Source organism: Delphinapterus leucas, chromosome 10 (genome assembly GCF_059928025.1).
Source record: "Delphinapterus leucas isolate spDelLeu-1000000601 "Yukka" chromosome 10, BTC_Dleu_Yukka2, whole genome shotgun sequence".
In the NCBI taxonomy this organism is placed as follows: Eukaryota; Metazoa; Chordata; class Mammalia; order Artiodactyla; family Monodontidae; genus Delphinapterus; species Delphinapterus leucas.
In genome coordinates, this window is record NC_143138.1 from 96858777 (window position 1) to 96929692 (window position 70916).

Sequence of the window (70916 nt, forward strand, 5' to 3'; positions counted from 1 at the left end):
CCATGACCTATGACCTTGGAGACAGTGGTTACTGCTTCTAAATAACCCACCACCAAGTGTCAGGACTTAGTTCATGGCCCGAAGAGGCTCTCCATGGAGTGAAGGTATTTACTTGCCGGTGGGTGTGAAAGAGGGAATCACCCGGGCCCAGTGCTGTGGGGAAGGCAGGGAGCCAGCGTGGGCCTCCAGGGCCGCCCAGTCCCCGCGCACCAGGCCGCCAGGAACACGGGCAGCCCTGCAAGGGCCCATCTCAGCTGCCGTTCCTTCCCCCCCTTGGAGCCACACTTTTACACTTACCCCCTATGGTGAAGCGTCACTTAATCTGGGAATTTTACCTTTCAGAATATGACTCAGAATATAGAAAAGAGCCAAAAGGGCCTTGGCAAAGTCAACGCCACTGCCATAACCAAGCATGTGCACCAAAGCAGCACTCACCGCCACGACTCATACTCGAGACAGAATTTTAACAAGGTTAGTCATCTGACAGCCCAGATCCAGAGGATTAGAAACAGTCACTTTAGAGGGGGCAGAAACTAGAGGCAGCCGACAGTAACAAGAAGTGGCAGTTGAAAGTGAGGAAAGAAATGGAAAAGCTATTAAAAGCAGCCAAGAGCTTCAAACACCACAGCAATCTGGGGTCCAGGGATATTAGAAGCATCATCTGGAAGGAGACAGGGCAGAAAGGAACGTGGAAAGGGGTGAGGGCCACCGGCAAGCTCAATGCAGAGCACAAGTTCACTTAGCACAAGTCTGAGCAGGATCTCACTGCCCACGGCCTGAGGAGACACCATCAGCAGGACAGACAGAAGACCAGGGGCCGACCCCTAGGTCCCCAACCACTGGCTACGGCACCCTGACCCTCTCCCCACACTCAGGGTCCTGTGGGAGGTGCAAATGGCCTGGGGCAGCCCGAGAGGGAGAAGCATGTGGAAGAGAGAGATAACACCCCAACCAGATGACCCTGTGGTCTGGGGGTCAGAACTTCCGCAGAGTCTGAACATGTCTCGGCCACGCTGAGCCAGCCACAAACCCTGGCTCTGCCCCCAGACATGGGCTTCACCCACAGCCTGATTTGGAGGAATTTCTTAACCCTCTAACCCCCATTCAGCTGTCAAGTGAAGATTTTCGTCCCTGTCCTACCTGTCTCGTGGGCCATCTCAATGGTTGAATTTGTTAAGATGTGAGAGACTGTTAGAAGCTGTTACTGCCGTGTGTCCACCGCACAACGGTGGGGAGAGGACTGGAACCTGCTGGCTCCGGAAAGCGAGATCATGTTCCACACGGCACTTGGTCACCCAGCCAGCCTGTGGATTAGCCGGAAAGTTAGCACAGTGACAAACGGATGTGAGAGAAGCTTTGTTCTAGAACAGACCAAAAGAAAAACTACAAAATACACACTAGCCATTTCCTCGATCAAATAGGAAGCCTGGAGTTATCATTTTTGCCAGGCACTTTTATGATAAAATATATTATTTTTGCACTTACGCATCTCTTCTGAGAGTTGTGATCTTTATCAACGTTGCAATGTGATTTTAACTTAGTTTATGTGCAACCCAATGGACCCCAGTGGAGTTACTTTTGCTTTAACACTAATGAGGGCTGCCCATGAATACCATCCCCTCTCTGTTACGACGGGTCAACTGAGGACTGGATATGAAAACTGAGGTCCAAAGAGGTGAAGGGACTTGCCCACCAGGTGACTGGGTGACAAAGATGAGATTCAGACCCAAACTCTCTTTACTTCAAAGACTTTGTAAGCATGATGGAGGCCAGGGGCCTGAAGACTTGGGCAGTTTAACTGACACTGTCCAGCTAAAGGGAGGTGAAAATTGTACCTTCTTAATGAAGACCTAACTTTATTTGGGAAAATACCCCGATGAGACATTTGGGGAGAAGAGGAGTCACATGAGGCCACGAGGGTAGAAGAAAGGGAGAACCAAACGCCATTCCTTGGAATTACCCACGAACGTGCAGACAAGGAAGGAGGGGAAAGAGAAATGGAGATGAGATGGCTGAAAGTGGGGCTCTAGAAATGGAGGACACGCTCTGTACAGTGCTGCAGGGGGCCGCCCAGGGGCTCGCGCAGAGATGCCCACCACCCACTTCAAAGTCAAGATACAGGAATCCAAGCCCTCCCCTCTCCTCACTCCTTCCGCATCCTCACAGGGGAACGCCTACCTCATTCCCAAACTGCCACGCGTGCATGGGATTTTGATTGGGAGAGAAATGTAAGAAGTTTTACTTCCAGGCACATGAAGTGCAAAACAGAGAAAGCAGATGACCTATACATTAAAGTAGGAGCTCAGAACTGAAAGTCACCATAAGAAGGAATCCCTCCTGGGAACTCACTAAGACTGAGGAGTTTAGGCTTCCACAGGGAATGATGGAGGTGGGGCTCCAAGTTAATATCACCTCCACGACAAGAGACCGGGTCCCCACCTGACACCGGGGCACAAGGCATTCTACAAAGAATGTGCTCGTCAACTCCCTGGATGATTTCAACATGCCGTAGAGGAAGCAAGCACGTAAACCATCAAGTGAAATGGTCTCCCTAAGCATCGCGGACCCACACCAGCCTCACCAGTCAACATGACTCCTTTTCAATTCAATCAACGACTAGAATGTCTATGCTCTATGAATCGCTCTGAAAATACTGATGTAAAGGTCATTATGCAAGATGTAAGGCGGGGCCGACATTCAGCCAGTTTGCACTACACTCCCGTTCAGATTGCTTTTCTTAACCTCTCTGAGGCCGAGTCACCTCCACTGTAAACTGGGGATCAGACATAGAAAGCAGCTTCCTAGGGTGACTGTGTGACTTCAGTGGGATAGTACATGGGACATCCTTTCAGCGGGAGCACCTCAGGACTTTGCTATCATCCACACTCCTGAGATGAGGGGCAGGGGACCAGAGAAGTCGTCAGTGGCCCTCTCAGGATGCACAGCTAGTAAACACGGGTAGGAGTCGCAGCCAGGCTACAGACTTCAAGTGCAGTGTTCCTTCTGCTCCAGCACAAGCTCAAAGAAGGAAGGAGGGGGTTCCCTGGTGGCGCAGTGGTTCAGAGTCCGCCTGCCGATGCAGGGGACAGGGGATCGTGCCCCTGTCCGGGAGGATCCCACATGCCGCGGAGCGGCTGGGCCCGTGAGCCATGGCCGCTGAGCCTGCGCATCCGGAGCCTGCCGTGGAAGAAGGAATTGACGAATTGCCAAGAGGCACAAGCCAGAGAGTGATCATTCTGAAAGCTACCCGCTAAGGGTTGTTGTTTGCCTGACTCCCCACGTTCCTTGACCAAACAGATAATGGTGAGTAAACAGAGCCGGCCTTGCCTGGGGCCCTGGGAACCAGGAAGGACGCCTTGCGGAGGCATGGAAGTGTCCCAACAGGTGGTGAAGGGGATCGGGTCCCCAGGGTCATTTCTTTGGCAGTGACCGATGGCGGCAGCGAAGCTCACTGTCAACTTGAGGCTGTGCTTGTCTGGCTCCTCTTTAGCTAAAGAGTTAGAAGAGCTGAGAGGCAAAGGGGAAAACAGGGCAAGGGAGACAGAAAGCCCAGCTGCACAGGTGGCACCCGCCCTGAGGCATCAGGCACCCAGAAACCCATTCTTGCCTAGACTGAACCTTAAGCCAATTCATTTCACTGCAAATTAAACTTGCAGTGTTCCAAGTCTCTGGCAACACCATGAATTTATTACCAAGCATCCTAAGTTAGAGGTCCACAGAGGTACGTGATTATAGGGCGGGCCGGGGGGTAAGTGTGAACCATCAATAAACAGACAGACCTATCAGAGAGTTAATATCTAGATAAACAGCCGACACAAATCATTAAAATGTGAAGATGAATGGGAAAAAGGCATGAGGAGGAAACTTCCCAAGGAAAGAACAGAAATAATAAAATACCATAGAAAAAGTTGTTTGGTAACTGCATCATCAGTTACCAAAGAAATGTAAGTACAAACTATGATGTGTCACATGACATCTATTAAATTAGCAAACATAAAGAATAACAGTAATGCCCAAGGATGGCAAGGTTGCAGGAAAGCTGCTAAGTTCAAATATTGCTAGTGGCAGAGTATTTTGGAAAGTGATTTGGAAACATATCTTGAGACAGAAAATTATTGACACCTTGTGACCGAATGATCACACTCCATGGAGTTTTTGCTAACAGAATCCAAAAGTGTAAGGTCCAAAGATGCTAGTACAACAACGAAAAGTTTAAAAGCAATCGAAACGTCCACAGTATGGAAATAGGACAACAAATAATAATGCGTTCACCTAATGGAATATTTTGGAGACATTTAAGATGACAATTGCGAGGATTGTGTAACAACTTAGAAAATACTTTTAATATACCTAGTGTGCAAAAAGAAAGATACACAGTTGACCCTTAAACAACATGGTTTGAGTGGTGTGAGTCCACTTTTACACAGATGTTTTTTCAATAGCAAATATGATCCGAGGTTGGTTGAATCCTATACAGAGGAATTGCACAGACTGAGGGTCAATTATAAATTATACTCAGATTTTCAACTGTGCAGAGGGTTGGCTCCCCTGACCCCCGTGTTATTCAAGGGTCAACTGTATAGAGGTAGGGTCACAATTATGGAAAATTTCTATTTCTAGGGATACAAAAATAAAATAGGTTCAGAATAATGAAAAGTGCTGTTAACTCAGTAGGGTCGTGGGGAGTGGCTGATTTTCAGTGCCAGTTTCCTCATCTAGGAATTTCAGCAGCCTCTCTCTGCCTTCCCCTCCCCCCTCCCCCTTCCCCTCCCCCAAATAAGGAGGGAGGCCTCTGGCCAGCACCGCTCACACCCCACGTGCTTCTGTCTTCAAGCCCAGTTTCCCACCATGCCCTGTATCCCTCTCCCCACACTGTTCTGGTCAATAAGGGACTCAGGCTTTCAGCACCCAGAGGTCTGTTCAAAAGAAAGAGAAACCACCAGAGCCCCCAGCAGGGAGGAAGCCTGGAAGTCACGAGGTGACCCACACTCCCTGAGTTTCCAGTTTATAAAGCAGCTCTGAAGTTCTGATCTCCCCCAAGACTCACAAGAATCCCCTGGGAGGAGGTACAATCGGAGGATATCATTTGAGTTAGAAACTGAGGCTCAGAGAGGTGAACCACCCTTTCCAGGGTTTCACAGCTTGTCAGTGGCACAGATGGCAGAACCCAGGCCTGATGACTCCAAAGCCCACGTTCTGTTGGCTAAACAGGGAGGTTACTGGCAGAAGCTCAGCTGCCCTTGAAACCTTCATTACAAGAAGAAATTTTGATTCACCAGAAACCTCCCAAGAGACAGAACACTGGTTGTCCAGAGGTTCCTGAACTTGAGCTTGTGTCAGGATCACGTGGAAGGCATCTGAATACGGATCACTGGGCCCACGCTGGTCTGGGGTGAAGCCCAAGAATTCGCATGTCTGACAAGCTTCCAAGGGATGCTCATGCTGCTGGTCCACAGACCACACTTGGAGAACCATTGGTCTGGAAGTCTCAATAAGGGCTTGAGATTAGAGGTGTACTTGGGGCAGCAGGGGAGAAACGGTCTCCATAAAAACCAAGGAGAAAAACGCATCCTTCTGCTCCCACGAGGGAAGTGAAATGAGAAAAGAAGATGGGAGGGAGGCTGCGGGTCTGAGACGTAACCTCGCTTGCAACTCCACCACGAACTTCCAATAAAGCCACCGGAACCACGCGTGCTCAGTGTTAGTGGTTTAGTGCGTTGGAGGGTATGGAAATTGAGGGGATGAGTGACTGAGTGTCGTGTGGGAATAGGGGTGAGACACACGGCCAAAGACAGCCAGATGGACAGGCTGGCTGTCTGGATTCCAGCCACCTGGAAATTAGGGGAAGGGCTTTCAACATCCGAGGCTGTGGTATCAGAGGACAAAGCTCCTGTGGACAGAGCCAGCTGACACATAACTCTGCTGAACTCATGATGGGGCTGGCCTATTGTGGCCTCTATCATGCGCCGGCATGAGATTCCTGTCAGCATTTATGAATGTGATATGAATGCAATGGTCTCATTCAGTGGCTGCACCCCTCCAAGGTGGGGGAGGAGCCTGGGCACGGGGACATGAGGATGCAGAAACCGGGCCATCACCCTGAATCACAGCGGCTGGCGTGAAACCCAAGATCCTACCACCAGAGATTAATGTCTTCACGGAAGGCTCTGGCATCTTCCAGAATACTCTGCTAAAATGTCCTTGGAAAGTTGACTCACCCGTTAGCTCAACAAATATTTACAGAGTTTCAGGCAGATGCCGGGCGATATAAAACCTTTAGACAGTCATGAGCTAATGCTTTAGTGGGTGTAAATTGGCAACCAGCCCATCTCGTTTTCAGGTAAAATGGTCAGCAGACTGGGGCAGGGGGGGCGGTGAGAAGCAACCTGGTGACTTGGGATTTACATTCCAGGTGTCAGCAGGCCGACGCTGTTATTATGACCGGGGCACCTATCAGAGCAGCCAGCGTGCTCCAGGGCAGTCCATGGGCTCCTGACTCATAGCAAGTGTCAAGCCGGAGGATGGAGGAGTGTATCGGTGGTGTGAATACGGTGGGGCTGGGGGAGGGCAGGCAGCAGGAGGCACAGGAAACATGGGGATTCAGATGGCCCCACTGCTCCCGACCCCACTCTTACAAGAAAATGCAAATTTATGGTTACCAAAGGGGAAAGGGTGGGTGAGAGACAAATTGGGAGTTTGGGATTAACATATACACACTACTATATTTAAAACAGATAAACCAGGACCTACTGTAGAGCACAGGGGACTCTACTCAACACTGTGATAACCTATATGGGAAAAGAATCTGAAAACGAATGGATGCATGTAGGTGTAGAACTGAATCACTTTTCTCTACACCTGAAACTAACACAACATCGTTAACCAACTATACTCTAATGTAAAATAAAAATTAAAAAACAAAATGCTCACTCTGACAAGTGCTCCAGAGAAGTGCGTGTAGGATGAACTCCAAGGGGGTGGCGGCGGATTGGGGTGGGCTCTTCTGGAAGCCCACCCAAGACATCCCAGAGGCCTGCACTGTGAAAGAAAGCGCGTTTGCAGTCAGTTTGAGAGTAGTCCTGTATGTCTCATTGTGCTTAAAGGAATTCAGAAGCCAACCTATAACCCCGAGGGAAGAGCTCTAGGCTTGGAGTCACGAGCCCCAGGTTAGAATCTGGGCTCTGCCACCTATGGGTTGTGAAAACTCAGCTAAGTCATTTCCCCTTTTGAGCCTCATTTTCCTCACTCATGAGAGAAGCGCTAACACCTACATCCTAGCCTCTGAGAGGCCACGGAGAACAGTGGTTAGAGGCCGTGACTCTAGAGCCCGGCTGCTGGGATTCAAACACTAGCTCTGACACGTACAAGCTGTGTGACTTCTGGCAGGTTACCTAACTTCTCTGTGCCTCCACTGCCTCCTCTGTAAAATGAGGCTAATTATCATTTCTAACAAGATTCCTTGTAAGAATTAAACAAGATAATATGTGTAAAGCACCTAGAACAACTTCTGGTATTTACTGAGGGCTACGTAAGTGTTTGTTTCAAAAGCGGTCAAATAGGATATTTAATTGTCAAACCCATCACCTGCCACTACCTATGGAAGGGAAGGGTGGCGATTTTTGAAGGGAATTTGCTGCAGGTGCAGGTACCATGGGATCCTTTCCAAGCCCAGTGGGGGGGAGCCTGGGAGAACCATTTGGGTATGCTTAGGAAGGCTAGCAGGATAAGCATAGGCAACCCCTCCCTGGATGATCTCTGCTGAGCTGCAGAATCTCAAAGGCCACCCTGAGCATTAATGGAGTTCTTCGTGGCACCTGAGGGGAGGTCCCAGGACTTTGGGGGGTATGCAAGGACAGGCCTGGTGCTGGCCCCTCAGAGAAGCCTAAGGTGTCAGCTGGCAGAAACACCCTACAATAGCAAAGCAAGAACAGCCTGCATGCATGGTGGGCCCAGGGCTCTGGACTGGGTTGTGTCCCCCACCCTCAAATTCATATGTTGAAATCCTAACCCCCAATGTGACTATTTCAAGTAAGGATGCAATAAAGGTTAAATGAGGTCATAAGGGTGGGGCCCTGCTCTAAGACGACCAGTGTCCTTTTAAAAGGAGACACCAGAGAGCTCACTCTCTCACTTCTCTATATAAGGACACAGGAAGAAGGTGGCTATCTGCAAGCCAGGAAGAGAGCCCTCACCTGAAACCAAAACAGCCAGCACCTTGATCTTGGACTTCCAGTCTCCATAACTATGAGAAATAAATGTCTGTTGTTAAACCACCCAGTCTATGGCATTGTGTTACGGCAGCCCAAGCGAAGGCACCCAGGATGCCTGCATGTCCCCAGGTACCCAGGGGACTCTGGAGGGCTGCCTCCAAAGTGCAAAGTGCACACCCCAAGGGGTGTACACCAGGGCAGGACCAAAGGCAAGGCAAGGAGTGCAGCTGGTGAGACCAGGGCAGAGGCCCCTACCAAGCATTCTGCAGAGAAAGCATAGGTTAGGGATCTGCCATTTGTCCACCCAGAGGGACAGCTATATACAGCACTAGAAGGGGCATGGGCATCACCTGGGCGCTTCCTCAGTGAAAGGAGCCACTAACACCTCCCAGGTGTCTCTGATATTGCCTGGTATTGCTGGATGCCAGCCCACCTACCTCCATCCCCAAATTTCTGGGACTCACCTGAGGAAATCTGACCTATGTCCCCAAAAATGTTACCATCAACCAACACCCGGGCTCTGCAGGGCTGGTTGTTGTTATGGTTGTTTAAAGTTTAACTCCAGACACCCACTGGCCACTGCTGCTGCTTTATCCCATGTCTCTCCCCGGCCCCAGGCTCACCCACCAGAGTCTCCCTCCCCAGAGTTTGATACACACACAGCTCAGACACAGTGTGCAGCCTCCCGTGCTGCTGACCATGTTGGTGTCAGCTCCACCCACCAGGACCTCTCCCCAGCACCTCCCCTCCTGGCTGCAGCCCCAAGGCAAGCCCCATGATCTCCCCACCCACAAGAGGGATTGACTCATTAAGGTGAAGGTCTAGAAGGAGCTCACACAATCAGACCCAGGATCTCCTATGTCACACTCCAAGCCAGGACCCTCCAACCCACTTGCAGAAATAGTCCCAGAATCCATGTGTAGCATCTCTGCAGAGGCGGCTCCCCACTCTCCACCAAAAGCCCATCTTCAATTGCAGACCACAGGTTATCCTATTCTCTTTCAAAGCACCCTGTAACTAGAGGGAAAGCTTTGACATCACCGAGTTCAAATCAGCACCACCACTCAGCAGCTGTGTGACCTCGGGCACATTACTGCACCTCTCTGAACCTCAGGAGCTCCCACCTTCTGAGTTATGATGGAGATCCAATGAGAACTAACAAATGTTACCCCTCCCTCCATTTGGAAAAGCATTACTACTATTGATTAGCAGTAACAATAACTAATATATCAAGCTCTCTCCATGTACCAGGCACTACGGTGCTTTTCCATGCCTTAATTCATATGTTCACTCGCTTAATCCTAGGAGTTAGAAAACACAATTACCCCATTTTACAGAGGAGCCAACTGAGACACGGTGAGATTAAGTAACTTGCCTGAAGTCACTCTGGGTATGTAGCAGAGCCAGGATGAACCTGAATTTATACAGCCCAATTTATATCTCCTCTTCTGAAAAACACACATCTCAAGATTTCCTGTGCTTGATATTAAATGTCAATTCAAAACTACTCGGAATCCAGCTGAAAGCTGCTCCGATTTCTTGACTCAGCTGTGACATGAGTCATTCTGTGCGCATAACAATAGCCACGCCTAACAGCTTCCAGAACTACGTAAAGCCTTGATTTGCTGTCAGCGGCTTCCCTCCTGGTGGAGCAGACATTCAGCTTGACTGGAGCTGGACCCTCATTCACAATCCTCCCCTTCTATCCATGGAAAGCCAGCCCAGAGATGCCAGGGTCCTAGACCTGTGTACGTCACATGAACATTTTTAACAAAGCTTTTTTTCTATCATCTGTGAAAATTCATTCGCAGAATTTTCTGGTTGAGCATTTCTGCTCTTCTTCTCTTCCCAGACATGAATCTGCGTGGTACTACTTCCATTTATTTGCTCAACAAATATCTATACAGCTCCTGCTGGGTGCCAGGCGCTATGCTCCAAACAGTTAAATTCAAAACAACAACTTATTCCCAGTTCCTATTCGTTTCCCATGAATCAATTTCTCAGTTAATTCCTTAGAATCTACGTTCAGAAACCTTGAAAGTCCTGTAGGCTCCACAACTCCAGGTAACCTGACTTGATTAAAAGAAAGATTGTCCTGTTCCAACCCCTTTAGATAAATCCACCCCCCAACCCCCCGACCATCCCCCAACACACCCGTCCCGGGCAGCGTACGTGCATGCGTACCAGGCCACTGCTTCCCCTCCACACTTCTCTCCCTCTCTGGCTCCATCCTCCTCTCTGAGTTTGCAAGCTGTCTCCCCCCATCTCCCTGGGTCTCCTGCCCCACCTCCAGAGCCGCTTTCTCCTCAGCACCGCTCCAGGGCAAGATGCCCAGTCCCTCCCTCCAGTGTGTGTTTTGCCCCCAACACCAAGCAGTTCTGCAACCCCAGCTGGGTGTCCGACAATTCAACTGGGCTTCTGATCAACTGGCTATAGACCGGAGGTCCCCACGACCCCATCCTCGCGTTTGGTTAATTGGCTAGAGCGGCCCACAGAACTCAAAGAAACATTTTACTTACTAGATTACCAGGTTTTTGGTTTATTATAAAGAGAGAGAACTCAGGAACAGCCAGATGGAAGAGATGCATAGGGCAAGGCATGGGGGAAAGGGGGCACTTGGGTGCTTCCATGCCTTCTCTGGGGGCACCTCTCTCCTGGGACCTCCACGTGTTCAACAACCCGGAAGCTCTCCCAGCTCCACTCTTGCGGTTTTTATGGCGGTGTCATTACATAGGCATGACTGATCATCACTGGCCACTGACCACTGCTCAATGTCTGGCTCCCTCCCCTCCAGGGAGGCCGGGCTGTGGGATTATGCCAAGAAGGGGGACAAAGGCCACATACGTATTTGTTATTATAAATCACAGCGTCCCACTGTGCTGTGTGCCCCTTTCCCACATCCCAGCCACCGCCTTCTTCCCCAGCTTCGTTGCCTCCACGGAACCAACCAAATGAACCACTCTTTGCCTGGTCCACTAAATGGGATAACACTGAGGTCTATCGAAAGGATGTCCCATTTTCCCAAATTAGACTAGCTCTGCCTATGCTACGGTACACAAACTGTGGATGGAAATATGCATGTTGCCTAAAAGTTCTCCTTACAAGCCCATGCCAGCGCCATAGCACAGGAAAATGAAATACTATAGGGCCATCCTCATGTGACTGAGCGAAACAAAGCCCTTCTCTACCTGAACACAGTAAGGCCAGTCTCCAACCTCAAAAGTTCTATTCCAGTAAGAATGGCTTTTATTTACCTGGCAGAAGTGCCAAGTTCATCAGATAAATGCAATCTAATGAATCCGTCTCCTCGGCTGCCTCAGTTTAATGATCCTATTAAATGTCCCCAAATGTTTTTTCCAGGGGTGATCAAGGACATTTTTTTTTTTAACACTCCATTAAACTTCTGACAGTCATTTCCCAAACAGCCTATTATCTCTGTCTCCTTTGAGCCAGTCAAGGTTAAATTTTAAGCCAGAGTTTACCAAGCTCATAGCGGATGGGACATTTTATTTCACGTTGGATCCTCAGCAACTAACCCTGCGCTTCTAATGCTGACACCGGCCACTTGCTCCGTAACTCCTGAAGCCCGTCTTCCTAATTTCCAATCTATCAGGATCCTTTCTCACTGTAAACATACATTGTGTCACTCTTCTGTCTGAGTTCTGAAAAAGTTTATACTGTTTCCCGTAAAAGACCAGCCACAGCTAAGCAATTTCACAAGAATACTGGCCTTTCGTCCTCAGGCAGCTGCCCTTCTTATCTGCAAGAGCCGTTTTAGCCCACATCATTTTAATACTGAACTCGGCCACTTCCTCCAAAGCCCATGATAACAGGCACGTTGGGACATGTGAAGCTTTATGAAGACAGTGAGGGGTCACAGGGGAAATCACACAGCCTACAGCACTCACCCCCAAATCCCCACCACAGACCCCTTCTCTCCCCCAGTCTCTCTCCCTGGCCCCAGTCACCAGGGGGCCCCATGGCCGTGTCCTCTCCCTCCCCACTGCCAGACTGCTGGTTCTGAAACTGGGAACCACTGACCTCAGTGTTCATAGCAGCACTATTTACAACAGCCAAGGTATGGAAGCCACCTAAGTGTCCATCAACAGATGAATGGATGAAGAAGATGTGATACATATATATATACACACACACACACATATACATACATACAGTGGAATACTACTCAGCCATAAAAAAGAACAAAATTTTGCCATTTGCGGCAACACGGATAGACTTGGAGGGCACTATGCTAAGTGAAATAAGTCAGACAGAGAAAGACAAATACTGTATGATATCACTTGTTTGTGGAACCTAAAACATACAACAAACTAGTGAATATAACAAAAAAGAAGCAGACTCACAGATATAGAGAACAAACTAGTGGTTATGAGTGGGGAGGGGCAATATGAAGTGGGGGACTGAGAGGTACAAACTACTCAGTATAAGAGAGGCTTGAGGATATATTTTACATGGGGAATAGAGCCAATATTTTGTAATAACTGTAAATGGAAAGTAACCTTTAAAAATTGTATAAAAATTTAAAATAATAAAATAAAAATAAAGATTAAACATATGTTAAAAAATAAAATAAAACTGGGAATCACTGAGAGAAGAGCTCTAAAAAATGACTTGTGCCAGGTTCTAACCTAGAGATACTGACATAACTGGTCTGGGTGTGGTCTGGGCATTGATTCTTCACAGCCCAGGAGGACTATAGCCCCAGGCCGCGTCCACTCAGCCCCTCCTCACTTACACTGAGCCATTCAGCTCCATCCTCAAGCTTGAACACCCGCCTCCTCTGTGAGGCAGTGGGGCCCGTGAGCTCCAGTTTTCACAGTCCCCACCACCCCCTATCAAACCCCACACTGAAGCTGAGCTTCCCTTGGGTAATCATTAATGTTTGCCCCATTAGTTTCCCTACAGCTAAAAAAGAAAAGGGTGTGTTTCTTGTCCCCAGGTCTTATCAAAAGAGAGATGTCCACCAAAGCCCTGCGTTTTTTCCACCTGGCCTGTTTTGCTCACTTCTCTTGAGGGCATTTAAGTCTGGGACCCTGGTGTTGTCCTCATTTCATCCTATTATTACCATTCCTATGTTCTAGGGGAGAAAACTAAGGCTCAGACTCATACAACTGGTAGATCCTCTAAGATCAACTTGACTCAGAAGCCCAAGATCTTAAGATCTACAGGATTCTGCCATCTCTGGATGAGCTGTCTTGGTACACCACCCTACTCTATCCCCAGAGAGCTCTGGCTGTTGGAAAGTCCCTCCTTATGTAGAGTCCCAAATCTGCTTTTCATCTGCAAATATTAACATGCATATAAAAAAAGAGGGACAGCAGGAGAGTCTCATATAAAAAAGAGGCAGGGAAGCAGAGTCTGGGAGCTAGATGCATTTTGGCTGACGGGTAGGTTCTGCTCAGCTCGGGGCCAGCTGAGCCTCTGCTGTCTGGAAAGACTGCCCTGGGCTGGGGGGCCCAGAATGCCCATAGAGCCAGATGCTGAGGGCTCCAAAGGAATCTAGGTGCTCATACGCTAACAGGCGAGAAGCAAAGCGTTCCAGGAGACCAGAAGTGTGGGGTTGGAGGGGGGCACTGGGTGGAGGCGGCACAGAGGGGAGGAGAGGGCCTGGCACACAGGCTCTGATTTGGAGCCAAGGTTGAAGGGATGCAGGGGCTCAAAATCAAGGAACACGTGGGGCTTCTAGAAGCTAGAAAAGGCAAAAAAAAGGACATTCTCCCCTATGGCCTCCAAAAGGGACATTGGCCAGCTGACCCCTTGATTTTAGGAATTCTGACCCCCAGAACGGTAAGAGAGAAATTTCTGTGTTATTTTAAAATAAGTTGTGGTCATTTGTTACAGCAGCAAAAAGAAAGTAATACAGTTAAAGGTTCGGGTCCTTCTACCCCACTAGTTGCCTAGGGCTGCCGTAGCAAAGTACCACAAACAGAATGGCTTACACAACAGAAGTTTATTGTCTCACAGTTCTGGACTCTACAAGTCTGAGATCAATGTGCCTGCAAGGCCACATTCCCGCTGAGGGCACAGGGGAGGATCTGTTCCAGGCCACTCTCCCAGCTTCTGGTAGGTCCTTGGCTTGTAGCAACACAACTCGTAGCTTCACATCACATCCTCCCTGTGTGCACATCTGTTCTTGTGCCCATATTTCCTTTGTACGAGGACACAGTCCTTCAGGACGGGGGCCCGCCCTAATGGGCTTATCTCAGCCTGACCATCTGCAAAGACTATTTCTAAATAAGGTCACATCCACAGGCACTGGAGGCAATGCCTTCCACACCTTTCAGGGGGGCACAGCTCAACCCACACACAATACTACTCCTAAAAGCTGCCCTGCTTTAAAAAAAACCCGGGGCAGGAGGGCAATGATTCCCTCCCAGCGAAAACAAGCCGTCCCCACTTCCTCCGGCTGCTCTGCCGAGCACACTGCAACGGCCCAGGAGCAGAGGCCGGATGCTCAGGAAGAGTGTCCGCCCGCAGCTCCCTGCAAGTTCATCACACTGCACGGGGTCTGCAGTGCTGCGGGGCCTCCCGCATCCCCTACAAGGCAGCAAACTCCTCCAGGCGGGGACCACGTGGATCCCCACCCCCCACAGCCTCCAGGACCTGCCGCCTGCCTGCCACGTGCCGCTTTAGGCCGGACCCTGCATTGGTCACTGGCTTTTCGTGTCTACCTCTCACGGGAACTGTGCAGTCGGCTCCGGCTCCTGGGCTCTTCTCTGCTGCGTCCTCAGCACCGGCCATGAGCCAACACACCCAGTAAGCGTTTGCTGAGATAGCGGGTCACTCATCTGCGGTCACGATCCACTGGGCACAGCGAACACACCAGCACCAAGTCGCTCCGTGTTGAACGAAGAAATGGCCCCAGGAAAGCTTCCCTAGATACAGAGGAGCTGAGCTGGCCTGGTTTTAAACGCTGTCCGTGAGGTGGGGGCATTCTCTGAATCACCAGGGCTTGTCATGCAGCTCGCTTCCCAAGCTCAGGTGGAAATTACGGCGGAGTGGATTCTTTCCGAAGCAGAGACCTGATCCTACAGGAGACAAAGCAGAGATGGGACGAGCAGAGGCGTCTCTCTCTCTCATCTTAGCCCCTCGTGATGTTCCAGATGGAAACATCTTCAGGGCATCCAGTCTCTGGAACATCAGAGGGGCTCTGGACCAGCCACCACACAGCTCCAAGGCAGATGCAGAAATCCCTGCCTGCAGAATCCCCTCTGGACATCAGGCCTCTCTATTAATGAAGCCACAAGGCCCAAGGCCGAAGCTCCGGCTGCTCTAGGGTATCAGGGCCTGCTCTGGGTCCGAAAGAAAACGGTGACTGCTGTTCCCACCACGTGCATGCAAACCCTCCCCCAGAGCCGCTCCAGAGTGGTTTCTGAACAGCGCTGTCACTGCTGGTCCTTGAGGCCGGCAAAGGTTCATCTCTTTTCTCTCACCTGGAAGCCAGGTGGGCATCACCTGAGCAACGGCAGGGGCCAGTCTCCCCTATTTTGGTAACTACCCTTGCAAAGGAACAGGGCGGCTTATTTTTATAAATAAAGTTTCACACAAACATGCTCCTTGATTTATGTACTGTCTGTGGCTGCTTTCAGGCTTCGCATTGCAGAGTTGAATCAGTGTGACAGAGACTGTATGACCCACAGAGCCTGAAACCCGGGTCAACTTCCTGGACACACTTCGAAGATGCCACGAGCTCGGTTTAATGTTCCGCGCCTCCACCTTGAAATTTGGAATCTCTTTTTAACAAGGGGCGCCGCATTTTTGTTTTTCACCGGATCCTGTAAATCCTGTAGCCAGTCCTGCCTAAGTGTTTACTATCCGGCCCCAAAGTCTGCCCAGCTCTCTACTTTTCCAATCCTTGATTCCCTTTCACTCTTTGACTTAACAAGTCTGACCTCGCGAAGCTCAGCCCTTTCTGGAGCAGCCTATCAGCTGAGGGTCAGTTCTTCCTTAAGAGTAACCCTCCCAGCTATCACTAACAAGAGAGCCTACCATGAGCCAGGCACTGGGTTGAATGAAGCCAGAGTGCGACAGTGTGCCACTTATGTACCCGTCCTTGGGACCACCCAGAACAAATCTCATTCCTTAAGTCTTCAGGGACTTAAGTAAAGTTCATCTGTTTCTCCCTGCTGAGGCTTCTCTTCTCCAATCCAAAATTGTTCTGTTTCTCATTAAGACATGTTTCAAGCTCTTGTACCATCTTACTCACCCTCTCTAGATACCATCTAGTTTCCCAAGGCCCCAAACAAGGCTCCAAGTGTAGTCTGACCAGTGCAGAGTTTGGTAGCTTGGTCACCTCCATTATTCTAGATGATATATCTCTATTAATGCATCCTGAAATCACACTGCCCTTTCTGGAAATGATTCTAAAAAATCCCCCAGATCTCTGGTAGGAGAATAGCAGAACAGAAAGATGGAGGGCTGGTGCCTGATGACATCATGCAGCCACCACCATAGTTCTGAACTACCTATTTGTGTTATGTGAGAGAGAAAAAAAAAAAAAGCCCCTACCTTGGACAAGCCACTACTATTGCACATCTTTATTATGAGTAGCCAAGTGCAGTTACTGAAAGAGCCTTTATCACCTCCAGCTTTTCGATTAGTCTTCCTGCCTCAAACCTCACACAGCTCCAATCAAATCAGCTCCAAGCAGCTTCCTCACATGCAAATCTACTGAAGACCCTCTGCTGTTTTGAAGTCTTCAATGGCTTCCCAGCACTTCTAGATAAAATCCATACTCTTTAGTATGACATTTGAGATCCTTCACACCCAGGCCAGAGTCAAGACTTATCCCCTGCCTCACCCCCAGACAACATGTGCTTGAGCCACTACACAATTCTTAGCATTCTGGCTCCTACCAGTCCTCTGACACCTGAAATGTTCCATGTGGTGAACTCCTGCTTGTCTTTCAACACCTTACTCTAAAGCTACCTCCTCCAGGAAGCCTTCCCTGATGTCCTCAGAGTAAGTCATTGCCTCCTACGGACTTCTCAGGCAAGTTCTTTGTAACGTAACTCTGATGCAGCACTTGCCACACAGTATTACAATTACTTATTTTCTGATCATTCTGTCCCCCTAGGCTGTGGGCTCCCCAAGGCAGGGAGGGACCTAACCTGACGGGTCTGTTTATCCCTAGCTGTTGGCAAATCCTAAAGAGATGAGTCAGTGATGAATGGATGCACAGACCCTGGAGACTCAGAGTTGTCACCCTTCATGCGGCGGGGGCCTTGGGTGATGGCTGACCTGGAAGAGGACGCAGGGAAACTAAGCAGATACCCTAGAGAGGGCAACCCCACTGATGCCCGTGCTGTGTCTGGGGCCCATGGATATCTGGGAAGCTGTCACTAAGCTGTCCCTGGGGACAGGGTGAAGGGTGGCAGTAACGGGGACTCCATGTCCCCTCCACGTGGTATCAAGAGGCAGAGGAGGGTGGTCTGTGTCCAGTCTCAGCCCCAGACCTACCCCACACCACAGTCCATCAACCCCTCCGGGGAAAACCCTAGACGTGGGAAAATCTCAGCCCTGCTTCAGGCCATCAAACAGCAGGGCAGGTACCAACTGCTCCAACGAGAATCCCCACCAGAGAGCATTTCTGTTCTGAAGCATTTTCTCCCACGAGCTCACCTCCTCCTTTCCACGAGGGTAGGCAGAGCCCCGATCGTTATTATTATGGCCCCATTTTACAGGTGGGGACATGATGGCCCAGAGAGGCGAGGTGTGCCCAAGCTCACACACCCAGCAAGAGGTTGAGCTGGGGGCTGAGCCCACCTCCTTCCCACAGGAGCCCAAACGCAAATACCAGGGTCCCACAGCAGCAGCCAACCACGGGGGCACCAGAAGACACCAGGCCCTTGGCTCATGCATGAGGCCCAGCGCCCGTGCAGCCCCCTTTAAGGAGCGCTGGGCCTTCCTGCAGGGCTCCAGTCTTAATTTTAGCTTGGAGGCCTGCCACCAGAGCCTTCAGCCAGCAGCAGGCTGAAGTTATGCGGGACAGCTGTCAGCCGGCACGCTGGGTGGGGCCTATTTAGCCACCAGCGGCACAAGTCTGGGGACACTGTTGTCCCTGCCCCAGGTCTTTTCAGCCCCGCTGGCCACACGGCTCCGATCTCCTCTCGCAGGTCACCCAGCTCCACGATGATGGCCGAGGAGCACACAGACCTGGAGGCCCAGATCGTCAAGGACATTCACTTCAAGGAGATCGACCTGGTGAACCGGGACCCCAAGAACATTAACGAGGACATAGTGAAGGTAGGCTCGAGGGCCTGCCCCGGCGCCCCCCGCCTGGAGGGTGTCAGGTTGGGTGCTGGAAGGGGCAGGCTCTGCTCCCGCGCGATCGGCTTCCCTGAAAAGAGACCTGTTCCTCTGTCTTCTCCAAATCCCACCCACCCCCCCGTCCCGCAAACCAGCTTGTACCCCCAAAGAGCCTTTAGTGTCAACAAGAGCAAAGAATCAGCTGCACATACAGGCCCATCGACCGGGGCGGGGCAGGCGAGGCGCAAAGGAAACTCTTCACAACTCTGTAGCTCTTCCCGTGTGCTCTTGGCCCTCGGCTGGCGACAGACGAGGCGGCCAAGTTGGGCCCTTTCCATGCCAGGGGCATTTTGTGGTCTCCACAGTGGGTGCGGGGTTAATCCCCAGAGGGCGGTTTCCAGCAGGGCTGCTGGCCCCTTGCAGGGGCCCCCGCTGCCCCAGGCTGGGGGGCTGTACCCTGCACTCATGCCTGCTCCTGGCACGTGCAGCATCCAGGCCAGGCCAGAGGCCGCTCAGAGGGCACCGGGACCCCTGAAAGGGAATCTTGTATGAGGGTTACCCTGCCTTCAGGGAGTCTCCTTCACGGCCAGGCCTGAGTCAGGCCTCTTTCCTCACCCGATGCCATCAGCAGCCCGGCTGCCTCCAGGGCCACCCCTCAGTCCAGCCTCTACCCGGTAGCCACAGGGATCTTACTACAGCAGAATTCCTGGGAGAAGGGTACCCACCAACCAGCATCAAAGTCACTGGAAGGGCCTTTAAGAGGGCAGGTGCAGGGGCCTCCCGGGTGCTCTGCATACATCAGAACCACAGACCAGTGGTGTCCAGTAGAAATATAATGCGACCCATTATACAATCACCCTATGTCATTTTAAGTTTTCCAGCAGCCATGACTTTAAAAAGGAAAAACAAACAGGCAAAATTAATTTTCAAGATATTTCTCATTTAAGCCAATATGTCCAAAATAGTATCATTTCAACGTGTAATCACTACAAAACAATTATTGGTGAACAATTGTATAATCTTTCCTCATCTTCAAAATCTAGTGTGTATCTGAGACGTGGGATGCATCTCAGTTCAGACTCCAAAGCTTTTATGAGAAACCCTTCTGCCTTTAGATTCCACGTAATGAACAGTTGAAAACTGAGTCACAAACCCAAACTGTGCCAAACATTCTTACAAGTTTCCCAATCACAGAATCAACTATCAGTTTTTACATTTTAATTAAAATTAAACACGATTTAGAACCCTTCAGTTGCACTACCCACAGGTCAAGTGCTCGTACATAGCTCAAGGCCACTGGATTAGACAGCGGGGTTAAGGGCTTGTTCTAAAGGACAGCCCTGCGTGGTCACCTTCAGTGGGACACCTCCCATGCTGCATGAGTCTAACTTCCCCCCATGGCATTCGAACCCCAGCACATCTGGCCCCTACCTTCCCCTTCCACCTCCAGCTCCCGTGCCTCCTGTGCCTTTGCCAGCAGCCAGCCTCCTCTCCTCCACGTGGTGGACGCCCACTCAGCCTTCGAGACCTGATTCAAATGTCACCTGCTCAGGAAGCCTTCCCCAACTCCTCCAAGCAACCAGGAGCTCCTTCCTCTGTGCCCTCGCCTCACTCAGGGCACTTCCCTGTAGCAGCTCCTATTGTGCTATTATTGTATTTATACGTGTCTTCTGTGGTGCAGAGAGGGCCAGCACAGCACAGTTTGGGAAGTGCGGCAAAATTAGGGAATGAACGTCCCGAACTGAAAAGCACCATACACACGCCAAACAGTATTTGTCGTGGTTTGTGCAGTGTGATCTAGACGGAACGGTCCCAGACTTGACACTAACAGATGTGGTTTCAAATCCAGACTCCTCTACTTAAAAACAATGACACCGGACCCCCTGTAAAATGAGCATAATTTACTCCCCCAGGGTAAATGGATCTCAGAGCAGCGCTGTGCCATAGAAATAGACCGAGAGGATTGCATGAGATAAGAGGTTTGAAAGTGCCTACGAGAGTCCCTGGCACACAGCAAGGGTGTGCAGATGTGATCTGATTAGGAGCCTGGAGGAGCCTGCAGGACAAGAGAGCTAAGCCAGGGCCGGCGTTGACACTCAGGCTCCCCTCTGGTGGGCCCTGGCGGCTGCGGGAAGGCAAAAGAGGACCCTTAGGGAGCATGTGTTTTCTGAAGGATCCCGCAGCAGGTGACAAGTGGAGAGGAGCTCTCGGGTCCCAGTGAGCCAGGAGGGAGCTGGCTCCAGGCTCGAGGCCCAGGTTATAATCCAAGGCAGGGATGGGGGCGGCCACACGGATGTGGTTGCTTATGCAGGCTCCCAGGGGGCTGGGAGCTACCCTCTCCCGGAGGCCCTGAGCCCCAGAAAACCATGCCTCAAAGGTGAAGCAAGAGGCCCACAAATGTTCTTGTCGAGAGGAGATGATTATTTGGTGTATTTACTGGACATTCCCTGGTTTGGGAACTTATTTGACTTTTTCTTTCATTTTTAATGAGTGAGAGATGAAAACGTTTTGAAATTTAGAACAGGGATTCTAAAACTGAACCAGATAAATACCACAGACAGGTTCAAGAAGACTTCAGGTTGGTGTAATGGGATGTGAAAGAATGAAGAAAAGGAAGAAATGGGAGAGAGCGTGGCTGAAAGAGAGAGGTCTGGCCTTCGGGTCACCTGGATGTCTTTCATCGACCAGGGAAAGGACCGGGGGGTGGGGGGGGGGAGGACAAGGGACCAAGGGGGTGAGGGGGACAGAGATGGAGAGAAAGAGAAACAAGGTCAGGCCAAGATGAAGGCTGGAAAGGCTCCCGTTGGGGTGGTGTCACATGTGGTAACAGGCTCCACGTGTGTGAGGATGACGCCGTAAGACGGTAAAATAAGACAGGCTACAGAGACCCAAGTCTAGTCCCAGCCCTGACTCTAGCTTGCTGTGTGACCCTGGGCAAATCCCTTTCCCTCTCTGGGCCTGAGTCCCTAGTGTAGACAGAGGCCGGGTCGAGAAAAGGGAGACCCGTCCCCTCCACCGCCAGCTGCTGAGGTTTCACACAGAAAAGACAAGGGTGAAGAGCAGGAGACGCACCCATCGGGCCCTTGGATTTGACCCTCAGCAGAAGGAGGTGCTCCCTCTGGATTTCTAGAGTCAAAACTTTCCCAAACTTCCCTGAGCAAGGCCTGGTGCTACCCTTGAACCCAGGCTGGAAAGTGAGTGCCAACAGCTGAGGGAGAGCTCCGCACAGCCCAGCAGTCTTGACTGTAATCTCCCAGCTCCGGGCTGGGCCTGGGCAGAGGGGAGGCTCGCCTCATTCCCTTCACCCCCACCATCACCACCATTCATGGAACATCGATTCCACGAGTCATTCCTGAGCACCTGCTCCGTTCCAGGCACTGTGCTGTCGCATAGGACGTGGCAATGAGCAATGAGACCCACTGCGTGTAGGGCCCATGCTAGGCTCTCGGGGGGCAGGAAAGGAGGCCAGCGGTCCCTGGCACTCCAGCTGGTCAGTGAGGACACCATTCCCTTCAGACCCAGATTGCAAAGACTCCAGCCTCTTCCTCGTGCATTCCTGCAGGCCCCCAGTCCCACCCCAAAGTCCACCAGTTATTTGTGAGAGGTCTCAGGGCTTTCTCATCGACACCCCTCCCCCTCCCCAACTCACACTTAGGCAGCCAGGCCCTAGAGCAGGGACATATGAACCCCTCGGCAGGCAGGTCCTTCAGTTTCTGGTTTCAACCACTCCCCTCAGGCACTCAGGGCCGGCCCTTCAACCAGGGCCGAGGGAGAGACCTGACCCAAGCCCATCACACTAGTTCCCACCTACCTCCAACCCACATCTGCCACAAGACCCTCCCCCTTCAGAAAAGCACACAGACAGCACCTTCTGCCTCTCAGCTTAGGCTAACAAACACCCAGAGGACCCAGTAACCCTCCTTCCCCCAAGGTCTCCAAACTCTGCTCCCACTGTGGGCCCATCTGGACACCCTGTTTCACAAAGATGAAACTGACCTGGTGCTTCCTCTTCAGAAGAATCCAACAGATTCCAAGAATCCAAGAATTCCAACAGACAGAGAAGATGAGACTAAAAACAATGAGAATGCACAGGTGGAGGTGATAAATGCCTTAAATCAGTGCCAGATGAAGGGTCACGGGAAGGAGGAAGACATCACTTTCATCTGGGAAAATCAGGCACCAGCTTCATGGAGACGTGGTATCCAAGGTGCATAAATAATAAGAAAAATGTAAAATGTGGAAAGGGGGCATCAGGCTTTCCAAGAAGAGAGAACAAAATAAGCAAAGGCCACAACGTAGAGGCGAATGATGGGCAGAGTCAGAAAAGGTGAGGAACGGGTATTGCCACTCCCCTGCCTATGTCCGTGGCAGACATTACTAATGGATCACACCACGTTTCCAGGAAGCCATGGACCATCAGCTAGGCTGAGTTGGCCCACAGGCGAAACCTCTTTGCTATGCTGTCTGCAGGCGAAAAATGGGACTAGGAGCATCTGAAAGGGAATTTGTGGGAGAGGAGGCAGAAAGGGCAGGTTGAGGCTGAATTAGGAAAGGTCATGACCTGCCAGGCATTCCACACTGGCAATTCCTTCATTTTGGAAAGTACCCCTGGCAAGTACCTCTAAGAAGGGCTATACCCTGGATTAACTCACACTGAGGTATTTACAACACAGTGTTGTAGGGACTCCTGTGTATCAACTAGAGTTTTTAAAAACATCCACTTTCTTGGGGAGCTTGTGAAAATGCAGATTTCTGGGCCCTGCCACCAGAAATTTTATGAGGCAGGGCCAGTGAATGCTTTGTACTTTAAAGTACAAACAAGTTCCCGTTGTCCTATAGAAGATAAACCTGTAGTCCAGAGTTGTCACCAGTTTCCCCTAAAGACACAGAGTATCAGTTATCCACTGCTGTGTGACACATCACCCTAAAGCTCCATGCTTAAAGCACCAAGCCTTTGAGGCTCTCTCAGTTCTGTGGGCTGAGCAGCCTCAGTTGGGCAGCTCTGCTGGTCTCACTGGCCTCTCATGCAGCTGCAGCAGCATCTCCTCTACAGCATTCTGGTGGTTAAAGCGAGTCACAGGGCAAGCCCAGACTCGCTATGGTCTGAGACTGCGTGCTGAGAGGCATGACCAATCTGGGGTCATCTTTGGAGACTAGCTAACTTCCCCCCAGAAGTTGGTGCACAGCTAACCTACAGCTCAACCCAGGGCCATTCCTACTACTCTCCAGTCCCCTGCACCAGCCTTCCCGAAGGCAGAGACTAAGGGGGCAGGGAGGGAAGGGAAGAGACGGGCAAGGACAGGGCTCTGAGATCTGATGGGGGCTCCTCTGGTGGATCCCTTCTCTTCACACACCCCCCACCCCGGTCACCCTCTGTTATCTTGGTCTCTTCACAGTTCCTTTAAATGAGCCCAAGTGTCCTTACCTCCAGGCCAGGTGCCCCAGGCACCCCCTGTAGGATGCCCAGGACCCCAAGATCCCACTAATCCCTGGCCCCCCTCTTCCTGCCCTCAGAACCAGCCTGTGTTGCATTCTTGCCTCACCTCCTGCTGAGGTACCCGGTCCTGCGATGACCCTGATCAGGGAGACAGCAGGGGAAATTCAGGCTCAGGCTTTGATGTCAGGCCAGCGTGGGCTCCACCCCTGCTTGTCCTTACAGGCTGGGCGAAATGCTGGATGTAAGACACGTGGCCAGAAACAGACACCTACAAGGGCCAAATTGTGGGCATTACTATGGTTATCCCAGATTGTGTAGAATTCTATTTTTTAATTAATTTTTTTGGAGTACAGTTGATTTACAATGTTGTGTTCATTTCCGGTGTACAGCAAAGTGAATCAGTTATACGTATACACACATCCACTCTCTTTTAGATTCTTTTCCCATATAGGTCATTACAGAGTACTGAGTAGAGTTCCCTGTGCTCTACAGTAGGTCCTTATTAGTCATCTATTTTATATATAGTAGTACGTATATGTCAATCCCAACCTCCCAATTTATCCCTTGCCCCCTTTCCCCCTTGGTAACCATAAGATTGTTTTCTACATCTGTGACTCTAGTTCCGTTTTGTAAATAGGTTCATTTGTGCCATTTTTTTACATTCCACATACAAGCGATATCATATGGTATTTGTCTTTCTGGGTCTGACTGACTTCCCTCAGTGTGACAATCTCTAGGTCCATCCGTGTTGCTGCAGATGGCATCGTTATGTTCTTTTCTATGGCTGAGTAATATACCATTGTATCAATATACAGGTACCGTATCTTCTTTATCCACTCCTCTGTTGATGGGCATTTACGTTGCTTCCATGTCCTGGCTGTTGTAAACAGTGCTTCAGTGAACACTGGGGTGCATGTATCTTTTCAAATTATGGTCTTCTCCAGATATATGCCCAGGAGTGGGACTGCTGGATCATATGGTAGCACTATTTTTAGTTTTTAAGGGACTAGCATACTGTTCTCCATAGTGGCTGTTACCAATTCACATTCCCACCAGCAGGGGAGGAGGGTTCCCTTTTCTCCACACCCTCTCCAGCACTTATTGTTGGTAGACTTTTTGATGATGGCCATTTTGACTGGTGTGAGGTGATACTTCATTGTGCTTTTGATTTGCGTTTCTCTGATAATTAGTGATGTTGAGCACCTTTTCACGTTATTGCCAATTATAACACATGAAGCAGAGCTTTGCCGTTTCTCAGCTATTCTGCAGCTAGAGCTTTAACTTTACAGGCCAGTGCTTCTCAGGCTATCTGGGTGAAAGGTCAGTTTTATTATTATTATTCCAATCTGTTGTACACCAATAGTTTGTAAAAGTCAATAAAAATTAACTACTAGAGAGATGAAGGGGAAAATAGGCATTGACAATGTAAGCTCCAATTTTTATTATTAGTAGAATCAACAGACATAAAATTATTGGCTCACATCACTGTGACTATTTCCAAATGCCTACTCTCAACTTCTGTACTTGCCTTGTTGGGAAGGGGGCAGTGACTGTGGACCACTCTTTAAATAGCAAGGTAATAGGTGAGAAAACCAAGACCCAACAAAGCTAAGCCACTCCTTTGGGTCTTGACTCCGAAACTAACTCCGTGTCACTAGGGATGTTGGTCCAATCCTCTCGGTAGAGTTAAAACAAACAAAAAACTGAAAACAAACAAAAAACACAGGCCCAGAGAGGGCAAGTACCAGGTCTCAAATCACACAGTGATTCGCTGAACAGGTGGAAACTGGACCCAGATATCTGTCCCCCTGCCGAGAGCCGCTCCCCCCGCCTGTCTGAACTGCGCAGGGCCCTGGATGGCCAAGGACTGAGTCACGCAGGAATGCGGGGGAGGCATTTTTGAAGTGGGTGTGGCGTCTGGCCTCCCCCTCAACCGCCGCCGGCAGCGCCCAGCTCTGCTGTCCTGCACCTTCCCCGCCCTCTCGGGGATGGCCGGTTCCGATGAATCAACTGGCTCTCTTGCTGTTCCAAAAATAAATATGCCAGAGAAGGGGACACCAACCTTACGAGCAGCCCCTTTCTCCCCTTCCCACAGCCAGCCCCGCCTCCAGCTGCACACGGAGCCCTGAAGCTCCGCCCACGGCCCGAGCCCCCTGCCAGCAGCCATTTCCCCTCCACTTCCAGAAAGGAATTAAGAAATGAAGTCACCGTGCGCCTGTGATACACTGGCGCGTCTGCCTAGGGCTGCCTGAGCCGGCCTTATAAATATCTCCCCAAACTAGTGTGGTGACCAGAGATTGGTCTCAGTGCTCAGTCCTGATTAGGAACGGCCTCCTCCTCCCAGGACTACCTGTCCCTCTGAGAGCATATTTTCGCATTCACAGACAACGGAGCTGTTGCCCTGTGCACAGTGCCTAAGGCAATTACTTGAAATAACTCAAATGCCAGCAACAACAGCTTCTACCTTGTGCAAAAAAAAAAAAAAAAAAATCATTAACGGGCAGCGAGATCCTTGGGGGCAGGATTATTACCATAGCAGGAAAGGAGGGAAAAGAGGACCCCATCCATCTTACCTGCGCGGGCTGAGTATGCATGCACACACACATTTATGACCAGGTAGGTTGGAGAACTGTCGTATTTACGATCTGGGTGTCAACAGCTTTTCTGAGATATATTTTCATAGGAACTTCAGAGCAACTGAACAAACGGTTACTGTCGCTGGGCAGCTACCACGTATTGTACTAAGCATTGCCCAAGAGGAGGGGTGCCTAGCACAAAGTAGCTGCTTAATAAATATTCGTTTGGATGAATGGATGGATGGATATGAATTGGTGGATGGATATGGATGGATGGATAGGTGGGTGGATGGATGGGAGAATGGATAGATAGATGGATGGGTAAATGAACAGATGGTGGGAAATGGATGGATGGAAAAGAAATTACTTCTGTGCTTCATAACAGAGTTGTAAGAAGTAGCAAACACATTTTACAATTGAGGAAATGAAGCTCAAAGAGGTTATCTGCCAAGGTCACTCATCAGATCAGCAACTGCGCTGGTGTGCAAAGCCACCTTTGGGACCCTAGCTTCCTGTTGAAGAAAGCGCTCTGTAACAGCCACCAGCAGCTAACAATTAGGGATCAGGGATTCTGTGCCAGGCAATGTTCTGAGTATTTACATGTCATACCTTATTCAATCCTCCGATAAACCTAATGAAGTCAATCTAGGAAAATGAGGCATATGAAAGCTAAGACACTTGCTGAAGGTCACAGAGCCAATAAGAGGCAGAGCTGGACTCAAACCTCAGCACTGCGACTTCAGTCAAGGGCTCTTTTCCACTTTGTCGCCTCTTAGAGGCCAGACACAAATCATCAAACGTGTTGAATGGAGGAATACGTGAACAAAGCAGGCTGGGCTGCCGAGGGGCAGGGGAATTGCTGCCTGCTTGGAGCAGAGTGGGCGGCTGCGAAGAAGGGGCTGGGGGCCCTGCCCTGGGGCAGGTCTCTCTGGCCAACAAGGACCAGACCTCAGAGGGGACAGTCACCCTCCCTGAGAGCCAGCATCTGCCTCGGGGTCGGACCCTGGCTGGGGCCGCGTGAAGAGCTTAGATTAGAATCAGGACGCCCAGATGCACCTGTCTGCCCAGATGGACGTGAGGAGGCAGGGCTGGGTCATCTGTGAGTGGGGAGACACAGTCCTAAGGAACAGTCACAGGAGGGGCAGTAGAGGCCCCAGGCGCTGAATGGGAGAGAGGAGGAAGGAGGGAGAGCCTGCTGGATAAAGGCAGGGAGCACGCCTCCACCCAAAGGCCTCCCTCAGCTACCCAAGTTCCTGGGGCCACACCAGGATCCAGAGCCCAGCCCGGGGGGCTAGGAGGCATCAGGCACAGGCCGGGCATGGCCATGATAGGGGAGGGGTGGGTTTCAGAGGTCAGAACACCTCAGTCGGCAGGATCCAGGCCCTGGGGGTTTGACTGAATCTCCACAATCATGGTGCATGTACCAGGTCAACGTTGGAATGGTCCCCCAGGGCCTATAGTCCCCAGCTTCTTGGATCTGCAAGCAACAGCAACTCTGGATTTCTGCCCATATAGACCAGATGTAGAAAGATGCCAGCCCTTTCCATCCACTCTCCAAAGCCATGGGACGTTCCCCAAGCAACTTGGGCCTTCTTTTACAAACATCCAGCACACTACTCCTGCATCTCTGCCTCCAAACCCCCAGCCCCCCAAATTCCCAGCCAGATACCACCTCCACCTCCAAGAAGCCCTCCAGGAAGAAGTGCCACCCTTTCCAAGGAGATGAGGACCATATTCATATTCTTCCTTCCAGCCCTTCCCTTCCATCCAGGGGGCCATATGAGAGGTTATGTGACCTCTGCTAAACCCCTGCAGAGAGAAAGCTGGAGGTTGAGATGTACAAGCGGGTCCCGGAAGGACCTCTGCCCACCCAAGTCAGCTTTTGAACATCGCCTGAAATCTCACCCCGTGAACTCTGCTCCACAACAACGCACCATCCCCAGGGTGGGGCTGCATCCTTAGCTGTCTCCGGGGGGACCCAGGGATCTGAGGCCTAGCACAGGAGCTCAGAATCCAGCCACACGAGAAAAACAGGCCTCAACACTGGACATACAACATGGTCATGTCCACTCCCCCCCACCAAAAGAGTTACACTGGAAAGAAAAATACCAAAGCAATAATAATTTTAGTACTAGAGAAATACAAATGGGAGATGCTTGTGTTTTGTTTTTGCTATTCCCTTAATTTTCTGCAATGTGGCTATGTTATAAGAAAAAGTAATTTTAATAATAACTTTAGGCATAGAGGGGATCCCCTTCCCCTCAAAAAGTAGGAAAACGGTTCACTTGGGGGTTGAAGTTTGAGCTCTGGCATCACTGGTCCCCACTCCCCCCGCCAATTAGTCTGATCCATTCATGCATTCATTCAACCAACTACTATGAAAACAGCCCAGGAACACACTGCCCCCATGTTACAGACAAGACAGCTAAGGCTCAGTGCCACTAAATGAAATCACATATGAGAAAGTAGCTATGACGGTGCTTAATGCACAGCAGGGATTAGCGAAAAGTTAAGGGACTTGGCTGAAAGCAATCTTTTGTATTTCTTCCGTCTTCCCAAATGGGGCCTCAGTCACCATTTCAGTGGGATGCGTGAGCAGGTTTCTCTGAATGCCCACGTTCCTCGCAGCTGCAAAGGAGGGATGGGGTGGGCAGCGGCAGAGGAAGGTCTGAGGTCGCTGCAGGACCAGCGTGGGGAGAGCAAAGCCTGTGTCCTCCACGGGTGCTGCGCTCAGACACCAGATGCCTCCACCAGCCAGGACGCCGCGGCCCTCACCTCACCATGTGCCGGATCCTAACACAGCTCTCAGGCCGCTGCACCTCCCTCTAAACACCTCCATGACCCCAAACCGGGTGGGATTCGGCGACGGCTCCCAACTCACCCCCCACGTGCATCCTCACAGCTGCGGCAGCCAGAGTGAGCCACTCAAAACTCAGATCAGAGATGCAGAGGACAGGCTGGTAGTTTCCAGAGGCGGGGAGAGGGGTGGTGAAATGGGTGAAGGGGCCCAACGGGTGCAAACTTCCAGTTATAAGATAAGTAAGTCCTGGGGATGTAAAGTAGAGCATGGTGACTACAGTTAACAATACTGTATGTAGCGTCTATTTAAAAGGTGCCAAGAGAGTAGTCGTAAAAGGTCTCATCACACACACAAATACGTAACTATGTGTGGCGACACACGTTAACTACAGTCAGTGCAGTGATCATTTCCCAACATACACAAAATCAAATTATGTTGAACACCTGAAATGAATATAATGTTAGATGTCAATTATACCTCAACTGAAAAAAAGCTCAGATCCAGCCGAGCCACACCCTGTGCAAAAGCCCTCAGTGGCTCTCATTGCACTCAAGCCCCCATGCTTGCCCCGCCTGGCCTCTCCAGCCTCCCTCCGGCCTGGGCCTGCGCTTGGCCTTCCAGAAGCACCTACATCTCCCCAAGAGCACACACTGTCTATCCCACTGGGTCGCAGCAGCTGGTGCCCCAAACGCTCTTTTCCAGCCCACAACTCCTCCCTCCCCCTGGCTACCTCTAGGTGTCAGCTTAGCTAGATGTCACCTCCTCCAGGAAGCCTGACACCCAGGCTAAGTTAAATGTCACCCTGTGGGTGCACACGGCCTGTCCTTCCCGTACCGGAGCACTGGTCACTGTGATGTAACTGCCTGCCGTAAGCTCCAGGAGGGCAGAAACCTTCGCCTGTTCGTCACCCTATCGGCAGGCACCCGGTACATTTTTTCAGGATGACTGTCCAATTCCCTAGGATCACAAAACAATAGAATTTCAGAGCCACGGCTCGTGGCCTGCCTCTAACTTAGTTTCTTTTAGTAAGTTACTCAACTCCTGGGGGCCTCTGATCCATCCATGAGAGAGAGAAGTGGACCGGCTCTTGCTCCTCTCTGCTCTGGGACAGCACCGGCATAACCTGGGACTTGTCAGAAATGCGGGATCTCAGGCCCCACCCTGGACTCACCGGGGTCAGAATCCCAGGGGGTGGGGCCCAGCCACCTGGTTTAACAAGCCCCCCAGGGGGTTCTGACGCTTGAGAAGTGGGTGGCTGCTGTGACTTGAGGGTTCCCCCTCCCACCCCTGCAGGTGGATTTCGAAGACGTGATCGCGGAGCCCGTGGGCACCTACAGTTTTGATGGCGTGTGGAAGGTGAGCTACACCACCTTCACCGTCTCCAAGTACTGGTGCTACCGCCTGCTGTCCACACTGCTGGGGGTCCCACTGGCCCTGCTCTGGGGCTTCCTGTTCGCCTGCATCTCCTTCTGCCACATCTGGGCGGTGGTGCCCTGCATCAAGAGCTACCTGATCGAGATCCAGTGCATCAGCCACATCTACTCGCTCTGCATCCGCACCTTCTGCAACCCGCTCTTCGCTGCCCTGGGACAGGTCTGCAGCAACATCAAGGTGATGCTGCGGAAAGAAGTATGAGGCTGGGTGGGCAGCAGGGGTGGCGGGGCAGGGGAGCCCCGCTGGGCTGGCCCCACCATCAGGCTCTGCGGGGCTGCCGGCAAGCTCTTTCTCCTTGGGGACCGCTGCTTCCCCCCAAGACGGGAGCACACAGAGTAGGGAAGCCGGAGAGAAAAGACAGCCCGCCACGGAAGCGCAGTGGCCTTCCCTCCGCCCCCTGCCCCACCACAACACCCCCATGACCAGGTGCCAGGAAGATCATTGGCTAAGAGGCAGCTACCGCAAATCTTTGAATTCACTTGTACTGTAACGGCATAATCCAGCCCTCAGCTCCCACCTGGACACACCCCCTCCCCCCCAGGAAACCACCAGTGACTGCTGGCGTTAGCAGGGTGGCTCCAATAAAGGGTTTCCGGCTGCATCTGGGAAATGCTGTGTTTTGCATGTGTCCATAAGGTGGGTGCGCGTCCTGACCAGCTCCAAAAATATATTTCTCTGCCCTGAGAAGCAGGAGGGGCAAGCTGGTCGGCCCTTCTCTCGGCCAAATGCAAGAACCAGATTTTGGTTTCTCTGGGAATTCTTGTTTGCTGGGTATCTGTTCCTTGGGAGATTATTTCCCGTTGATTTCTGTTGCCCCTGGGCCAGCCAGTGGTCACCCACAGAAGAAAATGGCCGCTGGGTTAGAAGGGGAAGGTGATACTCCCTGGGCACCACTGGGGGCAGGGCCTGGGTTCAAAGCTCCCCTTTGGCTCAGACGCTGAGCCCCTAGCACTGCCTCTTGGCATGTACACCCTCAGCCCCGCAGATGTGGTGATGGCATAAGGCCCCATTCGAGCATATGTGGACTCACCATGGAAATAAAATGGAAATAAACGGCAATGGAAAGGATATGTCCCACCTCCTGCCCACCTACACTCAGCAGCAACAAAACAACAACAAAACCCCCAGAAATCTTACATTCTTTAGGGACGCTTTTCCCAAGGGTGTTTCCAGAACTAAGTCCTCTGAAAAAGGAGGGAGGTGGCTTTTGCGCTTAAATTTGTTTGGAAAATGCTCCATATTTCTCTTAGAGATTTTTCAATAGACATTAGTACATTAAAGGCTCTGACAAGTCCCGCAGAAAAGAAAGCTGTTTAGGCCAATAGCCCCCAACCCTACATGACCCTTTTTTTTTTCATGCAACACCCATTTAAGTCTCATAAAATTCAGGTTCCAAAACACTTGGCCTGTTTTCAGAGGCATCACCTCACTGGCAGCCGGCCATGCGCCCAAGGGTCCTGGGGCAATGAGGTAGAGGGAACGGTACATGAACCAGAGACAGGGCACAGGCAGCCTTGGTTCTGCCTCTCCTCCTAGTTGCCTTCTCTGGCCTCAGTTTAATCATGTATGAAATGATCTCTAATGTCCATTTTAGCTCTTTTTACCCATTTTTGTTTTTTCAAGTATCTTCGTATGACATTTTCAAACGCCGAGGAATGTTGAAAAGGTCTGCCGTGAACACCTATCTACCCGCCATCTAGGCTCTACGATTCAGTTCCCTGCTCCTCCTTTGTTGCATCGCCATCCATCTATCATCCACCAATCTCACCTTTCTTTAGGCATTTTTAAATAAGCTGCAGAAATTGGTATATTTTCCTCCTGAACACTTCATCATCATCCCTTACTTTTTGCAAACAAGGAAGTCACCGCCCAGAGAGGTCAGCAGACTTGCCAAAAGGTACACAGCTAGCCACATTCATGCTGTGGTTCCAGCCCACTGCTCTCTGCTCTACCTGGGGCTCTTCATGCTCTCAAGTGGACTCAGAGCCCAGGCTCCTCCCGCTAACAGGTTTAAAGCCAACGTCGCTTACTCCCTTGCAAAGGGCCTCCCCATCAAACGTCTCTCACATTGTTAGGCCATCCGTTTCAGACTTGGAATCTTGGGTTACTTAGACTTTTGTTTTGTTTTGTTTGCGGTACGCGGGCCTCTCACTGCCGTGGCCTCTCCCGTTGCGGAGCACAGCCTCCGGATGTGCAGGCTCAGCGGCCGTGGCTCACGGGCACAGCCCCTCCGCGGCGCGTGGGATGTTCCCGGACCGGGGCACAAACCCGTGTCCCCGGCATCGGCAGGCAGACTCTCAACCACTGCGCCACCAGGGAAGCCCTACGCAGACTTTTGACCATTGCCGCATTTGCTGTGACCTGACTTGACCCTGACGCCTATTTTTCAACCTGGCTCTCCTTCTCTAAGGGCCAGGCTACGGCAGGTGCTCCATCCCCCGTGAAGCTCATGGGGCTGGAGAAAGGACACACATCCAGATGCATATATGTCTGAGGCGTTGTTCCTTCTGGGGACCCCCGGCCCCGAGAAGTAGCTGGCAGGACAGCACGCTGGGGGCATGATGAAAACGGGCCAGAGGAGGGGGTGGCATTCTGCTCTCTTTCATACGCGACGTCCGGCTCATCAGGGACTCTTGTTTAAGACGCAGGTTGTGATTCAGTAGTGGAGCCCAGGAACAAACACAAAACCACTTGTGATTCTGCAGGTGGCCCCCATATCCCACTGGAAGAAATATGCCTTAGGGTCCCTTCAAGGTGACAATCTAGCCCATTACGTCCGGAGTTAGACAGTGGCACACGGTGGGTGTGGCTACACCGTACAAGAGGTTTGTTCCTGGCTCTTAGCGCATTTTCCGACAGAACTCTGATAAATCAGAGTACCTGTGACCCAAGAGATTGGGACCAGGTCCCCTCCTGCCCCCACCCCCTACCTGCCACAGCTCAGATGCACCTGTGTCATAATCAGACAGATTTATGGTGATTCAAGGGAAGCCGGCAAAGAAATTCAAGTCTGTAAGCTACCAGATGTGGTCACTGTTCTCAGGTTAAAGAAAGAAGGCAAAGCAATCTATGGAAAAAATATGTTTATTAAGTGCACCTTCTATAAAGCAGCTAATGAAGCAGGCATCTCATTATCGGGCACATCATTCACCAGTGAGCACAGACAGCAGGTGCCACAGAAAGTCACCAACTAGAACAAAATCGAGGAATTCACATTTTGCATTTAGGGGCATTTCATCGCAATTAAACACAAAAGGTCGAGCACTTTGAAACGAGGATCTTCTTAAAAGGCAGCTTCCTGCAGTCATAACCCATAGACCCATCCCCCAAGGGAGACCAAATGGTGTGACAGACTTTTTTTCAGGGCCTAAAGAAATAAGGCTCTGAGTCCTCAACTGTTCGCATTTCACTTTTCAACATCAGAACAATGAAACATTCCAGAAGAAAATCTGCACGCTCCAATTTATTGGCACCTCCAGTCATGTGTTAGGTTTGTAAACAGGCCTGAAACGGTGGGCAAAGGTGGCTGGAGGACCTTAGGAGTGGGGTCCAGAGGAGGACAGAAACGACCAAGCCCCAGGCAGCGTCCTGGACCCCTACTCTCCTTCCAGACTTCGGTTGGGGAAGGAGCAAGCGATTGTGAAAATACTCTCCAGGACGAGACAGGGAGTGGACGGGCATGTAGCCAGCGGCGCTGCTGGAATCAAATGTCACTGACTGGCTACAAAAGACTCCTTTGCCGTAATGAGAGCCAAGGTCCCAACCAGAGCTTTCACGGGAGAATGAGGAAGGTGTCCCAGTTGGTTCTGGTGCCCAAGAACCTTGCAACTCCTGGGTTCTCAGCAAGGTTGTGCCCGTGGTCAAAAAAATCTACTGAGTGGCTGTCTCCTTGATCCCCAGTGGCCTCTGGCGGCTGCTAGGATGGCAACTTCCCTGGGAACAGCAGAGAACGGGGCGTCTCTGGCTGGTGAGCAGAGAGGCTCAAATGCCAACAGACCCCACCACTGCTGCACTTGCACCCAGGGTGCCCAGTGTCCTGGGTGCGGGCACGGAACCCCAAACCAGCACCCTGTTAGCTTCCCAAAGAGCCAGGACTGGCTGGTGTTGACACTAAGCGCCCGTCACAGCAACACTGCACTGCCTCCGGGTTCAAAGATGACATCGTCCTCAGTCTCCAGTTATACTGAAGATCTTGTCCTAAATGCTGGGGTTTCGAACACTGGCATTTCAGGGCACGCCTCTCTTCTCCCTGAACATCCAGACCCTGCTAGCTCGTTCTACTGTGTGCGTATGTGCACATGTGTATACAATGCAGTGTGGAGGGAGAAGAGGAAAGTGTGTGTGGAGATCTGGGGCTTTGGGAAGTGCTCTTGCTGTGTCACAGTGAGTCCAAAAATATATATGTGCAAATAAAAAAAGTGCCCCAGAGTGCCACTGAGCTGGCCAGTCCCAGTCGGAAAACCTCCGCTCTATAACGGCCTGTATTTAACGACTAAAGGTGTTTCTTGGACACGGTCGTGTTGTACCTCAAGGCTGAGAGGACATCTGACGACACATTTACCGGGTATTATCACTGCTGGTACTTTTGCTGAAACCAGAAACACCATGTCTCGCAGGAAAACTGAGTAAGAAAACCATGGATTCTTCTGAAACGGTGAGTCAGTGAGAAACAAAAGTTCTGGGAGGTAAGAGATTCCAAGAAATGCATCCTTCAAGCTGGTTGCCTCTGAATTCAGCTCGTCAACATTATTTTAAGTATTTAATTCAGTGGCTTTTAGCGTATTCTCAAAATCGTGCACATCACTAACCAAAGAAAATTTTCATCACCACAAAGAAAGCCCATATGGCGCTCAGCAGTCACGCCCCACCCACCCCAGCCTCCAGCCCCTGGCAACCACTGTTGTATAATTTGTCTTGGTAATTTTGCCTATTCCGGGCATTTCATATAAATAGAATCATGGAGTATGTGGCTTTTCGCAAGGCTTCTTTCACTTAGCATGATGTTTTCAAGGTTCATCCATGTTGGAGCCTGTGTCAGTACTTCCTTTCTTTCCATAGTTCAATAATGTGCCATTGCATAGATATACTACGTTTATTTATCCATTCATCGGTTGGTAGGTATTTGGGTTATTTCCATTTTTGGCTAGTATAAATTATACTGCTATAAACATTTGTGGACAAGCTTTTGTGTGTATATATGCTTCCGTTTCTCTTGAGTAAATACCTAGGAGTAGTATTTCTGGCTCCTACGGTAATTCTATGTTTAACTTTTTCAGGAACTGCCAAACTATTTTCCAAATTGGCCGCACCATTGTACCTTCCCACGAGCGATGGAGGAGAGCTCCAGTTTCTCTCCATCCTCGCCAGCACCTATCATTGCCCATGATTAGAGCCATCTTAGTGGGTGTGCAGTGCTATTTCACTGTGATTTTGATTCGCATTTCCCTCGTGAGTAATAATACTGAGCACCTTCTCACGTGCTTATGGGCCACTTATATCTCTTCTTTGGAGAGATACGAAAATATGTCTATTCACTTGTTTATTCAAATATGTTGCCCATTTTTTAAACTGGGTTATTTGGCTTTTCATTCTTAAATTGTAAGAGTTCTTGATGTATTCTAGATACAAGTATATGGCTTCCAAATATTTTCTTCCATTCTATGAGCTGTCATCACTTTCTCGATAGTGCCCTATGAAACACAAAAGTTTTGTGCCCCATTTTGATGAGGTCCAATTTATCTATTCTTCCTTTGACTTCTGTTTTGGGTGTCATTATCTAAGAAACCATGGCCTAACCCAAGGTCACAAATATTTAGCCCTATGTTGTCTTCTAAGACTTTTATAGTTTTAGCTCTTACATTTAGGTTGATGCATTTTGAGTTAATTTTTCTATATAGTATGAGGTAGAGGTCCAACTGCATTCTTTTACATGTGGATATCCAGCTGTCCAGGCGCCATTTATCGAAAAGACAATCTCCCCAATTTAATTCTCTTGTCACACTTGTCAAAAATCTATTGGCCATAAACATAAGGGTTTATATCTGAACTCTCTATTCCATTACATTGGTCTATATATCTGTCTTTTTGTCTATATCACATTCTTTTGATTACTGTAGCTTTGTAATAAGTTTTGAACCAGGAAGGGTGAATCCATCAACTCTGTCCCTGTTTTTCAAGGTTTATTTGGCTATTCTATTATTTGTGCAATTTCCATGTGAATTTTAGGATCATCTTAGCAATTTGTGCAAAGAAGCCAGCGAGGATTTTGATAGGGATTACACTGAATCTATAAGATCAACTTGGAGAGTACTGTTATCTTAACAATATTTAAGTCTCTGAGCCATGAACACAGGATGTCTTTCCACTTATTTAAGTCTTCTATTTCTTTCAACAATATTTTGTAGTTTTCAGGATGTAAGTCCTGCACTTCTTTCATTAAATTTATTCCTTTTCTTTCTGATACTATTATAAATGAAATTATTTCTTAATTTCATTTTCATACTGTTCATTGCCAGTGTAAAGAAATACACTTGATTTTTGTATTGACCTTGTATTCCACAACCTTGAATTCATGTATTAGTTCCAATGCGTTTGTGTGTGCATGTGTGTGCATGTGTGTGCATGAATTCCTTAGAATTTTCTATATACAAAATCACATAATCTGTAAGGAGTTTTACTTCTTTTCCAATCTGGATGTCTTTTATTTCCTTTTCTTTCCCAACTGCTTCTAAAGTATTAGCTTCTTAAGCATGTTTTTCCTCTTAAACGTTTTTAACCCAAGTTTTAATTGGCTGCCTGTGCCAGACAGTCTCCTAAGAGAATCTCCTGCTCTAGGGCCACCATCTGACAAGCTGGTGCTCAAGGATGCTAGCACCAGTCCACTCAAAGGCAGAAGCACTCTGAGGCCAGGAGGATATCAGCACCATCACCATCGAGGTCCCATTTCTCATCCCAAGCTCAGAACACTTGGCTTCCGCACCCATCTGGTCACCAATCCTATACTTACTACCTTTCAGAAGACCCCAGGATAAAGGAGTAAAAAGATACTGGAGTGAAATTACAGGTCCAGGGGAAACAAAACAAAACAAAACCACAACCCATCCAGCAGCCAGATGCAACAGTGGGGTCAGGGCAGCAGGAGTACCCGTGGGAGTCCAGGGTAGATCCGGGGCTCGGCTGATGGCTGAGTCACCCTATCACCTTCCCCCATGGAGACCACTTCCCCACCCCGCTCGAGCCCCCACAAGGTGCGGAGGGGCACAAACTGAAAGGTACCTTATACACACACGTACACGACCACCAATGGCCAGACTGTCCCTGTTGTACAATGCAAGCCAAGAGGGGTGGTCCTGGCCCTGCCGGTCACACCGTGGATGGCTGCGAGCAGCCCCTCTGGCTGGAGCTGTCCGGGCTCAGGACAAAGGTTGACGAGTTGCTCTTTTTGCTGACGCTTGTCTCCCTGGGCCGGCGGCCCTTCAGGCAGCTGGGCGAGCAGCAGAGGAAGCGCTGCGCGAGCTCGTGGAAGAGGCAGCCCGTGAAGAGCATGTAGATCCAGGGGTTGCAGCAGCTGTTGAGGCTGGCCAGCAGCATGGCAATGGTGAAAGCCGAGGCTGCAGGGTGGGGAGGGCGGGGAGAAAGGAGAACAGGGCATCACTGCTGGGGCATGAAGCATCACCTCCTGAGAACAGAGGCCACAGGCCAGTCACAAGACGGAGAACTAAAGAGACCAAGTCTGCCTGCCTTCCATATCCATGCTCTGGGCGTGCACTCAGCCTACCCCCCACGCCTCCCCCAGCTTAGCCCAGCCCTGGAACATTCCCTGTCCTTTCTCCCAAGCAAAGGTTACCCACCACGGGCTTCCATCGGCACGGCCGCCTGCCCGTCCATTCGTCACTCACCCCGCGAGTATCGACTGCCTCCCACTCAGAGTATCCAAGAGCTCAGAGGCAGAAGCTGCCGGACCTAGTTTGTATTCTAGCTCCGCCAGCAACAAATACTTTAACTCCCCAAGAAAATGCTGTTGCCTAACCTTTAAACGGGGATAACAAGAGTCCCCAGATCTCCCGGGAACACTGCGAGGGTGAAAGAGCACCTGCTACCTGAAGGATGCTTAGGAGGTTCCCAGGCAGAGAAGGGAGGAAGGGCGCTTCGGGCAGAAGGAACGGCACGGGCAAAGGCGCAGTGACAAGAAAGCGTGTGCTGCCTTCACAGCTGAGGACACTGAAAGCGTTTCTGTGAAGATACGCCTAAGAGCACTGCTTCAGCCGACAAATAAGGCTTGTGCAGGAGAAGGGGACACTAAAGTTATGGGAGGCGCTGTGCAGAAGCTATTACACTGAGGACTTACTGAATTTCAGGTAAAATTAATGATCAGAAATCAACTTCAAGACATTGCTTGTCACAAATTTAAGCTTCAGGGAGGAAGAAAAATTCCTAATTCTAAGTACCTCCAAGTAGGGGGTGGGGGGGGGCTGGGTTTCCTTCAATGGCCTTAATCTGACAAATGTACACACTCCCAGCGGCAGAGGAGGACACAGGCACCCCCCCAGAAACCCACACGGAAAATGGTGTTCCCAAGAATGCTGTTCACGGCCACACCCTTACGAGTAACGGTAACTGCAAGAAGGCTTGGAAAATCCACTAGTCCGATATTTTCTGCAACAAGTTTTCAAGGAAGAACTCCAGAATTCAAGAGCTCAATCCAGGAAAGAATTTCTCACAGGCCAACTGGAGTTGCAAGATCTAGATGCCACCGTGGACGCAGACAGAGCACAGAGATGTCTGTCAGCCACGTCTCCAAGCACCAAAGGGGGAGGGTGATTGTTTAAGAGGAATTCAGTGGTTCTCAAAGTGGGGTCCCCAGCTCACCCGGGAACTTGACAGAAGTGTAAATTCTCAGGCCCCACCCTAGACCTAGTGGATCAGACTCCTGGGGGTGAGGCTCAATGATCTGCTATAAACAGTCCTCCAGGGGATTCTGACGCACACCCAAGTTTGAGAACATCGTCTGCTCCAGTTACCTGGTGCACCTGCTGGAACAAAAGAAAGCTACAACATGCAAAGTCCACAAGTCCTGCAAACGAAAATGTTTAGAAAGCAAAGGATTAGAAAGTAAATCTAATCCTTAAGACTAAAATAGTAAAGATAAGTGAAGGGTGGGGTGGGGGGAAGCCAGTGCTGTTGAATTCTATGAAAGAGAATGGAAAAAAATATTTGATTTCCATGTGCAAAAAAGGATAAATTTAAGTTTAGAAACCTGGTGAAATATCACAAAGTCTAAAAATATCTCAAAGTTATAATTAAACATATAAAATGAAAGAGACAAAATAAACACATAAAAGTCAAAATTTAAAAAGGCATCGAGGGACTTCCCTTGTGGTCCAGTGGTTAAGACTCCGTGCTTCCAGCGCAGGGGGCGCGGATTCGAGCCCCGGTCGGGGGATAAGATCCCACATGCCTCACGGCGCGGTAAAAAGATTAAAAAAAAGTTTTTTTTAAAGGCACTGAGAAGTAAAGTGCCAGACACAAGGGAAGAACACAGGCGTACAGAGCTGTGAAATGGGTAGAAGGACGCGCCGGGGATGCAGTTCTCACTTGAACAGAAAGGCAGCATGTTTTACCTCGCTGAACAGTTACAAGGCATTATCTTAGCTATTCATGAAAGTTGCTCGTCTCACTCTTGACATTTGGATCTTTTAACTTATTTATCCTATTTTTTATAAACAACCTACAGAAACAGTAACCACAAAAAAGTAAACAGTTAATGAATTCCTGAGCAGCCCCGCCCGAGTTTTTCCACCTCCAAGTGGCCAGCCTGGATGGGAGGAGTTGGGACCACGGCCAGCACCTCTATCCCCACCTGGTGGCCACAGACACGAATGACCGGCCTGGCCTGGCTCTCGGGGAAGGATGACCCTCTAAGCTGAACCTGCTCGTATCAAGTTGCCAAATGCTAAGGGCACATTTGGACTTTTTAAAAATGTGGCAATATCCTAACCAACCAAAGACATGGGTTCCCAGCAGTGGAATTTCAAGCTATTTGGGAATAAAACACAGGCTATGGAGGACATTTCAAAGGAAGGATGCTGCAGAAATAAAGGTACAAAGGTGAGACTGTCCAACAGCATTCAGGGGCTGCCAGAGTTGGGGGCGGGGGTGGGTTCACAGGAGAGGAAACTGGAAAGAGCAAGGCTGAGGAGGAGGACCTTGAATCCAGGCTGAGCATGAACTTAAATCTACAGGCACTGGGGAGCCACTGACGGTTTCTGAGCACAAGGACTAACTGCACCTCATCTACTTTCTGCACTTACTTTATCTTGTTTAGGCTATAACATCGCCCTTTGCAGTGTCTAGAAAGGCTTCCTGGAATTGAAGAAGGAGAGGAACAGAACAAAGGATGGAAAGCGTCGTCCTTGGCATTTCATGATGCTGCTTCCAAGGGGGCATATGACAATGCAGCAATGTCAAGCATGGGAATCACGGCTCAAGCTTGCACAGAACGGAACAGTTTTCAAAGTGGTCTCACCTCCATTTTATACATGAGGAAAGTGAAGCTCGGAGAAGGAAACTGCCTTCCCCAGGGACACACAAGCCACCCTGTGTTCCCACCTGAAAGTAATGAAGTTGGGTGTCTTTTAAAGCTAGGTCAGCATTCATACTAGTCAGCTTGGTTCCAGTGAGCAAATCCCCTCACTCCCAAAGCAGCGACATGGGCTGACTGGGCAATTGCCCTCATCACATGATTTCAAGGACAGAGTCAGAGAGCAACTTTCTTTTCCTAAAACAGATGTAGGCGCCCTCGGAGGCTAAGCACTGCCCACTCCCCAGTAATGGTCTTTTATATTATTTTTTTTAAAATAAATTTATTTTATTCATTTATTTTTGGCTGCGTTGGGTCTTTGTTGCTGCGCGCGGGCTTTCTCTAGTCATGGCGAGCGGGGGCTACTCTTCGTTGCAGTGCATGGGGCTTCTCATTGCGGTGGCTTCTCGTTGCGGAGTACGGGCTCTAGGCGCGCGGGCTTCAGTAGTTGTGGGTTGCGGGCTCTAGAGCATAGGCTCAGTACTTGTGGCGCACGGGCTTAGTTGTTTCGTGGCATGTGGGATCTTCCCAGACCAGGGATCGAGCCTGTGTCCCCTGCATTGGCAGGCGGATTCTTAACCGCTGTGCCACCAGGGAAGTCCCCTAATGGTCTTTTAAAATCCGGGAGGGGAAACCCATTGCCTCCTATCAGATCACCATCCTTCCTGGCAGAAATGTCTCCTGGTCTGGACGAGGGGCCAGCAAACAGCCCACGGGCCAAACCCCACCTGCTGCTTGTCTTTGTAAATGAAGCTTTACTGAAACACAGCCACATCCATTCATTCATGTATTGTCAATGCCAGCTTTCGCGCTACAAGGGCAAAGCTGAGTAGTTGTTACAGAGACCTTATATCCTGCTAGCCTCAAATATGTACTGTTTGGCCTTTTACAGAAAAAGTTAGCCAATCCTTGATCTAAATGCCTGTAGGAGAAGATGTTAAAAAGCAGAAGGAAAGGGTTCAAAAAGGGGAGGGGCAGACCCACAGGGTAAGCTGAACTCACTTCTCCCCACACCACCAGAAGCAGAAGTGGGTGATGCCTTTACTTTTAAGTACCCAGACCTCCCACAAACCCTGGCTCGGCCACCTTGCACCTGGGGCCAGAAGGTAACACCCTGTCCCAGGCAGCCCACGTCCAGTGCCTGCTGCACACCAGGGCACCAAGGTCCGCCCCGTGCCTGTGTGCCAGCTGCTCTGAAGAGCTACCAAGCTCCTGGCAACAATGGCCCCAGCCACATTTTCCATAAAGCAGAGCGACGGTGACATCAGTGTGGATAGCAGGCGGCCCTGGAAACCAGAATCGACAGACTCATCCGAGAGAGGTGTGGTCAGCAGCCAGCACCTCCTGCGGGGGTCTGGCCACTGGGGAGCCCCTCACAGAGGATCCAGACGCAAACCCGTGGGGTGTGAACCCCCCTCCCACCCACTCATTTCTCTGAGCCACATCTACTGTCTGAGTTTTAATATCCTCATCTGTGAAACGGAGGTGACGCCCTCAAGGATGTGGAGAAAATTGAAAAAAATAAAAAAGTGTGAAAGAGCTTTGTAAACGGCAAAGTGTTTGTTCAAGTTATCGTATTATTACTTACAGATACGAAATATGATCAACTGTGTATAACTTTTTATCGCCCAAGGTTGGGGACTCCTAATCTAACGTTGATTCAAGAAACTGTCCTTTACCCTCTTCTCCCCGACTTCAAAATTTAAAAAAATGAAACAAAACAAAATGAAAACCCGGAGCCCTGGGATTGGATTACATGACCCCAAAGGAACTCTAGATAGTCCGTTTTGGAAAAACCCAAAAGGGACGGGGGCTGCAACCATGTGCAAGAGCGGGATTTCAGGGTCTCCACCAGGAGAGCTGGTTCTCACCCGTCTCTTCCACTCCATTCGGTAAAAGGAACACTTGTCCCCCAGGACTGAGCCCTGAGGGCCTGCTAAAAGCTCTCTCTGGTCCTGGCAGAGAAGGAAGGTCGAGTGGGAGGCGCCGGGCCAGGGATCGGCCCTCACACCTGCCTGGCCTGAGCTTAGGGCATGGGGCAGGGGGTGGGGGGGGTGGAAATGAGGAGATCGGTGTTCCACTCAGTGCCAGCCACCGAGTTGGCCCTGGGGACATGCCCTCAGGGGATTTACAAACTCAGGTGAGAAAGAGAGAAGCACAGACAGGCCCTCCAGTCAACAGGGAGCTGCAGAACTCGGGGAGGGGCGGGGGGCCCACGGCTGGGGACTAGGGGTGATCTTCAAGTGGGGGCTCCTACGTGCCAAGCAGAGGACTGAGCGGGAATGGCCACGCGCCAACGGCAAACGTCCCCTGCTGGGCATTTTACCCCTGGGACAAAGACACCATGCTGAACTTCCACCTGGCGCCCTCACTCACGGGAGAGGTGGACAGCCGAGGGCCATGCGAGGACAGGGTGCCCCCAGCAGTCACCCACCCACCAACCCGGCTTTACTCAAGCCCCAAGAAGAAGTCCCCTGTTCGGATTTCCCGGCACTGCCCCCGCCCGTCACCATCGCGTCACCCTGGGCTCAAATTAGCCCAGAACAGCTGATGGGGCACCTGGCCACGGCCTCTCCGGCTGCGCCGTTCCTGAGGCAACGAACACGTGTCACATACAATTCAAAGACTGGTGGCTCAGCTGACACCTCTCATCTGAATCCGGTCAAGCTCATCCACCTTCCTAAGAGGCTCTCACTCCACAAACCAATCACTTGGTTCAAGGTCTCCTCCCCGCCGCCCAGATCCTGAAGCAGGTCTCCCTCACAAGGAATCTAAATCCCTTATTCCTTTAGGAGCTACGTGAGAATTTGGGAGTTGTGGTGTACAGAAGGCTTTTTTTTTTAAATGTTTTTTGAATGTGCACTTACATAAGGATTGAATACTAACATGTATTCCATGGCACCTTCTTTGAAAAGACCACCATTTTACCACACTGGAATTGTAGAAGTCACAGATGTGTGATCTCACCATGTGTAAGGTCAGGAAGAAGAGCTAAATTCGTGGGCTACAGAGCTTTAAATGGTCTTCTGTGATGTCACTGCTCTGGGGAGATGTGGGGCCCACCGGGCAAGACCTGAGGAATAACCACATCCTAGAAGCAGAAGAGCTGGGGCTTCCTGTGAACAACCAGCCCTTCTCTACCCTTCAGAGAATGACAGGGCCGTGCCGCCAACTTGGGCCACACGTGTAAAGGCAAGCCACATGTTTTGGTCACAGAGATGATACATTAAAGCCTCATTACTCAATGTGCAGTCAACAGGCCAGCTGCAGGGGCCCTGCACAGGCATCACCTGGGAAATTGTTAAAAATACAGACTCATGGGCCTCACCCAGACCTACTGAATCAGAATCTGCGCTTTAACAAGTTCCCCCACGTGATCTGTGTGCACACTGAAGCATGACAAGTATTCCTCCAATACAGGGAAAGAAAATAAAGTAACTGTTCAATGATCTCATCAGGGAATGTGCATCTGCTTCTCTGCACAGCCAGCTCCTACTCACCCTTCAAAACCTTTTGCAAATGTTGCTTCCTCTCTGAAATCCTCCTGATTTTTTCCCAGGGAGACTGAATCAATAAATGCCTCCTGGGGGCACTCACAGTACTTGATAAACGAATACCTCTCTCACAGCATCATCCCTTCATACTGTCATTATTCATGTTAATCATCTGTGGTTGGGGACTGTGTCTCATTTGTGGCTCTGTCCTTGGCTGCTAGCAGAAACTGGAAAATGGGAAATGTTCAATAAGGGACTAAGTTGAAGTGAGCATGAAATTAGCAGACAGGAAGTCCTGATAAATCAGCCACCGACACTAGTATGTTGGAAAAGCAAAAAGACAATTTCCCTGCCTGACCATGGGAGATGGGCCCCTAACAAGAAGACTGGACTCAAATGCAATTCCCTCTGGGAAATCAAGTTCACAGTCAGATATCAAGGTCAGGCAGAGAGAAAGAGAAAGAAAGAGAAATGAGTAGGAGTGACCATTAGAGTGTGAGGCATGGGCCGTGGAGGGCAGAGGCCCGTGGTACTGCAGCATCTGGCAAAGGGTGGGAGGTGCCAGCTCCCAGTAGAGTAAGGAGGAAGGTGCTGGCAGAGGGTGCCCCTCAGTGGCCAGGAATCAGGATCACCGGAACCAGGAATCAGGGGCTGGGACACGAAAGACCGCCTGGTCACACCTCCTTCCCGCCCGTCCCTCATGCAAGGGTCCCCTTGGGTTTCCAAACCCAGAGCTAGAACCTCCCCACCTTGCCTCCTACTGTCTCCTCCAGGCAAGACCTTAACTTCTCTTGACCTCTTAACAATGCCCTTGTTCCCAGTATCCCCGGGCTTGCCATCACTCAACAAAGACTGCAGCCCCTCAGTGAAACTGCTCCTGAGCTCACGACAACCTGCATTCCCTCAGCTGCATGCACTGACCCCAGGACGCTGAAACATCTTGAAATTTCTCTGTTTTTAAAGCATTGATTGAGCACTTCCTACATGCCAGGCCCTGTGCCACCAGCACACTCCACCCGGCCCACAACCTAAACCCTATTCTTAACCCCAGCAAACAGCCCCAGACAGTTCCAGTCAGCCAACCAGGGGGACGGCTGCTGCTCCATCTGGCCACACCCGGGGACAGAACCATCCCGGCAGAAGCTGGGGGCGTCCCTCCCAGAGACCAACCTTGGCCTCACTGTCCCACGTCTATGCGTGTGCCAGCTGCTGGCCACAGGAGGGCAGGGGAGGGACTGGGGAGGGGTCCTTGCCAACCCTCCTCATAGGAGGACAAATTGAGGCAGAGGTTGTGTGGACAGGACCCTTGGGAGGCGCTGAATCACTGCTTATAGAATGAACGCACTGGAGGAGGAAGGAGACCCTCAGGTGGGGGCAACAGGGAAAGCTTCACGAGAGTCAGAACTGGATGAAGCTGCCTTGCCCAATTGTTCAGGTTGCGCAGTGCACAGCTCCTAGGAATACCATTCTCACAGACCATTCTCATTCTCAGGTTCCTTAAATGGAACCCCCTGGAGTTATGCACAAAGCAGCCCACACAGTGGACTTGGGCTCTGCTCTCCGCCCTATCGTCGGGTCGCCTGACCAGCAGGCCGCTCCAAGGTATGTGGTCCACCCACACCTCGGGCATAGTGTCCTTGGAAAGGCAGGGTGGGCGGGCAGCCACACTGGAGGGGCCACAGTTCCACAAAAACCGGGAGGTGCTGGCAAGCTCGTTTCACAGACAGGGGAAACACTTAAAACTAGGCCTCCTGTGCATTTCAACCTTCCTCCTGGTACCTTCCCGGGCAGAAGCTTGATTGCTCCCAGTGCTGGGGTGCTCACTTCTTCACCAAGTAGCCAACCCTACGGCCAGAGCGCTGCCTAGAGAGCTTTCATTTCTCTTGAGTCCAGCTCTGTACACCCACCCCAGCCCCGTAACGTGCACCTTCCTCTTCCCATACCCTACACATTTGTTCAACAAGCACCGCTTGAGCTCGGACAGGTGGCCCGCCTTGTGCTGGGCACTGGGCACACACCAGTGAACAGGACAGGTGGTGCCCCCGCTGTGACAAGGCTCACAGTCCAGCTCTCTGGCTTTCACGAGCTTCTCCACATACTAAACCTCCCCGGACACACCACCTACCGTCCAGCAGACTCTGCTACCACCCCAGGCCCCTCCACCCAGGCTCTCAAGAGAAAAACGTCTAGTTCCTCCAGCTCAAATCCCTGCCGAGATTCGCAAAGTCAATCCCACGAAGGCAAACAAAACATTTAACAACTAGAATGGGGGGAGGAGAGAAGAGTGACATTGACCACGTGGCCCCCCCAGGTGCCACGGGTCACACCATGTCACCCTCGTATCAGCCCCACGAATAGACTTGCTATCCTCATTGTAAGAGAGGAGGAAGAAGCTGAAGCTCAGAGAAGGGAGACCACCTGCTCGAGGACACACAGGAGAAAGTGGGAGGGCGGGCTCCAAACACAGGCCAGTCACGTGGCTCCAACACCTGCTCTTTCCTTGCACGGGGACCTGGGAACCTACAGCGCCCACCCGCGGTCTCCACCAAATGGATCCATCATCCATCTTCATCTCCTCCCTGAGAACCACTCCGGGGTCAGACTCCTTGGGACCAGCAGCAAAGCAAGTTCCACCGAGTTCAAGGGAAAAGGCCAGTGCCAAATCTTTGGCTGTGCAATTCGATCCTGAAAGTTCCATCCGGGGCTTGTCCAAACCTGCCAGGGGTGTCTGGTCCCAGCCCTCCTTCTGCAGCGTCACCAGTCACACCAAAGCAGGGCCCTACCAGCATGTGGCTGCTCTGAAACGGGGTGTGGGGAGGGGGGCTCATTACATTACCACAACCCTCCCCTTGCTTTTTTCTCCTCTCCCTGCTTTTCTCTCTGAACAATGCAAATACTGAAATTGAGAGTTCTCCTCTTTGCTTTGGCTCTTACGAAAGGAAGCCCCACGTGCAGCTCACCCCCTGCCCCGGACGGAGACTTCATAATTGCTATTATTGTATTACCATTTCTCTAACCCTTTCCCCCGTTCTTCCCAGCTTCCTCACGTCCATTTTATCTTGCTGTGGCACCCGAATCTTTGGGCCCCCCTCAAATTATTTTTGGAACAAGGTGAGCTCTAAACCCACAAAGTCAGAACTTGGTGTGACTGAAGGTGTTCAAGGGGAGAGATGGGAAAAGCGCGCTGGATTTCGAGGGAATTGCGGGGGAGGGAACCCTAAGGAAGGAGGGACCTGGAGTCCTGTGGTGGCCACGAGGCCAGCTGCCAAGACACGTGTGACTTCTCCAGCCGCCCTGTCGGCCCCGACCCATGGTCAGGGGTTAAGGAGCGGCTCGCTGGCCCAGAGGCTTTCGTGATGAAGCTGACAGCAGGAACGAGGCCCCACTCCTGCGTCCCTGAGGCTGCCTGCCCCCGGGCTGCTGGGAAGAATGTCTCGCTGTTCACAAGGGCTCCCTGGATTTCCACTCGCCAGGAGATGAGCAGAGCCAGGGGCCCTGATCTAGAGAGTTTGTGTTCCGGTAAATTCCCTTCCTCCTGGACAGGAAAGTGAGGGCTGTGCATCAATTCCACTTTGCTGATCAAAAGCTCAAGTAGCTCGAATGTCCCTGTCTTGTTCCTTCCTTACTACTTGCCCAGAGCCTCGAGACTGAGTCACGTCTCCGAAGTGACTGTAAACGCAATTGTTCTGATCCCAGCCTGCTACTCGTAATTATCCAGGTTAAGGCCAAGTGGGCACAAGGCGTGCTTCTGGCTCAGCCCACATCCCCGGACCCTGCAGCCCTGAGGCCGAGGCGCAACTTGACCAGGCCAGCGGCAGGTGCCCAAGTCCTCTGTGGTCGGTGAGCCGGGAGCCCGCTCCTGACAGCACTCAGGGAGGGAGTGCTGGCAGCAGCGGCATCAGGACTCTCCTGTCGTCTGCGTTTGTGCTCTCCTCAGAGCAGCCAAGGCAGAATGCCAAGGGGGACCCGGAAGACCTGGTTGTTTCACGTGCCACCACCCTTTCCCCTGAACCAGGAAAGGAGCAAAGAGAAACAGGACCTGAGGCTCCTGGAGCCCGAGTAGAAGCCCGTCTCCGCTGCACGTCTCCCCTCCCACCCCCAACCACCCCCCCTGAAATCCTCAGGTGGCCACATGTACCCAAAATGCCTCTGGCCCCACTTTAGCTGGGAACTCCCTCTCGCTCTCTCTTCCTGTATCTTGTTTTTAAGACAGGAAAATGAATTGTTCGATAAGCTTTTCAAGTGTAGAAAAGATCTAAACTTTACTGAGTGACCATGATCTGCGTTGACCACATACTCATTCTCTAGGGAGGAAAGTGAGGAGGAGCACAGGTGCAGTCATGGCCGAAGGGAGGGGGGAGGGAGGAGAAAAGTCACCAGGGAGAAAATGAACAGGAGAGGCGAGGGGATGGCAGAGAGAGAAGCAGACCAGCTGCAGAATGGATGAGCGCAAGGAGAGGGAAGAAGACCCTTCAGTGAGTAAAGGTTGGAGGGAGGCCTAGATGCCAAGTCTCCCCAATAGCCGCTCTAAGGGTCTCACTTCCTTAAGGGCTGGTGTCTGAGCTCCTCAAGACCTGGGTCAAGTAGCTCTTCAGATCCCACCCAGGAAACAGGTATGGCCTGATGCCTTGTCTAGAAACACCCACTACTGGCTTTTGCCCAACCCAACTCCCTAGTCATGTGCCCTTCAAAAGAAGCCTGGTGCTGCAGGGATGAGGTGGGGGCAGGAAACCCCAGTTCTAGTCTGCCTCCCATTTGCTGTGTGATCTGGAGCCAGTGCCTTCCCCTCTTTGGACCGCCGAACCCCTTCTGCAAGGTGTTCCCAGGGGCAGCACCATGAAGCCAGGCTGGCTTTGCTGAGTCTTCACAGCAATCCTCACCTGCAAACCACCCAGCCGGGCATACCCCAGGTGCTCAATAAATGCTGAATGATAACTGCTCTGGCCACTAAGGCAAACACTGGGCTAATTGGGACGGCTGGGGCAAGCAAGGAGTCTGTGGTTTGGGGAAGAGAGCAAAGCAAAGTTATCCAACTGCATGAAGGAAGATTTCAGCTTCCACGGAATGGCTGTGTTGGAGACTACTGTTAGCAATAGTGATTCTATCCAGAAACGGGACATTTGCGCTATCTCAAGGGCAGAAGGGGTGAAAGCAAACCCCTCGGGTCTTTCCTTACAAGCATTTGAGCCGCGGGCATCCCAGCGCAGTGTTATGTGCTTACCCTCAAACCAAAAGGTGTAAGTCATTCACCACCACTGATCATCCCTCCTATTCTTTGCTAATGAGCTACCTGAATTGTCCGTGGTGAAGGCTGAAGGCGGGAGCTGCCTGGGGGTCCCAGCCGCAAAGCGACGGCTACAAGTCGGACCCGAGGCGCTCTGCTCCCCCAAGATCCCTCCCCACAAAGCCTTCCATGCTACCTTCTCCTCCCGGTCTCCCGGCCACCCTCAGCCCTGACCTCCCAGTCCTTCAATCTGGAGAGGGCGTTCGCCGCCTCCCGAAATCCCCCGGCCTCCCCGGTCAAATGGGAAAGTCTGCGTCCCCTTTCCCTTCCCTGCCCGTCCCCGCCCCCCACCCCAGGAGAAGCGCCATCTCTGTTCCTGAGCACCGCCAGCCCCGCGCCTGCCCGCCGTCCCCGCGGTACTCACCTCCGCGCGGCACAGCTCGCCGTCTCCACTGGGCGACGGGCTCAGGACTAGTCTCCGCACCCTGACGGCGCCCCGCCCCGCAGCTTCTCAGCACTTGCTGGGGAGGAATCCAATCGCCCACCTCCCGCTGCTCTGATCCAAACCAGACCTCGGGCTCAGGCTGACTTGAACTTAAAGTGGAAGCTCAACGTAAAGTGAACTTTACGTGGCAGGAGCTTGAGCTTGGGCCTGGGTTGGAAACTCGGCTCCCCCGCTCCGCTAAGCAGGTGGAAAAGGCCAGTCACTGGAACCTCAGTTTCCTGGTCCATAATAGTGAACCAAATATGTAGCCCAAAGACTGTGCTAGGGATTTTCCGTGCATTTTCTCATTTCATTCCCCTGCTGCTGGGGAGAGCTAGTACTTTTTTCATTTTTGCTATTTTACAGAAAGGGAAGTCAAGGCTCAGGGAAGTTACGCCCCAAATCACTAGGCCAGCGGATGACGGGGCCATGACTCAAATCCCCCCATGAGGCCCCCAGAACAGAACGGCCCCTGGACGTTCAGATGCAGCAGGACCACGGCCCCGCCCCGCCGCGCGCCCTCCTCCCGCTTTCCCGCCAGCGCTACCTTCCTTGGGCGCCTCGGCGTCCCAGACGCTCCACATCTGCACGAAAAAGAATGGCGTCCAGCACACGACGAAGGCCAGCACGACGATGAAGGTCATTTTGACCGTGCGGATCTTGGCCTTGGAGATGAGCTTGACGCTGCTGACGCGGGCCAAAGCCCCGCGCCCCGCGCAGTCCGCCGCCGCGCCCTCGGGTCCCGCGGCCGCCTCGGCCGCCGCCGCCGCCGTCTTGAGCCGCAAATTCTGCCAGATCTTGAAGGTGATGAGGCCGTAGCAGGCGGCAAGCACGATGACGGGCACGATGTAGACGGCAAGCGTGATCCACGTGATGTAGGCCTTGGGCCCCCAGGGCTGGATGAAGACGGCCCAGCAGTCGAAGACGCCATCGGCCACCTCGCGCATCGAGAAGATGTGCACCTGCGGCGCGCTGGCCACTAGGCAGCCCAGCCATGTGGCGAGCACGGCCAGACGGTCGGTGCGGCGGCGCAGCACGCGCAGCGGCTGGCAGATGGCCAGGCAGCGGTCGAGCGACATGAGCAGCAGGAGGTAGGTGGAGGCGAACATGCCCACCACCTGCAGGTACTTGACGAGGCGGCATAGCAGGTCGGGTCCGTAGAAGCGGAAGGTGATGTCCCACAGCAGCTGCGGCAGCACCTGGAACACCGCCACCACCAGGTCGGCTATACTCAGGTGCTTCATGAAGAAGAAGAGACGCGAGTGCTTGCGGCGCGTGGTGCGCAGCGCCAGCAGCACGCACGCGTTGCCGCTCAGCGCCAGGAAGAGGATGAGGCACAGCACAGCCACCTCCACCCGCGCCAGGGCCTCGTTGCGCTGTGGCGGCCCAGCGGTGAGGTTGCCCTCGGCCCCCGGGGGCGCCGCGCTCCCGTTGACCGCCTCGGCGCTCCAGTTGGCGGCAAGCGCACCCTCCATGACGGTGGCCGCCGCCGTGCGCCCCAGGCCTTCGAGCCCTTTAAGGCGTGGCGCGCGGGGCGGGGCCCGACGCGCAGCCCGGACGTGCCTGGGGGCTCCTGGGTTCCACTCCCTGAGACTCCGCGGAGCGATCTGACGGATGGGCCTCTGAAACAAACCCCAAGGGCCGTGAGAAAACGCACGCTTCTCTGCCGACGCCTGTGCGGCTCAGCTGTCCCCTTCCCAGGAACCCCAAATCATCTAGGACTAGGGTCACAACCGCCGGCCCTGGGGTTGCTCAGCCGCCGCCCTAGAAATCCCCGTTTCAGGTACCTCCCTCTGAGACACGAAATGAGCGGGAATGCCGGAACCGCAGTTCCTTGAGAAAGTCGCTTCCAATGAAGGAGACGAAGACGGAGGGTTAAAATCAGTTTCCTCCGGAACTGGGACTTCTAAGCCAGCCACCTCCCCTAGGGATTCCCCCAACTAGCTACCCACACCCCAGAACCCACAGCACAGCCACCTCTCCTAGTAAACCCTACTCCAGTTGCTCCCTCCGGAGACCCCCCAAATAGCCACCTGCCTGGGAAACCCAGCTCAGGACCAGCCCCCTTCAACCCCCCCATTTCTAAAATGCCTAGCCAGCCACCCCTGAACTTCCACAACAGTTGCTTCTTTGGAACCCAGTCCAGTGGTCCATCCTGGAGGCACTCCTGGCTCAATACTACCCAGGACGCCCAAACGCTGTTCCCAGTACCGCTCTGGCCTAGACACCTCTCGCGGTTTTCCTCCCCAGCCCAGCATCCTGGAAAGTTCGGGAACTCGACACGTGTCTTGGCCCCCGACAGCCGGGCGAGGCGGCGCCTCCAGGAACCAGAATCGCAAAGCACCCCACCACCTCCACCCCGCGTCCCAGGGGCCCCACCAGCCCCAGCCATTCCGTCCACCCGTGCGCAGGACCCAGCTACCTGCACCGAGTCGTTAGGCGAACCTAAAGTTGGCTCCCTGGGGAAGTTGCACCGCCGCTGACAGCTCCAAAGCCGCTTGCGCTCCCGGCCCAGGTTGAGGTGGCTGCTGCCGGTACCCAGTGTGATAGGATGCTGAGGGCTCGGACTCTGGATCCTGGGCTGGAATCCCCTCGCCCGCAGCCTGACTGGTCGCTGGATAGGGACTGGAGGCGAGCGAAGAGCGCTGCCGAGGCTGTGCGCGCAGACGGCGTCAGGGCGCGGCGCTGCCGGCCGGTGGCCCGCTTTCCTGCAGCGGGTGGCACGGGCTGCACCACCCCACAGGTCCGCTAGGAGGCGCGGGAGGCCGGCCTTGCCGACCCCCGCCGAGCGGTGTAAACTCGCCCAGCCTTGCCCCGGCGCGGTAACAAACAGGCTAATTGCACAGCGGCTTCAAGCAGCAAGAGGGAAGGAGCTCGTAAATAATCCGCTTGGTTTCTTCCTTTCTTGGTTTAGAAGCTCCTGCCTCTCAGGCAAATGGGAGGCTTGGATAGCAGTGTCTTCCTGTTGACAGTGATGAAGTTACAAAAGCATTTAACTGGTATTTCCCAATCATCAGGTCAACTTCAGGGCTTCCCCACCTACCCCTTCCCCGGAGCTTGATGTAATGGATTCAGCTCTGAATTCAAGTTATGTCCTTGCTTTGGAATACTTTTGTTCCTATTTTCATTCATAGGGAATTAGAAATACTTTCTGTTCCAATCAGCACTGGGAGAGGTGTTCATTCTTCAGGTAGTTTTACGGGAAGATCTCAAGCCAAAAAAAAACTATCTTCATTTTAAAGTGATTCTGCTCGTCTATGGCCCAAAGCCATTTCTGCCTCTTTGCCATGCTTCAAAATTAAAATCCTAAAAAGTGTCAAAGTAATATGAAATGTTAAAGACGTCTTCTCTGACTCCTAGCTCTTTTTCTATTCTAAAATCATTTTTTGAAGTAATTTACAGTGACCAAGAATTAAGGCAGGAAAACAAAGTAAGGATTCAGAAGTGGACAAGGCGCTTTAAAAATTATTAAATGCACATCTCCTCCTGACATTCCTCTTACCCCTCTTTTAATCTTGTGGCTAGAATACAGTTAGCCAAGGACAGGGTTTCCACAATTACAGCTCTCTGTCAAGACATCCTGGGAAGAGACCACTGCTGCCATCCTGGGCCTAGGCAGGGTTCTAGGTGAGAGAGCATTCCAGGATAGGCCTGGGAATTTCGGCACCACCGTGAAGCGGTGAGAGACAAAAGTTGTCTTTTTCTTGCCCTAGAGAGTTGTGTCATAATATTGTTTAAAAACAAAACTCAACTGAATAAATGTTAAAGATTTTACTGGCTTTATTCAATGATTCGTGAGTTAGGCAGCATCCAATCTAGCGCATATGAAGGAGCTCTGAGGAGCTGTACAAAATGACAGACTTTTATAGGCAGAAGGGAGTGGAAACAAGGACGTTATGCTAGGCCAAGAGCAGACTGGTTATTGCAAGGTTACTTTGCCTATAGAGGATGGCAGGGGTCAAGCAAGCAGATTACCTAATTCGAGCTGATCAGGTGATTCCTGCTTGACTGGTTTAAAATTCCATCTCTGGGACAGCCAAAACTATATTTAAGTTAAATCCCAGTTTGGTGACTTGAGACTTAGCATAAGTGACTCCATTTTGGTCCGGATGTCTTGTTTTTAACAGTATTAATAATAGTAGTGTCACATAAATTACAGGTTAAAGTTACAGACCACTCAGGTGAGGATTAAGTGATCCTGACCATCTCACTGTGCCTCAGTTTCCCCATCTGTAAAATGAGGGGGCTGGTCAGAATAGCTTATCTCTGAGATCTCATCCCTCTGGTTTTCTGGAATTAGATGATCTGTGCCATCTGACAGTTTAATTCTACCGAGTAAAACACATCTGCCCCGCTCCATATGGGATGAGGAGGGGTTTTTCCTAAGCACTCCTGACGGGTAAATTCAGGGTAGAAAACATGGCATCCAGAGGCCAGCCTGCCCCTCTTTCTCCTGGAAGAGAGCTGCCTTCAGGGAGCAGATTTCCTGGACCACTGAACTCTAGAAGGATGGAGGGGAGGGAAGGCAGGAGGAAAGGACAGAGGGAAGGCAGGAGGAAAGGACAGAGGGAAGGCAGGAGGAAAGGACAGAGGGAAGGAGAGACGGAGGGAAGGAGAGAAGAAATAAAAATCCCCATGGGCAGTGTCACTCTTGAGTGGACCAGGCCACCTAAGGAATCTTCCCACCCAGAGGATGACCTGTCCAGTACCCACACCTACCTCCAGGAACTGGATGTTGAGTTCTAGCATCTTTGGAATTTTCCAGCTCTGGTACATTTATTTAGAGATGGGTCCAACCAAGCCCAGGTGGCCCTGCTCTTTAGTCCGGGTAGAAATGAGCCATAAACGCATTTAGTCCACTCCTTACCCCCCCTCCCGCCCCAATGATCTCTCAGTCTCCACTGGGGCTTCTAGCACAGGACAGCATCAGAGACACACTCAGACATGAAGACAGAGGACACATCCTAGCAATAACCTTGCTGCCAGCAAACTTGCTCCCTGGTGTCCTTACATTTACCAATGCTGTCCAGATGCAGGAACATCAGGGCATGTGGGATGGCCTGGGAGGTTCATGAGGCCGGGCCAGGGCGGCAGCTTACAACTCTCACGTACTTCCTCCGGCCCGCATCGTTTTAGGCCGCTTCTCAACATACGTTTCATTCCTCTGTTCCGTGGAGAGAGGAAAACATGTTTTAATCTTGGAAAGCGCTGTGAACTTGCAGCAGTAAACGCGGGAGTCTGGGTTTTACCACCTACTTACCTCTGTGGCCAAGTCACGGAGCCTCTGAGACTCACTTTCCCTGGGTGCTGACCTCATGGGGCTGTGAGGAAATAAGACTTCATTGATGTGAGGAGTGCTTTGCAAACCGTTAAATCCTGTACATCTGAAGCTGTTTTCTCACGTTGACAATCCTCACCCCAGGACCGTCCTATGAAAATATATTTTCTCATCCAATCAACCTCCATCTTATTCATCTTCCAGATCGAACTCTTGTGTCTTTTCAATTCAGTAAGACCAACTGTGTGTGTGTGTGTGTGTGTGTGTGTGTGTGTGTGTGTGTGTGACAGAGAGAGAGAGAGACTGTGCCAGGCAAGGAAAGTAACTCCTTTGAATCCCAACTGGTGTGATGAGAATTTGAGATCTTTACCTCTTCAGAGAAGCCCTCCCTGACCACCTCAGCCCACTGAGAAATCCCCATTTTCAGAAACGCTGGTGCCTGACTACAGACTTCACCTGTAATTGAACATGTCCAGTCTCCCCGGTGCTGTGTTAAGTGCCTAGAATAAGTCCCACACACCACAGTCCTTTATATATTTACCATGATCTTTCCTATTGCACATACCTGTCAATAGCAATGTGCTGAGAGAACAATGCTGGATTACCCAAGAACACCCCTCAGCAAATTAACCACTAGGCTCAGTCAGTCCTTTGTTTCCCGGAACAATCTCTCTGGGGAAATCCGGCTGAAAGAGGGCTCTTTGTGACAAAGTGTGCTATTCAGATATGTTCCCTATTCTTCCCAAGAGGGAGTGATGGCAGAGACAAAGTGCGATGCTTCCAATTCCACAAACACGTCCACTGACCGTGGATGTGACAACTCAGCCCCTATTAAGGAACTAGTGTCAAGACATGCATTCTCCACTTGCAGACACCAGTGGCCTAGGTTAAGGCATGACCAGAGAGAAAAGGCCTTCTTCGGAAGGAACGGAGCTTGGAATAGAAGCAGGGTGTTCTTTTTTTTTTTTTTTAAAGTAGGCTGTTCTTGGGCAGAAGAAAAGGTTTATTGAGAATAAGGGGCTTCGGAATGTGACTTCTTTTGGAAAAGTAGGGCCTAGAGGAGCCAAGAGTCACTTAAACCCGGGTGTTCTCTTCACAGCACACAGAATGACTGGGATTCTCATGATGTCTATTCTACAGAGGAGGAAACTGAGGTTCAGAGAGGGGGAGGGGCTTGCCCCAGGCCTCACAGCTGGTTAAAGAAGGCCAGTGTGGCTGGTGCAAAGCCTGAGGCAGATCTAGCCAGGGGCAGGCACTAGCCCCCCAGCCTGGTCGCTGTGGTGACCAGAGTGCCTGGCGGCCTGAGTGTTTTACCTGAGGGAGACATATGACCGGTGATTAGGCAAGGGGTTGGCAAGGGGGTTGGGTATGAACCGCACGGAGGTAAGAGAGGTGACTTGAGACAGTCCCCTGGAATCACTGGAGAGTCAGTCCAGATTCACACAGGGCACACGAAGGAAGCAAAGCTCTTCTCCTGTCTGCCTTACCGCCCCCTGCCCCGCTTCGATCAGTCCATCTCTGGTGGGAGGAGAGAACCTGAGGGAAATTCCAGTGACCTGACAGCTCCGACTGCAAACCTGTCCCAAGCCCCAGGCAGCCCTGTCTCCCCACCTCCACCAATTCCAACAGCCCTCTCATTTTCCTTTTCCATTCAAAAAAAAAAAAAGGGGGGCATTTCTTTATGGAGGTCTGACTTTCCTCCTGGGACGTTGAGCACACCATGGCAGAGCGCACTCTGCTCTCTTGTGCACAAGCATTCATTCAGTAAATAGTTTGCTAAGCACCTACTGTGTGCCCGGCAGGGTGACCCTGGATGGCAGCACTGAGCCGGGAGGTGAACTCCACCAACCAGTGACCCTGAGCTGGATGAGAAAATCAAGACAAGCAGAAGGACTGGGATCCCGAGTTACAATTCCACCAGGAATGCACAGCCCTGTGTGGCCAAGGGCAAGTCCCCACACTCCCTGGCCTTGGGTTCTTCCCCTAAAAATGAGGGTACTGGACAATCTCTGAGAATCCTCACAGCTCTCCCTGTCTATCATCCTCTAGGTCTAGTGAGCAAAACACACACAGCGGAGCTGCGAGCACAAACAGACCGTGTGATGAAGCATGCTCAGTGCCACCGATGGCTCAGGCACTCAGTAGGTACTCGGTAAACACTAGCAGAAGGACCGAGTACGGACGGTGAGGGAGACGCTAACACACTCGGCCAGGAGAGGGAGGCTTCAGCAACTGAAACGTCACTTTTCACCTCTCAGGCTGGTGAAAGTGAAAGAGAAGGGTGCCTCATGGGATCTGAGGCTCTCGAACATCGCTGCCACGACTGTGTTCTGGAAGAGCCTCCTTGGAAGGAACCTGGACAAGATGTATCAAAAGCCTTAAAAACATGGCTACCTTTGGGCACAGCAGCGAACACTTCTAGTGAGGTAACCTGGAAACAATCCTGTAAAAATGCCAAGAGATAGGTACACAGACTCTCATCAGGCGTTGCTGGTAACGGTCACAAGGGATCAGCGGAGGAAGACTGTTGGATGTGCATCCAGTGAAAAACCACGTGGAGGGGAAAAACGACAGAATTGATCTGTGCTAACTGACATGGAATGGTCGCGCGCGTGTGTGTGTGTGTGTGTGTGTGTGTGCGCGCGCGCACCCATGTGAGGAGGGGGAGGACGAGGGGGAAAAGGAGGACGAAGGGAAGGAAGAGGGAAGGGAAGAGGAGAACTGTCCCCGCAGTACATGACAAACACATAGGGGTGGTTTGACTAGTTTTACTACCTGTATGTTCTGATTCTCGTAGTACATAGGGATTATCTTTGCAATGTGAAAAGAGAGACTCTGTTTCCAAAAGCCTCATCACAGACCAATGGAAGTACCTCCGGCCTCCACTCTCTGCCCCTCCTGCACATGGAAAGTGCCCCCCGGCTCACATGCTGGTGAGCTCCCCAGCGTCCCCAGTCAGCTCTGGCTTGAGTGGGGCTGGGCAGCCAGTGGAAAGGCAGAGGAGCCCCTTGCAATGTCAAGCACGCAGCTTCCCCCCACCTGTAAGGTGCTGGTGACACTTCATCAGCAGCGTCCTAGAAGGGCCACTCTCCAGCAACATGTCCTCACAAGACGGATGCACCAAACCAGGGCGGGACAGCCAAGGTCCCCGCAGCCTGGGATTTGGGGCGAGCCGAGTGCAGGACCTCTTCCTGAATGAGCAGCCTCCCAGAGCTGACCCAGGACACCCGACGCGAGGGCAGGACCCCAAGAATTCTACAGCCTTAGGACATGAGGAACACAGACACACGTGTACGTTCATTTCACACAGGATGAGTCTGAGGTGTGGAACAAGGAAGGTGACATTGTTCAATGTCACCCAACGAATCAGAAGCCGAGCTGAGACCGGGACGCCAGGCTCGGGGTGCTGAGTACGTGCCCCGCTGACCAAGCCACCTCTCCAATACGGCACAGACACCAAACTCCTAGTTCTTAACAGGCTGCTTCAAATCCCACCCCGCGGCCCCTTCCGAGCCCCTGGTCCATCCTGTCGGCCTCCCCTCCACCGACACCGCCCTGCTCCCTGGACCAGGCATAGCTCCCGGGGCAGTGCAGGTCTCCCAACACCCCCTCCTCCCGTGCATTCCACCTCCACGCCCTTGCTCAGCCCCTTCCCCTGCTAGGAGTGTCTCGCTGCTCCAACTGTCAAATCCCACACCTTGCCCACTTCACAGATGGAGAAACTGAGGCTCATGACATTAAGTGATTTGCCTAAGACTGCCCCGCTAATTGGTATCAGACCAGATCTCTGACTCCCTCCTGGTCTGTCACCCATTTTCTGAAAACTGTGTGTTCTGGAGCTACGGACCAGGGTGCTAGAGAGTGGATGTGCCCTTTGCTTGTGAAACAGTGACTTGGACAGGACTTGGCGGCGACAGCTCGTCTCTGCTCTGTTCAACATCAACACAAAGGCCGGGGGCTGGAATCATCACCCTGTGGCTTGTGAAGGCTTGTCTGCCCGCAGAGCATCCGATGCTGGCCAGGGTCCTAGCTGTGGGTCAGAAGGCCTGTGCGTGGGTTCCCAGGCTGCCTCACCACATGGTGGCTGGGATCCAAGGGCAAGCACCACAAGAAAGAGTAGAGACAGACAGTAAGCCAGAGACACAGAGAGACAGTGAGCCAGAGACAGAGAGAGACAGACAGAGACCCAAGAAGAAGCCACACCGCCGTTTGTAGCTTAGTCTCAGAAGTCGCAGCGCGTTCCTCTGCCACATTCTGCCCCACAAAGCAGTCACGAAGCCCCACCCAGGCTCGGGAGGAGGAGAACAGACTTTGTCCTTTGCAGGGAGCGGTGAGGTGCTGGAGGCATGTGTGACTAAAAGTGCTGCTGTGCCCCTTGGGGAAAATACACAATCCCACCACGTCAGTGAGGCGTTCAGGAAGCTTCAGTGAAAGAAGAGGTGGGATGGTGCCTGGTGCACGGTGAACATCCAAGAAACAGGAGCTAGGATGTGGCCGCTGCCTACAAGGATGCCCAGGAGTCTGGGGACCACAGGTCAGGAACCAGTGGCCACGCCCAGAGGACTGAGCTGGAATTTGTCCTCTGCACCCCAAGCCACAGAGCTCAAGGTTCCCTTCACTGTACCCTGGTCTGAGTGAACCAGAGGCCTAGGGCACGAAAACCACGTTAGTGAGCGTTTTCACCACGTGCCCCCCACATCCATCACACCCCAACATTATAGCCCAAGGTCCCAGATTAGGAGCCAAGGGTGTTGGTCCTAAAGAAACCACACATCCTAAACAAGACGCGAAGTACTGAGCAAACCGCTGAGAAATGAGAACAGAAACCTCTGCAGGCCGCAGGGCCAGTGGAGACGCATGCAGCTTGCAGAAACAGAGGCTCAGATGTCCTCCTGGCCAGCAAAACGGTCCCTGGCAAGCCGGGCGCTTCTGGCCCACCCTGGGGACCTGCACCGCCCAGCTCTGGGCCAAACTGTCACCGGGGGTCTGTCCTCTCTCTCCAGTGAAGATCACAGCACAGAGATTTCAGCGGAAAGCGGCCACAAGTATCACTGCTCCCAGAAGTGGTTTTCTGTTCTTGTTGTTGTTTGTTTTTTACATCTCGGTACATTTCTCTCTAACGGTGGGAAGTCAGGCACAGCGTGACAGAGAAGTGACAGAGAGAACAAGCAAAGGCCCTGCGGAGCCCCTCCAAGCCAGCGTCTACATACACATCCCAGCAGTCCTGAGGGCCGGCACAGCATATGGAGAGGCCGCAGGAAATCGGAACAAAGACACAGGAGAATCATAAAGACATTAAATGTTGAGCCAAAAAGGACTCCAGAAATCGTGTCTCGCCATCTCCCTGCTTTTTAGAGAATAAAAGTGAGCTCCAGAATGGGGTCAGGACTGGCCCCGCTTGCTGCTGCTTCCTTGCAGGGCCAGGCCCCTATGGTTGCAGCTCTGGCCTGTTCGCAGCTTCATGGCTCGGGGCAGTGAGCCCTCCAGGTCCAGGGCCTGCACCACCTGCGCCAGAAGAGCTGCTTCTGGACCACCTGGAGGTGGGGGCAGGGGGCTTAGAGCCCCAGTTCCAGCCCCAGGGCAGGTCTAGGCACCTAATTTGCAAGGCCAGGTGCCAAGTGACAATGCAGAACCCCTTGTTCAAAGTTGATTAAGAAAGTGACAGAAGCCTGAGCTAACGGAGGGGCCATGGGCCCATGAAGCCCACCCGCCCGCCCACCACCCTTCGCACGGTTCTCTCCATCCCAAGGACTATCTGACTTACTCCCTAGGTATCTTGTGAAGCTGTCTCCCCCTCCCCCATCTCCACAACACTGCTCCACTCCAAGCTGCCAGCCACACACACTCCGGACACTGCCAACCCCCTTGTCCCCTCCCACCTGCACTCCATATAGCAGCTAGTTGCCTTTTAAAATGACACTTGTGATGACGTCATCCTCTGCTGCAAATAGTTCAATGTCCTCCCCCTGCCCCCAGGGGTAAAGACCAAAGGCTTTAAGGCAGCCCAGGGCGCCCGAGTGGTCCAGGCCCTGCTGCCTACACCAGCCTTGTTTCATACCACCCTCTTTCCGGTCCCCTGAGCCTCAGCCACTGCCCACACACCGTGGCCAAGCGACCTCCTGCTCATGCCTCTTACCCCAGCCAACCCGCCACAGCTTCCTGACTCCATCAGGACCACTCGTCCTGCAGACCCCTCCTCCTTAGCACCTTCCACGGGTGTGATTTCGTGTACATTTGTGTGGGTTTCTGGGTAATGCCAGGTCTGGTTGTGGTCACCACTGGGCCCCTGTGCCTAGTATGCTGTGCGTGCACAAGACACGTGAGCAATGAGTTGGCTGATGAACCAACGGCTGTCTCAAATGTGCAGATCCTGGGACTGATAGTGTGCCCGCCTGGTCACGAGGGGGAACAAGGAAGCCTCCTCAACTGTAACAATATGACTAGGTGACCTTCCTCGAATGGATGCTGTAAGGATAAGACTGTGCTGAATGTTAAGTGAAATCATTACCCTGTACACCTGAAACAGTGCTGTGTGCCAACTGTACCTCAGTTAAAAAAAAAAAAGACTGTGTATACAAAGCACCTGGCGCAAGAGCAATGTTCAACAGTGTCTATTAAATGTTTGTGGAGGGACATTGTGAGGTCCAGGGACAAGTGGACATCAAGGGAGCCCTGTCTTTCCCATCCTGTCCCCAAATATCTGGGATTCTACGAAGAAACACTTAGATTCACTTATTTCTATGATGGATTAGAGATTTCATGCATTTCCCCTACCTGAGGGATATGCATTTAAAGAGGGGCTTCTGATGCCAGCTCGGGTTGCAAAATACCCCTCCCTGGTCAGGCACAGCGAGCAGGCGTGGGAGGGAGTGGCTGAAATCCATCGGGGGCGAGTTCCAAACCCAGGTCACATGCTTCTACACGGGGTCGCCTTTGGGGGAGAATGTTTCACCTAAATTAATTAACTTCACCCTGAATTAGACCTAGCCTAAACCCTAATTCTAATCTAAATTAACTAACTTTCAGAATGGAGAGAAGAAGCAGGTGGACACCTACCCTACCCACAGGTAGAGAGCTGCCCCAGGCTTCGACCAGCTTTCTTGCACCTGAAAAGCTTCTTGAAGTTCAGACTCAAAGAAAAGATGATTAAGTGGCCTGGTCAATTCAAACAGAAGGGGAGCTGCCCTCCCTGCCAAGCCACCCACCAGGGATGGGAGTAGCGTGAGGGCTCTGTTCATTTTCTCCTCCAGCCTGACCTTTGGTTTGTCCTCCCAGGTGGGCTTTGCAGCGCCCAGGGGTCCTGTCCGGCCTAGAGACAGCTGGGCATTGGGAGGCCCCCCCACCAGCTACCCAGGGCATCTAGAGAGGGGACGGCCACCACGGCATCCAAATGAGGCTCCAGGCAGGGGGACTGAACCTCGAAGCAAAGCCTGGCTCCCCAGAGCTTCCCTAACCTAATTCCTCTGAAGGATCTGGGCAAAGTAAACGGACAACCTTCCGGAAAGGATTCACCATTCTAGACGCCATTAAGAACACTCCTGATTCATGAGAAGAGGTCGAAATACCAACATTAACAGGAGTTTGGAAGATGCTGATTCCGTCATGGATGACTTGAAGGGGTTTCAGCCTTCACTGGAGGAAGGAGCTGCAGATGGAAATCGCAAGAGGACTACAAATAGAAGCGGGGCCTGAAGATGTGGCTGAACTGCTGCAATCACATGACAAAACCTGAACAGACGAGGAGCTGCTTCTAACAAATGAGCAAATAAAGTGGTTTCTTGACATGGAGTCTATTCCTGGTGAAAATGCTGTGAAGACTGTTGAAATGACAACGAAGGATTTAGAGTACATCAACTTAGTGGATAAAGCAGTGGCAGGGTCTGAAAGCACTGGCTCCAATTCTGAAAGAAGTTCGGCTGTGGGTAAAATGCTACCAAACAGCACTGCATGCTACAGAGAAATCATTCACGGAAGGAAGAGTTCATGAATGTGGAAAACTTCACTGTCGTCTTATTTTAAGAAATTTCCAGAGCCACCCCACCCTTGAGCAACCACCACACTGATCAGCCAAGCAGCCATCACATCAAGGCAAGACCCTCCACCAGCAAAACAATGGTACCTCACTAAAGGCTGAGATGACGGCTAGCATTTCTTAGCAATCATTTTTAATTAAGGTATGTAGAGCTGACCCCTGAACGACAGATTTTCGAGTGCACAGGGGGTCGGCACCCCTAACCCCTCCATTGTTCAAGAGGTTAAAACATAACTTTTATATGCACTAGGAAACCAAAAAATTCGGGACTCGCTTTATTGCAATATTCACTTTATTGTGCTGGTCTGGAATTGAACCCACAATACCTCTACGGTACGCCTGGCAAAGGTTTTGTATAGACATGTATTTTCAGTTTTCTCGGGCATATACCTAGGAGTGAAATTGCTGGGGCATATGATAACTCTCTTGAACCTTTTGAGGAGTTTTGCATCCCCACTAATACAGCATGAGGGTTCCAGTTTCTCCACATCCTTGAGAACACTGCTAACATCGCTCTTTTTGGATTCTAGCCATCCTACTGGATGTGAAGTAGTATCTCAGTGTGGTTTCCATTTGCACTTTCCTGATGTCTAATGCTACTGAGCGTCCTTTCATCCTTTCTGTGCTCACTGGCCATTTGTGTATCTTCTCTGAAGAAATGTTTATTTACTCTCTGCCAATTTTTTAAATTGGGTTGTCGTTTTATTATTGGATTTTAAGAATTCATTATATATTCTGGATACAAGTCCCTTATCAAATATACAATTTGTAACTATTTTCTCCCACTCTGTGGGATGTCCTTTCATTTTTTTTTAACATCTTTATTGGAGTATAATTGCTTTACAATGGTGTGTTCGTTTCTGCTTTACAACAAAGTGAATCAGTTACACATATACATATGTCCCCACATCTCTTCCCTCTTGCATCTCCCTCCCTCCCACCCTCCCTATCCCACCCCTCTAGGTGGTCACAAAGCACTGAGCTGATCTCCCTGTGCTATGCGGCTGCTTCCCACTAGCTTTCTACTTTACGTTTGGTAGTGTACATATGTCCATGCCACTCTCTCACTTTGTCCCAGCTTACCTGTCCCCCTCCCTGTATCCTCAAGTCCATTCTCTAGCTGGTCTGTGTCTTTATTCCGGTCTTGCCCCTAGGTTCTTCATGACCTTTTATTTTTAGATTCCATATATATGTGTTAGCATACGGTATTTGTTTTTCTCTTTCTGACTTAACTTCACTGTGTGACAGACTCTAGGTCCATCCGCCGCACTACAAATAACTCAATTTTGTTTCCTTTTATGGCTGCGTAATATTCCATTGTATATATGTGCCACATCTTCTTTATCCATTCATCTGTTGATGGACACTTAGGTTGCTTCCATGTCCTGGCTATTGTAAATGGAGCTGCAATGAACATTTTGGTACATGACTCTTCTTCAATTATGGTTTTCTCAGGGTATATGCCCAGTAGTGGGATTGCTTAGTCAAACGGTAGCTCTATTTTTAGTTTTTTAACGAACCTCCATACTGTTCTCCATAGTGGCTGTATCAATTTACATTTCCATCAACAGTGCAAGAGGGTTACCTTTTCTTCACACCCTCTCCAGCATTTATTGTTTGTAGATTTTTTGATGATGGCCATTCTGACTGGTGTGAGATGATATCTCATTGTAGCTTTGATTTGCATTTCTCTAATGACTAATGATGTTGAGCATTCTTTCATGTGTTTGTTGGCAGTATATCTTCTTTGGAGAAATGTCTATTTAGGTCTTTTGCCCATTTTTGGATTGGGTTGTTTGTTTTTTTGATATTGAGCTGCATGAGCTGCTTGTAAATTTTGGAGATTAATCCTTTGTCAGTTGCTTCATTTGCAAATATTTTCTCCCATTCTGAGGGTTGTCTCTTCGTCTTGTTTATGGTTTCCTTTGTTGTGCAAAAGCTTTTAAGTTTCATTAGGTCCCATTTGTTTATTTTTGTTTTTATTTCCATTTCTCTAGGAGGTGGGTCAAAAAGGATCTTGCTGTGATTTATGCCATAGAGTGTTCTGCCTATGTTTTCCTCCAAGAGTTTGATAGTGTCTGGCCTTACATTTAGGTCTGTAATCCATTTTGAGTTTATTTTTGTGTACGGTCCTAGGGAGTGTTCTAATTTCATTCTTTTACATGTAGCTATCCAGTTTTCCCAGCACCACTTATTGAAGAGGCTCTCTTTTCTCCATTGTATATTCTTGCCTCCTTTATCAAAGATAAGGTGACCATATGTGCATGGGTTTACCTCTGGGCTTTCTATCCTGTTCCATTGATCTATATTTCTGTTTTTGTGCCAGTACCATACTGTCTTGATTACTATAGCTTTGTAGTATAGTCTGAAGTCAGGGAGCCTGATTCCTCCAGCTCCGTTTTTCTTTCTCAGGATCGCTTTGGTTATTCGGGGTCTTTCGTGTTTCCATACAAATTGTGAAATTTTTTGTTCTAGTTCTGTGAAAAATGCCAGTGGTAGTTTGATAAGGATTGCATTGAATCTGTAGATTGCTTTGGGTAGTAGAGTCATTTTCACAATGCTGATTTTTTCCAATCCAAGAACATGGTATAGCTCTCCATCTGTTTGTATCATCTTTAATTTCTTTCATCAGTGTCTTATAGTTTTCTGCATACAGGTCTTTTGTCTCCTTAGGTAGGTTTATTCCTAGGTATTTTACTCTTTTTGTTGCAGTGGTAAATGGGCGTGTTTCCTTAATTTCTCTTTGAGATTTTTCATCATTGGTATAGAGGAATGCAAGAGATTTCTGTGCATTAATTTTGTATTCTGCTACTTTACCAGATTCAATTATTAGCTCTAGTAGTGTTCTGGTAGCATCTTTAGGATTCTCTATGTATACTATCATGTCATCAGCAAAGAGTGACAGCTCTACATCTTCTTTTCTGATTTGGATTCCTTTTATTTCTTTTTCTTCTGACTGCTGTGGCTAAAACTTCCAAAACTATGTTGAATAATACTGGTGAGAGTGGACAACCTTGTCTTGTTCCTGATGTTAGAGGAAATGGTTTCAGCTTTTCACCACTGAGAATGATGTTTGCTGTGGGTTTGTCATATATGGCCTTTATTATGTTAAGTTCCCTCTATACCTACTTTCTGGAGGGTTTTTATCATTAATGGGTGTTGAATTTTGTTGAAAGCTTTTTCTGCATCTATTGAGACGATCATATGTTTTTTCTCCTTCGATTTGTTAATATGGTGTATCACGTTGATTCATTTGCCTATATTGAAGAATCCTTGCATTCCTGAGGTAAACCCCACTTGATCATGGTGTATGATCCTTTTAATGTGCTGTTCAATTCAGTCTGCTAGTATTTTGTTGAGGATTTTTGCATCTATGTTCATCAGTGATATTGGTCTGTAGTTTTCTTTGTAACATCTCTGTCTGGTTTTGGTATCAGGGTGATGGTGGCCTCATAGAATGAGTTTGGGAGTGTTCCTTCCTCTGCAATTTTTTGGAAGAGTTTGAGAAGGATCGGTGTTAGCTCTTCTTTAAATGTTTGATAGAATTCACCTGTGAAGCCATCTGGTGCTGTGCTTTTGTTTGTTGGAAGATTTTTAAATCACAGTCTCAATTTCAGTGCTTGTGATTGGTCTGTTTTTATTTTCTATTTCTTCCTGGTTCAGTCTCAGAAGGTTGTGCTTTTCTAAGAATTTGTCCATTTCTTCCAGGTTGTCCATTTTATTGGCATAGAGTTGCTTGTAGTAATCTCTCATGATCCTTTGTATTTCCACAGCATCAGTTGTTACTTCTCCTTTTTCATTTCTAATTCTACTGATAAGAGTATTCTCCCTTTTCTTCTTGATGACTCTGGCTAATGGTATGAATTTTGTTTATCATCTCAAAGAACCAGGTTTTCGTTTTATTGATCTTTGCTACTGTTTCCTTCATTTCTTTTTCATTTACTTCTGATCTGACCTTTATGATTTCTTTCCTTCTGCTGACTTTGGAGGTTTTTTGTTCTTCTTTCTCTAATTGCCTTAGGTGTAAGGTTAGGTTGTTTATTTGAGATGTTTCTTGTTTCTTGAGGAAGGACTGCATTGCTATAAACCTCCCTCTTAAAACTGCTTTTGCTGCATCCCATAGGTTTTGGGTCGTCGTGTTTTCATTGTTATTTGTTTCTAGGTATCTTTTGATTTCCTCTTTGATTTATTCAGTGATCTCTTGGTTATTTAGTAGTGTATTGTTTAGCCTCCATGTGTTTGTATTTTTTACAGATTTTTTCCTACAATTGATATCTAGTCTCATAGCATTGTGGTCAGAAAAGATACTTGATACGATTAGAATTTTCTTAAATTTAGCAAGGCTTGATTTGTGACCCAAGATATGATCTATCCTGAAGGATGTTCCATGAGCACTTGAGAATAAAGTGTATTCTGCTGTTTTTGGATGGAATGTCCTATAAATATCAATTAAGTCCATCTTTTTTAGTGTATCATTTAAAGATTGTGTTTCCTTATGTATTTTCATTTTGGATGATCTATCAGTGAAAGTGGGGTGTTAAAGTCCCCTGCTATGATTGTGTTACTGTCGATTTCCCCCTTTATGGCTGTTAGCATTTACCTTATGTATTGAGGTGCTCCTATGTTGGGTGCATAAATATTTCCAATTGTTGTATCTTCTTCTTGGATTGATCCCTTGATCGTTATGTAGTGTCCTTCTTTGTCTCTTGTAATAGTCTTTAAAGTCTATTTTGTCTGATACGAGAATTGCTACTCCAGCTTTCTTTTGATTTCCATTTGCATGGAATATCTTTTTCCATCCCCTCACTTTCAGTCTGTATGTGTCCCTAGGTCAGAAGTGGGTCTCTTGTAGACAGCATATATACAGGCCTTGTTTATGTATCCACTCAGCCAGTCTATGTCTTTTGGTTGAAGCATCTAATCCATTTATGTTTAAGGTAGTTATCGATATGTATTTTCCTATTACCATTTTCTTAATTGTTTTGGGTTTGTTATTGTAGGTCTTTTCCTTCTCTTGTGTTTCCTGCCTAGAGAAGTTCCTTTAGCATTTGTTGTAAAGCTGGTTTGGTGGTGCTGCATTCTCTTAACTTTTGCCTGTCTGTAAAGATTTTAATTTCTCCGTCGAATCTGAATGAGCTCCTTGCTGGCTAGAGTAATCTTGGTTGTAGGTTTTTCCCTTTCATCGCTTTAAATATGTCCTGCCACTCCCTTCTGGCTTGCAGTTTCTGCTGAAGATCAGCTGTTAACCTTATGGGGATTCCCTTGTGTGTTATTTGTTGCTTTTCCCTTGCTGCTTTTAATAGTTTTTCTTTGTATTTATTTTTTGACAGTTTGATTAATATGTGTCTTGGAGTGTTTTTCCTTGGATTTATCCTGTATGGGACTCTCTGCACTTCCTGGACTTGATTGACTACTTCCTTTCCCATACTAGGGAAGTTTTCAACTACAATCTCTTCAAATATCTTCTCAGACCCTTTCTTTTGCTCTTCTTCTTCTGGGACCCCTATAATTCGAATGTTGGTGCGTTTAATGTTGTCCCAGAGGTCTCTGAGACTGTCCTCAATTCTTTTCATTCTTTTTTCTTTATTCTGCTCTGCAGTAGTTATTTCCACTATTTTATCTTCCAGGTCACTTATCCATTCTTCTGCCTCAGTTATTCTGCTATTGATTCCTTCTAGAGATTTTAAAATTCCATTTATTGTGTTGTTCATCATTGTTTGTTAGGTCCTTAGTTCTTCTAGGTCCTTGTTGAACATTTCTTGTATTTTCTCCATTCTATTTCCAAGATCTGGGATCATCTTTATTAACATTACTCTGAATTCTTTTTCAGGTAGACTGCCTATTTCCTCTTCATTTGCTTGGTCTGGTGGGTTTTTACCTTGATCCTTCACCTGCTGCGTATTTCTCTGTCTTCTCATTTTGCTTAACTTACTGTGTTTGGGGTGTCCTTTTCGCAGGCTGCAGGTTCGTTGTTCCCACTGTTTTTGGTGTCTGCTCCCCGTGGGTAAGGCTGTTTCAGTGGCTTGTGTAGGCTTCCTGATGCAGGGGACTGGGGCCTGTGTTCTGGTGGGTGGGGCTGGATTTTGTCTTTCTGGTGGGCAGGGCTGCATCCAGTGGTGTGTTTTGGGGTGTCTGTGAACTAATTATGATTTTAAGGCAGCCTCTATGCTAATGGGTGGGTTGTGTTCCTGTCATTCTAGTTGTTTGGTATGGGGCATCCAGCACTGGAGCTTGCTGGCTGTTGGGTTGATCTGGGTGTTAGTGTTGAGACAGAGATCTCTGGGAGAGCTCTTGCCAACTGATATTACGTGGGCCAGGGAGGTCTCTGATGGTCCATTGTCCTGAACTCTGCTCTCCCACCTCCGAGGCTCAGGCCTGACACCAGGCCAGAGCACCAAGACACTGTCAGCCACATGGCCAGGTACGTGGGGATTTTCTTGCCTTTTGGGAAGTCTGAGCTCTTCTGCCAGCATTTGGTAGGTGTTCTATAGGAGATGTTCCAGATGTAGAAGTATTTTTGATGTATTTGTGGGGAGAAATGTGATCTCCACGTCTGACTCCTCTGCCATCTTTTTTTTTTTTTTTTTTGCAGTACGTAGGCCTCTCACTGTTGCGGCCCCTCCTGTTGCGGAGCACAGCCTCCGGACGCGCAGGCCCAGCAGCCATGGCCCACGGGCCCAGCCACTCCGCAGCATGTGGGATCCTCCCAGACCGGGGCACGAACCCGTGTCCCCTGCATCAGCAGGCAGACTCCCAACCACTGCACCACCAGGGAAGCCCCCCTCTGCCATCTTGAAGGTCCACCCCAAGCAGACTTTTAACAGCGGTGTTTGGGCTGCCATGACTGATGAGAATCCTGATGAGTCACACCCACAGACTGGGTCTGTACCCACTCACCATCTCTTACCCTGTGAATCTTCAATGTATGGGGGCAGAGAAGGAGAGAAGAGAGAAATCCATGCTGCAGTACATCAGGCTGAGACCTCTCTCCAAGTGCAAGATTCCCTCAGAAGGTGAGGGATGGGCAGGAGAGCTGAGGGAAAGTCTATAGTATAATGCAGAACACATCTGGTCTTTGTCCCTGATTCCTGGCACAGAG

General features: G+C 50.5%; 2 protein-coding genes across 2 annotated transcripts; one reads left to right on the plus strand and one right to left on the minus strand.

Annotated features, from left to right (window-relative positions):
* The first annotated feature begins 17953 nt into the window (after positions 1–17953).
* CAV3 (caveolin 3) lies at positions 17954–31034 on the plus strand. Its single transcript, XM_022564679.2, has 2 exons — positions 17954–18476; positions 30586–31034. The coding sequence occupies exons 1-2, from the start codon at positions 18363–18365 to the stop codon at positions 30925–30927; spliced, it is 456 nt and encodes a 151-aa protein (XP_022420387.1). The 5' UTR covers positions 17954–18362; the 3' UTR covers positions 30928–31034.
* A 2631-nt stretch (positions 31035–33665) lies between these two features.
* OXTR (oxytocin receptor) lies at positions 33666–54298 on the minus strand. Its single transcript, XM_089919585.1, has 3 exons — positions 52930–54298; positions 51055–52129; positions 33666–38336 (listed from the first exon to the last, which is right to left on the minus strand). The coding sequence occupies exons 2-3, from the start codon at positions 51980–51982 to the stop codon at positions 38089–38091; spliced, it is 1176 nt and encodes a 391-aa protein (XP_089775711.1). The 5' UTR covers positions 51983–52129; positions 52930–54298; the 3' UTR covers positions 33666–38088.
* Positions 54299–70916: the final 16618 nt, after the last annotated feature.

What these genes read in the sequence shown, in the direction of transcription:
- CAV3 (XM_022564679.2), top strand. Translation starts at nt 18,363, where the DNA reads ATGATGGCCGAGGAGCACACAGACCTGGAGGCCCAGATCGTCAAGGAC. An exon ending in TTAACGAGGACATAGTGAAG is followed by an intron (nt 18,477 to 30,585) that starts GTAGGCTCGAGG and finishes CCACCCCTGCAG; the next exon opens with GTGGATTTCGAAGACGTGAT.
- OXTR (XM_089919585.1), bottom strand. Translation starts at nt 51,982, where the DNA reads ATGGAGGGTGCGCTTGCCGCCAACTGGAGCGCCGAGGCGGTCAACGGG. An exon ending in CGCCGAGGCGCCCAAGGAAG is followed by an intron (nt 38,337 to 51,054) that starts GTAGCGCTGGCG and finishes CCCACCCTGCAG; the next exon opens with CCTCGGCTTTCACCATTGCC.